The following is a 71331-nucleotide window of genomic DNA, read 5'->3' as shown; positions in this document are numbered from 1 at the left end:
GTGCACTGGCACCACTGGGGATGCAGTACCGTGAGTCCAGAGAGTGCACTGGCACCACTGGGGATGCACTGCAGTGAGTCCAGAGAGTGCTCTGGCACCACTGGCGATGCAGTGCAGTGAGTGCAGAGACTGCACTAGCACCACTGGGGATGCAGTGCAGTGAGTCCAGTGAGTGTACTGGCACCACTGGGGATGCAGTGCAGTGAGTCCAGAGAGTGCACTGGCACCACTGAGAATGCACTTCAGTGAGTCCAGAGAGTGCACTGGCACCACTGGGGATGCACTGCAGTGAGTCCAGAGAGTGCACTGGCACCACTGAGAATGCACTTCAGTGAGGCCAGAGAGCGCACTGGCACCACTGGGGATGCAGTGCAGTGAGTCCAGAGAGTGGACTGGCACCACTGAGAATGCACTTCAGTGAGTCCAAAGAGTGCACTGGCACCACTGGGGATGCACTGCAGTGAGTCCAGAGAGTGAACTAGCACCACTGGGAATGTAGTGCAGTGAATCCAGTGAGTGCACTGGCACCAGTGGGGATGCACTGCAGTGAGTCCAGAGAGTGCACTGGCACCACTGGGGATGCAGTGCAGTGAGTCCAGAGAGTGCACTGGCACCACTGGAGATGCAGTACAGTGAGTCCAGTGAATGCACTGGCAACACTGGGGATGCAGTGCAGTGAGTCCAGAGAGTGCACTGGCACCACTGGTGATGCAGTATAGTGAGTCCAGTGAGTGCACTGGCACCACTGGGGATGCAGTGCAGTGAGTCCAGAGAGTGCACTGGCACCACTGGGGATGCACTGCAGTGAGTCCAGAGAGTGCACTGGCACCACTGATGATGCAGTACAGTGAGTCCAGTGAGTGCACTGGCACCACTGGGGATGTAGTGCAGTGACTCGAGAGAGTGCACTGGCACCACTGGGGATGCAGTGCAGTGACTCCAGAGAGTGCACTGGCACCACTGGGGATGCACTGCAGTAAGTCCAGAGAGTGCACTGGCACCACTGGGGATGCAGTGCAGTGAGTCCAGAGAGTGCACTGGCACCACTGGGGATGCAGTGCAGTGAGTCCAGAGAGTGCACTGGAACCACTGGGGATGCAGTGCAGTGAGTCCAGAGAGTGCACTGGCACCACTGGGGATGCAGTGCAGTGAGTCCAGAGAGTGCACTGGCAGCACTGGGGATGCACTGCAGTGAGTCCAGAGAGTGCACTGGCACCACTGGGGATGCACTGCAGTGAGTCCAGAGAGCGCACTGGCACCACTGGGGATGCACTGCAGTGAGTCCACAGAGTGCACTGGCACCACTGAGAATGCACTTCAGTGAGTCCAGAGAGTGCACTGGTACCACTGGGGATGCACTGCAGTGAGTCCAGAGAGTGCACTAGCACCACTGGGGATGCAGTGCAGTGAATCCAGTGAGTGCACTGGCACCACTGGGGATGCAGTGCAGTGAGTCAAGAGAGTGCACTGGCACCACTGGGGATGCAGTACAGTGAGTCCAGAGAGTGCATTGGCACCATTGGAGATGCAGTGCAGTGAGTCCAGAGAGTGCACTGGCACCACTGGGGATGCACAGCAGTGAGTCCAGAGAGTTCATTGGCACCACTGGGGATGCAGTGCAGTGAGTCCAGAGAGTGCACTGGCACCATTGGAGATGCACTGCAGTGAGTCCAGAGAGTGCACTGGCACCACTGGGGATGCAGTGCAGTGAGTCCAGAGAGTGCACTGGCACCACTGGGGATGCAGTGCAGTGAGTCCAGAGAGTGCACTGGCACCACTGGGGATGCACTGCAGTGAGTCCAGAGAGTTCACTGGCACCACTGGAGATGCACTTCAGTGAGTGCAGAGACTGCACTGGCACCACTGGGGATGCAGTGCAGTGAGTCCAGTGAGTGTACTGGCACCACTGATGATGCAGTACAGTGAGTCCAGAGAGTGCATTGGCACCACTTGGGATGCACTGCAGTGAGTCCAGAGAGTGCACTTGCACCACTGGGGATGCACTGCAGTGAGTCCAGAGAGTGCACTGGCACCACTGGGGATGCAGTGCAGTGAGTCCAGAGAGTGCACTGGCACCAATGGTGATGCACTTCAGTGAGTCCAGAGAGTGCACTGGCTCCACTGGGGATGCAGTGCAGTGAGTCCAGAGAGTGCACTGGCACCATTGGAGATGCAGTGCAGTGAGTCCAGAGAGTGCACTGGCACCACTGGGGATGCAGTGCAGTGAGTCCAGAGAGTGCACTGGCACCACTGGGGATGCACTGCAGTGAGTCCAGAGAGTTCACTGGCACCATTGGGGATGCACTTCAGTGAGTGCAGAGACTGCACTGGCACCACTGGGGATGCAGTGCAGTGAGTCCAGTGAGTGTACTGGCACCACTGGGGATGCACTGCAGTGAGTCCAGAGAGTGCATTGGCACCACTTGGGATGCACTGCAGTGAGTCCAGAGAGTGCACTTGCACCACTGGGGATGCAGTGCATTGAGTCCAGAGAGTGCACTGGCACCACTGGGGATGCAGTGCAGTGAGTCCAGAGAGTGCACTGGCACCACTGGGGATGCACTGCAGTGAGTCCAGAGAGTGCACTGGCACCACTGATGATGCAGTACAGTGAGTCCAGTGAGTGCACTGGCACCACTGGGGATGTAGTGCAGTGACTCGAGAGAGTGCACTGGCACCACTGGGGATGCAGTGCAGTGACTCCAGAGAGTGCACTGGCACCACTTGGGATGCAGTGCAGTGAGTCCAGAGAGTGCACTGGCACCACTGGGGATGCAGTGCAGTGAGTCCAGAGAGTGCACTGGCACCACTGGGGATGCAGTGCAGTGAGTCCAGAGAGTGCACTGGCACCACTGGGGATGCACTGCAGTGAGTCCAGAGAGTGCACTGGCACCACTGATGATGCAGTACAGTGAGTCCAGTGAGTGCACTGGCACCACTGGGGATGTAGTGCAGTGACTCGAGAGAGTGCACTGGCACCACTGGGGATGCAGTGCAGTGAGTCCAGAGAGTGCACTGGCACCACTTGGGATGCAGTGCAGTGAGTCCAGAGAGTGCACTGGCACCACTGGGGATGCAGTGCAGTGAGTCCAGAGAGTGCATTGGCACCACTGGGGATGCAGTGCAGTGAGTCCAGAGAGTGCACTGGCAGCACTGGGGATGCACTGCAGTGAGTCCACAGTGTGCACTGGTACCACTGGGGATGCAGTGCAGTGAGTCCAGAGAGTGCACTGGCACCACTGGGGATGCACTGCAGTGAGTCCAGAGAGTGCACTGGCACCACTGGGGATGCAGTGCAGTGAGTCCAGAGAGTGCACTGGCACCACTGGGGATGCAGTGCAGTGAGTCCAGAGAGTGCACTGGCAGCACTGGGGATGCAGTGCAGTGAGTCCAGAGAGTGCACTGGCACCACTGGGGATGCACTGCAGTGAGTCCAGAGAGCGCATTGGCACCACTGGGGATGCACTGCAGTGAGTCCACAGAGTGCACTGGCACCACTGAGAATGCACTTCAGTGAGTCCAGAGAGTGCACTGGTACCACTGGGGATGCACTGCAGTGAGTCCAGAGAGTGCACTAGCACCACTGGGGATGCAGTGCAGTGAATCCAGTGAGTGCACTGGCACCACTGGGGATGCAGTGCAGTGAGTCAAGAGAGTGCACTGGCACCACTGGGGATGCAGTACAGTGAGTCCAGAGAGTGCACTGGCACCACTGGGGATGCAGTGCAGTGAGTCCAGAGAGTGCACTGGCACCACTGGGGATGCAGTGCAGTGAGTCCAGAGAGTGCACTGGCACCACTGGGGATGCACTGCAGTGAGTCCAGAGAGTTCACTGGCACCACTGGGGATGCACTTCAGTGAGTGCAGAGACTGCACTGGCAGCACTGGGGATGCAGTGCAGTGAGTCCAGTGAGTGTACTGGCACCACTGGGGATGCACTGCAGTGAGTCCAGAGAGTGCATTGGCACCACTTGGGATGCACTGCAGTGAGTCCAGAGAGTGCACTTGCACCACTGGGGATGCAGTGCAGTGAGTCCAGAGAGTGCACTGGCACCACTGGGGATGCAGTGCAGTGAGTCCAGAGAGTGCACTGGCACCATTGGAGATGCAGTGCAGTGAGTCCAGAAAGTGCACTGGCACCACTGGGGATGCAGTGCAGTGAGTCCAGAGAGTGCACTGGCACCACTGGGGATGCAGTGCAGTGAGTCCAGAGAGTGCACTGGCACCACTGGGGACGCACTGCAGTGAGTCCAGAGAGTTCACTGGCACCACTGGGGATGCACTTCAGTGAGTGCAGAGACTGCACTGGCACCACTGGGGATGCAGTGCAGTAAGTCCAGTGAGTGTACTGGCACCACTGGGGATGCACTGCAGTGAGTCCAGTGAGTGTACTGGCACCACTGGGGATGCACTGCAGTGAGTCCAGAGAGTGCATTGGCACCACTTGGGATGCACTGCAGTGAGTCCAGAGAGTGCACTTGCACCACTGGGGATGCAGTGCAGTGAGTCCAGAGAGTGCACTGGCACCACTGGGGATGCACTGCAGTGAGTCCAGAGAGTGCACTGGCACCACTGATGATGCAGTACAGTGAGTCCAGTGAGTGCACTGGCACCACTGGGGATGTAGTGCAGTGACTCCAGAGAGTGCACTGGCACCACTGGGGATGCAGTGCAGTGACTCCAGAGAGTGCACTGGCACCACTTGGGATGCAGTGCAGTGAGTCCAGAGAGTGCACTGGCACCACTGGGGATGCAGTGCAGTGCGTCCAGAGAGTGCACTGGCACCACTGGGGATGCAGTGCAGTGAGTCCAGAGAGTGCACTGGCACCACTTGGGATGCAGTGCAGTGAGTCCAGAGAGTGCACTGGCACCACTGGGGATGCAGTGCAGTGAGTCCAGAGAGTGCATTGGCACCACTGGGGATGCAGTGCAGTGAGTCCAGAGAGTGCACTGGCAGCACTGGGGATGCACTGCAGTGAGTCCACAGTGTGCACTGGTACCACTGGGGATGCAGTGCAGTGAGTCCAGAGAGTGCACTGTCACCACTGGGGATGCAGTGCAGTGAGTCCAGAGAGTGCACTGGCACCACTGGGGATGCAGTGCAGTGAGTCCAGAGAGTGCACTGGCACCACTGGGGATGCAGTGCAGTGAGTCCACAGAGTGCACTGGCAGCACTGGGGATGCAGTGCAGTGAGTCCAGAGAGTGCACTGGCACCACTGGGGATGCACTGCAGTGAGTCCAGAGAGCGCATTGGCACCACTGGGGATGCACTGCAGTGAGTCCACAGAGTGCACTGGCACCACTGAGAATGCACTTCAGTGAGTCCAGAGAGTGCACTGGTACCACTGGGGATGCACTGCAGTGAGTCCAGAGAGTGCACTAGCACCACTGGGGATGCAGTGCAGTGAATCCAGTGAGTGCACTGGCACCACTGGGGATGCAGTGCAGTGAGTCAAGAGAGTGCACTGGCACCACTGGGGATGCAGTACAGTGAGTCCAGAGAGTGCACTGGCACCACTGGGGATGCAGTGCAGTGAGTCCAGAGAGTGCACTGGCACCACTGGGGATGCAGTGCAGTGAGTCCAGAGAGTGCACTGGCACCACTGGGGATGCACTGCAGTGAGTCCAAAGAGTTCACTGGCACCACTGGAGATGCACTTCAGTGAGTGCAGAGACTGCACTGGCAGCACTGGGGATGCAGTGCAGTGAGTCCAGTGAGTGTACTGGCACCACTGGGGATGCACTGCAGTGAGTCCAGAGAGTGCATTGGCACCACTTGGGATGCACTGCAGTGAGTCCAGAGAGTGCACTTGCACCACTGGGGATGCAGTGCAGTGAGTCCAGAGAGTGCACTGGCACCACTGGGGATGCAGTGCAGTGAGTCCAGAGAGTGCACTGGCACCAATGGGGATGCACTTCAGTGAGTCCAGAGAGTGCACTGGCTCCACTGGGGATGCAGTGCAGTGAGTCCAGAGAGTGCACTGGCACCATTGGAGATGCAGTGCAGTGAGTCCAGAAAGTGCACTGGCACCACTGGGGATGCAGTGCAGTGAGTCCAGAGAGTGCACTGGCACCATTGGAGATGCAGTGCAGTGAGTCCAGAGAGTGCACTGGCACCACTGGGGATGCAGTGCAGTGAGTCCAGAGAGTGCACTGGCACCACTGGGGATGCACTGCAGTGAGTCCAGAGAGTTCACTGGCACCATTGGGGATGCACTTCAGTGAGTGCAGAGACTGCACTGGCACCACTGGGGATGCAGTGCAGTGAGTCCAGTGAGTGTACTGGCACCACTGGGGATGCACTGCAGTGAGTCCAGAGAGTGCATTGGCACCACTTGGGATGCACTGCAGTGAGTCCAGAGAGTGCACTTGCACCACTGGGGATGCAGTGCAGTGAGTCCAGAGAGTGCACTGGCATCACTGGGGATGCAGTGCAGTGAGTCCAGAGAGTGCACTGGCACCACTGGGGATGCACTGCAGTGAGTCCAGAGAGTGCACTGGCACCACTGATGATGCAGTACAGTGAGTCCAGTGAGTGCACTGGCACCACTGGGGATGTAGTGCAGTGACTCGAGAGAGTGCACTGGCACCACTGGGGATGCAGTGCAGTGACTCCAGAGAGTGCACTGGCACCACTTGGGATGCAGTGCAGTGAGTCCAGAGAGTGCACTGGCACCACTGGGGATGCAGTGCAGTGAGTCCAGAGAGTGCACTGGCACCACTGGGGATGCAGTGCAGTGAGTCCAGAGAGTGCACTGGCACCACTGGGGATGCACTGCAGTGAGTCCAGAGAGTGCACTGGCACCACTGATGATGCAGTACAGTGAGTCCAGTGAGTGCACTGGCACCACTGGGGATGTAGTGCAGTGACTCGAGAGAGTGCACTGGCACCACTGGGGATGCAGTGCAGTGAGTCCAGAGAGTGCACTGGCACCACTTGGGATGCAGTGCAGTGAGTCCAGAGAGTGCACTGGCACCACTGGGGATGCAGTGCAGTGAGTCCAGAGAGTGCATTGGCACCACTGGGGATGCAGTGCAGTGAGTCCAGAGAGTGCACTGGCAGCACTGGGGATGCACTGCAGTGAGTCCACAGTGTGCACTGGTACCACTGGGGATGCAGTGCAGTGAGTCCAGAGAGTGCACTGGCACCACTGGGGATGCACTGCAGTGAGTCCAGAGAGTGCACTGGCACCACTGGGGATGCAGTGCAGTGAGTCCAGAGAGTGCACTGGCACCACTGGGGATGCAGTGCAGTGAGTCCAGAGAGTGCACTGGCAGCACTGGGGATGCAGTGCAGTGAGTCCAGAGAGTGCACTGGCACCACTGGGGATGCACTGCAGTGAGTCCAGAGAGCGCATTGGCACCACTGGGGATGCACTGCAGTGAGTCCACAGAGTGCACTGGCACCACTGAGAATGCACTTCAGTGAGTCCAGAGAGTGCACTGGTACCACTGGGGATGCACTGCAGTGAGTCCAGAGAGTGCACTAGCACCACTGGGGATGCAGTGCAGTGAATCCAGTGAGTGCACTGGCACCACTGGGGATGCAGTGCAGTGAGTCAAGAGAGTGCACTGGCACCACTGGGGATGCAGTACAGTGAGTCCAGAGAGTGCACTGGCACCACTGGGGATGCAGTGCAGTGAGTCCAGAGAGTGCACTGGCACCACTGGGGATGCAGTGCAGTGAGTCCAGAGAGTGCACTGGCACCACTGGGGATGCACTGCAGTGAGTCCAGAGAGTTCACTGGCACCACTGGGGATGCACTTCAGTGAGTGCAGAGACTGCACTGGCAGCACTGGGGATGCAGTGCAGTGAGTCCAGTGAGTGTACTGGCACCACTGGGGATGCACTGCAGTGAGTCCAGAGAGTGCATTGGCACCACTTGGGATGCACTGCAGTGAGTCCAGAGAGTGCACTTGCACCACTGGGGATGCAGTGCAGTGAGTCCAGAGAGTGCACTGGCACCACTGGGGATGCAGTGCAGTGAGTCCAGAGAGTGCACTGGCACCATTGGAGATGCAGTGCAGTGAGTCCAGAAAGTGCACTGGCACCACTGGGGATGCAGTGCAGTGAGTCCAGAGAGTGCACTGGCACCACTGGGGATGCAGTGCAGTGAGTCCAGAGAGTGCACTGGCACCACTGGGGACGCACTGCAGTGAGTCCAGAGAGTTCACTGGCACCACTGGGGATGCACTTCAGTGAGTGCAGAGACTGCACTGGCACCACTGGGGATGCAGTGCAGTAAGTCCAGTGAGTGTACTGGCACCACTGGGGATGCACTGCAGTGAGTCCAGTGAGTGTACTGGCACCACTGGGGATGCACTGCAGTGAGTCCAGAGAGTGCATTGGCACCACTTGGGATGCACTGCAGTGAGTCCAGAGAGTGCACTTGCACCACTGGGGATGCAGTGCAGTGAGTCCAGAGAGTGCACTGGCACCACTGGGGATGCAGTGCAGTGAGTCCAGAGAGTGCACTGGCACCACTGGGGATGCACTGCAGTGAGTCCAGAGAGTGCACTGGCACCACTGATGATGCAGTACAGTGAGTCCAGTGAGTGCACTGGCACCACTGGGGATGTAGTGCAGTGACTCCAGAGAGTGCACTGGCACCACTGGGGATGCAGTGCAGTGACTCCAGAGAGTGCACTGGCACCACTTGGGATGCAGTGCAGTGAGTCCAGAGAGTGCACTGGCACCACTGGGGATGCAGTGCAGTGCGTCCAGAGAGTGCACTGGCACCACTGGGGATGCAGTGCAGTGAGTCCAGAGAGTGCACTGGCACCACTTGGGATGCAGTGCAGTGAGTCCAGAGAGTGCACTGGCACCACTGGGGATGCAGTGCAGTGAGTCCAGAGAGTGCATTGGCACCACTGGGGATGCAGTGCAGTGAGTCCAGAGAGTGCACTGGCAGCACTGGGGATGCACTGCAGTGAGTCCACAGTGTGCACTGGTACCACTGGGGATGCAGTGCAGTGAGTCCAGAGAGTGCACTGTCACCACTGGGGATGCAGTGCAGTGAGTCCAGAGAGTGCACTGGCACCACTGGGGATGCAGTGCAGTGAGTCCAGAGAGTGCACTGGCACCACTGGGGATGCAGTGCAGTGAGTCCACAGAGTGCACTGGCAGCACTGGGGATGCAGTGCAGTGAGTCCAGAGAGTGCACTGGCACCACTGGGGATGCACTGCAGTGAGTCCACAGAGTGCACTGGCACCACTGAGAATGCACTTCAGTGAGTCCAGAGAGTGCACTGGTACCACTGGGGATGCACTGCAGTGAGTCCAGAGAGTGCACTAGCACCACTGGGGATGCAGTGCAGTGAATCCAGTGAGTGCACTGGCACCACTGGGGATGCAGTGCAGTGAGTCAAGAGAGTGCACTGGCACCACTGGGGATGCAGTACAGTGAGTCCAGAGAGTGCACTGGCACCACTGGGGATGCAGTGCAGTGAGTCCAGAGAGTGCACTGGCACCACTGGGGATGCAGTGCAGTGAGTCCAGAGAGTGCACTGGCACCACTGGGGATGCACTGCAGTGAGTCCAAAGAGTTCACTGGCACCACTGGAGATGGACTTCAGTGAGTGCAGAGACTGCACTGGCAGCACTGGGGATGCAGTGCAGTGAGTCCAGTGAGTGTACTGGCACCACTGAGAATGCACTGCAGTGAGTCCAGAGAGTGCATTGGCACCACTTGGGATGCACTGCAGTGAGTCCAGAGAGTGCACTTGCACCACTGGGGATGCAGTGCAGTGAGTCCAGAGAGTGCACTGGCACCACTGGGGATGCAGTGCAGTGAGTCCAGAGAGTGCACTGGCACCAATGGGGATGCACTTCAGTGAGTCCAGAGAGTGCACTGGCTCCACTGGGGATGCAGTGCAGTGAGTCCAGAGAGTGCACTGGCACCATTGGAGATGCAGTGCAGTGAGTCCAGAAAGTGCACTGGCACCACTGGGGATGCAGTGCAGTGAGTCCAGAGAGTGCACTGGCACCACTGGGGATGCAGTGCAGTGAGTCCAGAGAGTGCACTGGCACCACTGGGGACGCACTGCAGTGAGTCCAGAGAGTTCACTGGCACCACTGGGGATGCACTTCAGTGAGTGCAGAGACTGCACTGGCACCACTGGGGATGCAGTGCAGTAAGTCCAGTGAGTGTACTGGCACCACTGGGGATGCACTGCAGTGAGTCCAGAGAGTGCATTGGCACCACTTGGGATGCACTGCAGTGAGTCCAGAGAGTGCACTTGCACCACTGGGGATGCAGTGCAGTGAGTCCAGAGAGTGCACTGGCACCACTGGGGATGCAGTGCAGTGAGTCCAGAGAGTGCACTGGCACCAATGGGGATGCACAGCAGTGAGTCCACAGAGTGCACTGGCACCACTGGGGATGCAGTACAGTGAGTCCAGAGAGTGCACTGGCACCACTGGGGATGCAGTGCAGTGAGTCCAGAGAGTGCACTGGCACCACTGGGGATGCACTGCAGTGAGTCCAGAGAGTGCACTGGCACCACTGATGATGCAGTACAGTGAGTCCAGTGAGTGCACTGGCACCACTGGGGATGTAGCGCAGTGACTCGAGAGAGTGCACTGGCACCACTGGGGATGCAGTGCAGTGACTCCAGAGAGTGCACTGGCACCACTTGGGATGCAGTGCAGTGAGTGCAGAGAGTGCACTGGCACCACTGGGGATGCAGTGCAATGAGTGCAGAGAGTGCACTGGCACCACTGGGGATGCAGTGCAGTGAGTCCAGAGAGTGCACTGGCACCACTGGGGATGCACTGCAGTGAGTCCAGAGAGTGCACTGGCACCACTGATGATGCAGTACAGTGAGTCCAGTGAGTGCACTGGCACCACTGGGGATGTAGTGCAGTGACTCGAGAGAGTGCACTGGCACCACTGGGGATGCAGTGCAGTGACTCCAGAGAGTGCACTGGCACCACTTGGGATGCAGTGCAGTGAGTCCAGAGAGTGCACTGGCACCACTGGGGATGCAGTGCAGTGAGTCCAGAGCGTGCATTGGCACCACTGGGGATGCAGTGCAGTGAGTCCAGAGAGTGCTCTGGCACCACTGGGGATACAGTGCATTGAGTCCACAGAGTGCACTGGTACCACTGGGGATGCAGTGCAGTGAGTCCAGAGAGTGCACTGGCACCACTGGGGATGCAGTGCAGTGAGTCCAGAGAGTGCACTGGCACCACTGGGGATGCAGTGCAGTGAGTCCAGAGAGTGCACTGGCACCACTGGGGATGCAGTGCAGTGAGTCCAGAGAGTGCACTGGCACCACTGGGGATGCAGTGCAGTGAGTCCAGAGAGTGCACTGGCACCACTGGGGATGCAGTGCAGTGAGTCCAGAGAGTGCACTGGCAGCACTGGGGATGCACTGCAGTGAGTCCAGAGAGCGCACTGGCACCACTGGGGATGCAGTGCAGTGAGTCCACAGAGTGCACTGGCACCACTGAGAATGCACTTCAGTGAGTCCAGAGAGTGCACTGGTACCACTGGGGATGCACTGCAGTGAGTCCAGAGAGTGCACTAGCACCACTGGGGATGCAGTGCAGTGAATCCAGTGAGTGCACTGGCACCACTGGGGATGCAGTGCAGTGAGTCAAGAGAGTGCACTGGCACCACTGGGGATGCAGTACAGTGAGTCCAGAGAGTGCATTGGCACCATTGGAGATGCAGTGCAGTGAGTCCAGAGAGTGCACTGGCACCACTGGGGATGCACAGCAGTGAGTCCAGAGAGTGCATTGGCACCACTGGGGATGCAGTGCAGTGAGTGAAGAGAGTGCACTGGCACCATTGGAGATGCACTGCAGTGAGTCCAGAGAGTGCACTGGCACCACTGGGGATGCAGTGCAGTGAGTCCAGAGAGTGCACTGGCACCACTGGGGATGCAGTGCAGTGAGTCCAGAGAGTGCACTGGCACCACTGGGGATGCACTGCAGTGAGTCCAGAGAGTTCACTGGCACCACTGGAGATGCACTTCAGTGAGTGCAGAGACTGCACTGGCAGCACTGGGGATGCAGTGCAGTGAGTCCAGTGAGTGTACTGGCACCAATGGGGATGCAGTGCAGTGAGTCCAGAGAGTGCATTGGCACCACTTGGGATGCACTGCAGTGAGTCCAGAGAGTGCACTTGCACCACTGGGGATGCAGTGCAGTGAGTCCAGAGAGTGCACTGGCACCACTGGGGATGCAGTGCAGTGAGTCCAGAGAGTGCACTGGCACCAATGGGGATGCACTTCAGTGAGTCCAGAGAGTGCACTGGCTCCACTGGGGATGCAGTGCAGTGAGTCCAGAGAGTGCACTGGCACCATTGGAGATGCAGTGCAGTGAGTCCAGAGAGTGCACTGGCACCACTGGGGATGCAGTGCAGTGAGTCCAGAGAGTGCACTGGCACCACTGGGGACGCACAGCAGTGAGTCCAGAGAGTTCACTGGCACCACTGGGGATGCACTTCAGTGAGTGCAGAGACTGCACTGGCACCACTGGGGATGCAGTGCAGTAAGTCCAGTGAGTGTACTGGCACCACTGGGGATGCACTGCAGTGAGTCCAGAGAGTGCATTGGCACCACTTGGGATGCACTGCAGTGAGTCCAGAGAGTGCACTTGCACCACTGGGGATGCAGTGCAGTGAGTCCAGAGAGTGCACTGGCACCACTGGGGATGCAGTGCAGTGAGTCCAGAGAGTGCACTGGCACCAATGGGGATGCACAGCAGTGAGTCCACAGAGTGCACTGGCACCACTGTGGATGCAGTACCGTGAGTCCAGAGAGTGCACTGGCACCACTGGGGATGCACTGTAGTGAGTCCAGAGAGTGCTCTGGCACCACTGGCGATGCAGTGCAGTGAGTGCAGAGACTGCACTAGCACCACTGGGGATGCAGTGCAGTCAGTCCAGTGAGTGTACTGGCACCACTGGGGATGCAGTGCAGTGAGTCCAGAGAGTGCACTGGCACCACTGAGAATGCACTTCAGTGAGTCCAGAGAGTGCACTGGCACCACTGGGGATGCACTGCAGTGAGTCCAGAGAGTGCACTGGCACCACTGAGAATGCACTTCAGTGAGGCCAGAGAGCGCACTGGCACCACTGGGGATGCAGTGCAGTGAGTCCAGAGAGTGGACTGGCACCACTGAGAATGCACTTCAGTGAGTCCAAAGAGTGCACTGGCACCACTGGGGATGCACTGCAGTGAGTCCAGAGAGTGAACTAGCACCACTGGGAATGTAGTGCAGTGAATCCAGTGAGTGCACTGGCACCAGTGGGGATGCACTGCAGTGAGTCCAGAGAGTGCACTGGCACCACTGGGGATGCACTGCAGTGAGTCCAGAGAGTGCACTGGCACCACTGGAGATGCAGTACAGTGAGTCCAGTGAATGCACTGGCAACACTGGGGATGCAGTGCAGTGAGTCCAGAGAGTGCACTGGCACCACTGGTGATGCAGTATAGTGAGTCCAGTGAGTGCACTGGCACCACTGGGGATGCAGTGCAGTGAGTCCAGAGAGTGCACTGGCACCACTGGGGATGCAGTGCAGTGAGTCCAGAGAGTTCACTGGCACCACTGGGGATGCACTTCAGTGAGTGCAGAGACTGCACTGGCACCACTGGGGATGCAGTGCAGTAAGTCCAGTGAGTGTACTGGCACCACTGGGGATGCACTGCAGTGAGTCCAGTGAGTGTACTGGCACCACTGGGGATGCACTGCAGTGAGTCCAGAGAGTGCATTGGCACCACTTGGGATGCACTGCAGTGAGTCCAGAGAGTGCACTTGCACCACTGGGGATGCAGTGCAGTGAGTCCAGAGAGTGCACTGGCACCACTGGGGATGCAGTGCAGTGAGTCCAGAGAGTGCACTGGCACCACTGGGGATGCACTGCAGTGAGTCCAGAGAGTGCACTGGCACCACTGATGATGCAGTACAGTGAGTCCAGTGAGTGCACTGGCACCACTGGGGATGTAGTGCAGTGACTCCAGAGAGTGCACTGGCACCACTGGGGATGCAGTGCAGTGACTCCAGAGAGTGCACTGGCACCACTTGGGATGCAGTGCAGTGAGTCCAGAGAGTGCACTGGCACCACTGGGGATGCAGTGCAGTGCGTCCAGAGAGTGCACTGGCACCACTGGGGATGCAGTGCAGTGAGTCCAGAGAGTGCACTGGCACCACTTGGGATGCAGTGCAGTGAGTCCAGAGAGTGCACTGGCACCACTGGGGATGCAGTGCAGTGAGTCCAGAGAGTGCATTGGCACCACTGGGGATGCAGTGCAGTGAGTCCAGAGAGTGCACTGGCAGCACTGGGGATGCACTGCAGTGAGTCCACAGTGTGCACTGGTACCACTGGGGATGCAGTGCAGTGAGTCCAGAGAGTGCACTGTCACCACTGGGGATGCAGTGCAGTGAGTCCAGAGAGTGCACTGGCACCACTGGGGATGCAGTGCAGTGAGTCCAGAGAGTGCACTGGCACCACTGGGGATGCAGTGCAGTGAGTCCACAGAGTGCACTGGCAGCACTGGGGATGCAGTGCAGTGAGTCCAGAGAGTGCACTGGCACCACTGGGGATGCACTGCAGTGAGTCCAGAGAGCGCATTGGCACCACTGGGGATGCACTGCAGTGAGTCCACAGAGTGCACTGGCACCACTGAGAATGCACTTCAGTGAGTCCAGAGAGTGCACTGGCACCACTGGGGATGCACTGCAGTGAGTCCAGAGAGTGCACTGGCACCACTGGAGATGCAGTACAGTGAGTCCAGTGAATGCACTGGCAACACTGGGGATGCAGTGCAGTGAGTCCAGAGAGTGCACTGGCACCACTGGTGATGCAGTATAGTGAGTCCAGTGAGTGCACTGGCACCACTGGGGATGCAGTGCAGTGAGTCCAGAGAGTGCACTGGCACCACTGGGGACGCACTGCAGTGAGTCCAGAGAGTTCACTGGCACCACTGGGGATGCACTTCAGTGAGTGCAGAGACTGCACTGGCACCACTGGGGATGCAGTGCAGTAAGTCCAGTGAGTGTACTGGCACCACTGGGGATGCACTGCAGTGAGTCCAGAGAGTGCATTGGCACCACTTGGGATGCACTGCAGTGAGTCCAGAGAGTGCACTTGCACCACTGGGGATGCACTGCAGTGAGTCCAGAGAGTGCTCTGGCACCACTGGGGATGCAGTGCAGTGAGTGCAGAGACTGCACTAGCACCACTGGGGATGCAGTGCAGTGAGTCCAGAGAGTGCACTGGCACCAATGGGGATGCACTTCAGTGAGTCCAGAGAGTGCACTGGCTCCACTGGGGATGCAGTGCAGTGAGTCCAGAGAGTGCACTGGCACCATTGGAGATGCAGTGCAGTGAGTCCAGAAAGTGCACTGGCACCACTGGGGATGCAGTGCAGTGAGTCCAGAGAGTGCACTGGCACCACTGGGGATGCAGTGCAGTGAGTCCAGAGAGTGCACTGGCACCACTGGGGACGCACTGCAGTGAGTCCAGAGAGTTCACTGGCACCACTGGGGATGCACTTCAGTGAGTGCAGAGACTGCACTGGCACCACTGGGGATGCAGTGCAGTAAGTCCAGTGAGTGTACTGGCACCACTGGGGATGCACTGCAGTGAGTCCAGAGAGTGCATTGGCACCACTTGGGATGCACTGCAGTGAGTCCAGAGAGTGCACTTGCACCACTGGGGATGCAGTGCAGTGAGTCCAGAGAGTGCACTGGCACCACTGGGGATGCAGTGCAGTGAGTCCAGAGAGTGCACTGGCACCAATGGGGATGCACAGCAGTGAGTCCACAGAGTGCACTGGCACCACTGGGGATGCAGTACAGTGAGTCCAGAGAGTGCACTGGCACCACTGGGGATGCACTGCAGTGAGTCCAGAGAGTGCTCTGGCACCACTGGCGATGCAGTGCAGTGAGTGCAGAGACTGCACTAGCACCACTGGGGATGCAGTGCAGTCAGTCCAGTGAGTGTACTGGCACCACTGGGGATGCACTGCAGTGAGTCCAGAGAGTGCACTGGCACCACTGAGAATGCACTTCAGTGAGTCCAGAGAGTGCACTGGCACCACTGGGGATGCACTGCAGTGAGTCCAGAGAGTGCACTGGCACCACTGGGGATGCAGTGCAGTGAGTCCAGAGAGTGCACTGGCACCACTGGGGATGCACTTCAGTGAGTCCAGAGAGTGCACGGGCTCCACTGGGGATGCACTGCAGTGAGTCCACAGAGTGCACTGGCACCACTGGGGATGCAGTGCAGTGAGTCCAGAGAGTGCACTGGCTCCACTGGGGATGCAGTGCAGTGAGTCCAGAGAGTGCTCTGGCACCACTGGGTATGCAGTGCAGTGAGTCCAGAGTGTGCACTGGCACCACTGGGAATGCAGTGCAGTGAGTCCAGAGATCGCACTGGCACCACGGGGGATGCACTTCAGTGAGTCCAGAGAGTGCACTGGCACCACTGGGGATGCAGTGCAGTGAGTCCAGAGAGTGCACTGGCACCACTGGCGATGCACTGCAGTGAGTCAAGAGAGTGCACTGGCACCACTGGGGATGCACTGCAGTGAGTCCAGAGAGTGCACTGGCACCAGAGGGAATGCACTGCAGTGAGTCCAGTGAGTGCACTGGCACCACTGGGGATGCAGTGCAGTGAGTGCAGGGAGTGCACTGGCACCACTGGGGATGCAGTGCAGTGAGTCCAGAGAGTGCAGTGGCACCACTGGGGATGCAGTGCAGTGAGTCCAGAGAGTGCACAGGCAGCACTGGGGATGCAGTGCAGTGAGTCCAGAGAGTACTCTGGCACCACTGGGGATGCAGTGCAGTGAGTCCAGAGAGTGCACTGGCACCAATGGGGATGCACTTCAGTGAGTCCAGAGAGTGCACTGGCTCCACTGGGGATGCAGTGCAGTGAGTCCAGAGAGTGCACTGGCACCATTGGAGATGCAGTGCAGTGAGTCCAGAAAGTGCACTGGCACCACTGGGGATGCAGTGCAGTTACTCCAGAGAGTGCACTGGCACCACTGGGGATGCAGTGCAGTGAGTCCAGAGAGTGCACTGGCACCACTGGGGACGCACTGCAGTGAGTCCAGAGAGTTCACTGGCACCACTGGGGATGCACTTCAGTGAGTGCAGAGACTGCACTGGCACCACTGGGGATGCAGTGCAGTAAGTCCAGTGAGTGTACTGGCACCACTGGGGATGCACTGCAGTGAGTCCAGAGAGTGCATTGGCACCACTTGGGATGCACTGCAGTGAGTCCAGAGAGTGCACTTGCACCACTGGGGATGCAGTGCAGTGAGTCCAGAGAGTGCACTGGCACCACTGGGGATGCAGTGCAGTGAGTCCAGAGAGTGCACTGGCACCAATGGGGATGCACAGCAGTGAGTCCACAGAGTGCACTGGCACCACTGGGGATGCAGTACAGTGAGTCCAGAGAGTGCACTGGCACCACTGGGGATGCACTGCAGTGAGTCCAGAGAGTGCTCTGGCACCACTGGCGATGCAGTGCAGTGAGTGCAGAGACTGCACTAGCACCACTGGGGATGCAGTGCAGTCAGTCCAGTGAGTGTACTGGCACCACTGGGGATGCACTGCAGTGAGTCCAGAGAGTGCACTGGCACCACTGAGAATGAACTTCAGTGAGTCCAGAGAGTGCACTGGCACCACTGGGGATGCACTGCAGTGAGTCCAGAGAGTGCACTGGCACCACTGGGGATGCAGTGCAGTGAGTCCAGAGAGTGCACTGGCACCACTGGGGATGCACTTCAGTGAGTCCAGAGAGTGCACGGGCTCCACTGGGGATGCACTGCAGTGAGTCCACAGAGTGCACTGGCACCACTGGGGATGCAGTGCAGTGAGTCCAGAGAGTGCACTGGCTCCACTGGGGATGCAGTGCAGTGAGTCCAGAGAGTGCTCTGGCACCACTGGGTATGCAGTGCAGTGAGTCCAGAGTGTGCACTGGCACCACTGGGAATGCAGTGCAGTGAGTCCAGAGATCGCACTGGCACCACGGGGGATGCACTTCAGTGAGTCCAGAGAGTGCACTGGCACCACTGGGGATGCAGTGCAGTGAGTCCAGAGAGTGCACTGGCACCACTGGGGATGCACTGCAGTGAGTCAAGAGAGTGCACTGGCACCACTGGGGATGCACTGCAGTGAGTCCAGAGAGTGCACTGGCACCAGAGGGAATGCACTGCAGTGAGTCCAGTGAGTGCACTGGCACCACTGGGGATGCAGTGCAGTGAGTGCAGGGAGTGCACTGGCACCACTGGGGATGCAGTGCAGTGAGTCCAGAGAGTGCAGTGGCACCACTGGGGATGCAGTGCAGTGAGTCCAGAGAGTGCACAGGCAGCACTGGGGATGCAGTGCAGTGAGTCCAGAGAGTACTCTGGCACCACTGGGGATGCAGTGCAGTGAGTCCAGAGAGTGCACTGGCACCACTGGGGATGCACTGCAGTGAGTCCAGAGAGTGCACTGGCACCACTGGTGATGCACTGCAGTTACTCCAGAGAGTGCACTGGCACCACTGGGGATGCGGTGCAGTGAGTCCAGAGAGTGCACTGGCACCACTGGTGATGCACTGCAGTGAGTCCAGAGAGTGCACTGGCACCACTGAGAATGCCCTTCAGTGAGTCCAGAGAGTGCACTGGCACCACTGGGGATGCACTGCATTGAGTCCACAGAGTGCACTAGCACCACTGGGGATGCAGTGCAGTGAGTCCAGAGAGTGTACTGGCACCACTGGGGATGCACTGCAGTGAGTCCAGAGAGTGCACTGTCACCACTGAGAATGCACTTCAGTGAGTCCAAAGAGTGCACTAGCACCACTGGGGATGCACTGCAGTGAGTCCAGAGAGTGAACTAGCACCACTGGGAATGTAGTGCAGTGAATCCAGTGAGTGCACTGGCACCAGTGGGGATGCACTGCAGTGAGTCCAGAGAGTGCACTGGCACCACTGGGGATGCACTGCAGTGAGTCCAGAGAGCGCACTGGCACCACTGGGGATGCACTGCAGTGAGTCCACAGAGTGCACTGGCACCACTGAGAATGCACTTCAGTGAGTCCAGAGAGTGCACTGGCACCACTGGGGATGCACTGCAGTGAGTCCAGAGAGTGAACTAGCACCACTGGGAATGCAGTGCAGTGAATCCAGTGAGTGCACTGGCACCACTGGGGATGCAGTGCAGTGAGTCAAGAGAGTGCACTGGCACCACTGGGGATGCACTGCAGTGAGCCCAGAGAGTGCACTGGCACCACTGGGGATGCGTTGCCGGGAGTCCAGAGAGTGCACTGGCACCACTGGGGATGCAGTGCAGTGAGTCCAGAGAGTGCACTGGCACCACTGGGGATGCAGTGCAGTGAGTCCAGAGAGTTCTCTGGCACCACTGGGGATGCAGTGCAGTGAGTCCAGAGAGTGCACTGGCACCACTGGGATGCAGTGCAGTGAGTCCAGAGAGTGCACTGGCACCACTGGTGATGCACTGCAGTTACTCCAGAGAGTGCACTGGCACCACTGGGGATGCGGTGCGGTGAGTCCAGAGAGTGCACTGGCACCACTGGGGATGCAGTGCAGTCAGTCCAGTGAGTGTACTGGCACCACTGGGGATGCACTGCAGTGAGTCCAGAGAGTGCACTGGCACCACTGAGAATGCCCTTCAGTGAGTCCAGAGAGTGCACTGGCACCACTGGGGATGCACTGCAGTGAGTCCACAGAAGGCACTAGCACCACTGGGGATGCAGTGCAGTGACTCTAGAGAGTGCACTGGCACCACTGGGGATGCACTTCAGTGAGTCCAGAGAGTGCACTGGCACCACTGGGGATGCAGTGCAGTGAGTCCAGAGAGTGCATTGGCACCACTGGGGATGCAGTGCAGTGAGTCCAGAGAGTGCACTGGCACCACTGGGGATGCACTGCAGTGAGTCCACAGAGTGCACTGGTACCACTGGGGATGCAGTGCAGTGAGTCCAGAGAGTGCACTGGCACCACTGGGGATGCACTGCAGTGAGTCCAGAGAGTGCACTGGCACCACTGGGGATGCAGTGCAGTGAGTCCAGAGAGTGCGCTGGCACCACTGGGGATGCAGTGCAGTGAGTCCAGAGAGTGCACTGGCACCACTGGGGATGCAGTGCAGTGAGTCCAGAGAGTGCACTGGTGTTGTCGACGGAGGGAAGACACAAACGCTCAATATGAGTGTTAAGTATGCTTCAGCTTTAATGGATAGCTCAATTGTCTTTTATCGTGTACAGGATAATTAGCTCATACATATTGCAAAAGCCAAGCTCCTTATTGGTTAGCGTAATCTCCTGCCCTACCGGTTAGTTCCGCATTCTTTTAGCCGCTAGTTCCCTTTTCTAGTCTAACTATAACTCCAAGGGCAGTATGCCCTCTACTGTCATTGGTTCTAACTGCCTGGGATTTCTCGCAAGAGTTCCCGGACAAGCCTTGCGTACGTGCCTTTGCTCTTGCTCCTCTAGACCAGCTGGGTGCGGCAATCCGCCACCTCCCCACCCTGCAGCTGCACGAGATCAATGTGACCACGCGCAGCGAGCCAGTCCTCAACAATTCCCCCGTTTTTATTTTGTGCTAGAAAAACCTTATTAGTTAGTTGCTCGAGCCTTTTTGTTAGACAACTAAATATTACTCGCGCCGCTACTATGATTAGTGCGATTATTAGCAGTAAGCGTAGCCCTTCTTTTATGAGACCCAATATCCAGCCTCCCATGTTCCCAAACCAACTCGCAAATAGTTCATCAAGCCAATTATTCTGGACCACTATCTTCTTGGTGTGGTCTCTCAGCCATTTCAGCTGCTCGTGGATTGACTCGCCATGGTCCGAGAGATTAAAACAGCACATTCCTTCGAGCTCTTCACACCCGTGGCCCTGTGCCAGCAGTAGAAAATCAATCGCCGCTCTGTTCTGTAATACAGCGTGTCGCAGGCTATCCAGGTCCTGGGCCATTTCTGTGAGTATCTGCGTAGTCACATTTGCTTGTTTTACAGTCCAACAAGCTAGTTTCCCAAGGCTAGCCATAGCATGGGCTACCGCCACTCCAGGCACAAGTGCCGCCGAAAAGAATCTTTCGGCAGGACCCCAGAGTTCGACCTGGTCATCACAGTCACTCCCCAAAGTTTTTAGACTGCGTCTCGTCCGGCGTCTCCATTGTTGAGTAATGTTTCACAACTCTTGAAACCCCGGTAACTCTTTATAACAATCTATATCTGGTGTCTTACGCTTTTCTAAAAAGCACTTAAGTAAATCAACTGCCGCTTGTTTCTCCATTCTTACTTACGGTGCCGTTGCCCCCGTGTAAAGCTTCTGTTCGCGGCGTTCCGGCGGGACCCACTATGGGTTCGTCCCGGGCGCTCTTCCCGAGTCGCCTTCTGCTCGCCCCAATCTTGTGTTCCGCGGAATCCGGGTTACGTAGTCAGAACCGGCTTTCCCTTTTTCTCCGTCACCTAAGACCGGCTTACTCGTTTCGGGTCCTCGTCCAGCAAGGGTCCCTGTTCGGGCGCCATTTGTTGTCGACGGAGGGAAGACACAAACGCTCAATATGAGTGTTAAGTATGCTTCAGCTTTAATGGATAGCTCAATTTTCTTTTATCGTGTACAGGATAATTAGCTCATACATATTGCAAAAGCCAAGCTCCTTATTGGTTAGCGTAATCTCCTGCCCTACCGGTTAGTTCCGCATTCTTTTAGCCGCTAGTTCCCTTTTCTAGTCTAACTATAACTCCAAGGGCAGTATGCCCTCTACTGTCATTGGTTCTAACTGCCTGGGATTTCTCGCAAGAGTTCCCGGACAAGCCTTGCGTACGTGCCTTTGCTCTTGCTCCTCTAGACCAGCTGGGTGCGGCAATCCGCCACCTCCCCACCCTGCAGCTGCACGAGATCAATGTGACCACGCGCAGCGAGCCAGTCCTCAACACACTGGCACCAAGGGGATGCACTGCAGTGAGTCCAGAGAGTGCACTGGCACCACTGGGGATGCGGTACCGGGAGTCCAGAGAGTGCACTGGCACCACTGGGGATGCACTGCAGTGAGTCCAGAGAGTGCAGTGGCACCACTGGGGATGCACTGCAGTGAGTCCAGAGAGTGCACTGGCACCACTGGGGATGCACTGCAGTGAGTCCAGAGAGTGCACTGTCACCACTGGGGATGCAGTGCAGTGAGTCCAGAGAGTGCACTGGCACCACTGGGGATGCACTGCAGTGAGTCCAGAGAGTGCTCTGGCACCACTGGGGATGCAGTGCAGTGAGTCCAGAGAGTGCACTGGCACCACTGGGGATGCAGTGCAGTGAGTCCAGAGAGTGCACTGGCACCACTGGGGATGCAGTGCAGTGAGTCCAGAGAGTGTACTGGCACCATTGGGGATGCACTGCAGTGAGTCCAGAGAGTGCACTGCCACCACTGAGGATGCCCTTCAGTGAGTCCAGAGAGTGCACTGGCACCACTGGGGATGCACTGCAGTGAGTCCACAGAGTGCACTAGCACCACTGGGGATGCAGTGCAGTGAGTCCAGAGAGTGCACTGGCACCACTGGGGATGCACTTCAGTGAGTCCAGAGAGTGCACGCGCTCCACTGGGGATGCAGTACAGTGAGTCCAGAGAGTGCATTGGCACCACTGGGGATGCAGTGCAGTGAGTCCAGAGAGTGCACTGGCAGCACAGAGGATGCAGTGCAGTGAGTCCAGAGAGTGCTCTGGCACCACTGGGGATGCAGTGCAGTGAGTCCAGAGAGTGCACTGGCACCACTGGGGATGCAGTGCAGTGAGTCCAGAGAGTGCACTGGCACCACTGGGGATGCACTGCAGTGAGTCCAGAGAGTGCACTGGTACCACTGGTGATGCACTGCAGTGAGTCCAGAGAGTGCACTGGCACCACTGGGGATGCACTGCAGTGAGTCCAGAGAGTGCACTGGCACCACTGGGGATGCAGTGCAGTGAGTCCAGAGAGTGCACTGGCACCAGAGGGAATGCACTGCAGTGAGTCCAGTGAGTGCATTGGCACCACTGGGGATGCAGTGCAGTGAGTCCAGAGAGTGCACTGGCAGCACTGGACATGCAGTTCAGTGAGTCCAGAGAGTGCAGTGGCACCACTGGGGATGCAGTGCAGTGAGTCCAGAGAGTGCACTGGCAGCACTGGGGATGCAGTGCAGTGAGTCCAGAGAGTGCACTGGCAATACTGGGGATGCAGTGCAGTGAGTCCAGAGAGTGCACTGGCAGCACTGGGGATGCAGTGCAGTGAGTCCAGAGAGTGCACTGGCACCACTGGGGATGCAGTGCAGTGAGTCCAGAGAGTGCTCTGGCACCACTGGGGATGCACTGAAGTGAGTCCAGAGAGTGCACTGGCAGCACTGGGGATGCAGTGCAGTGAGTCCAGAGAGTGCACTGGCAATACTGGGGATGCAGTGCAGTGAGTCCAGAGAGTGCACTGGCAACACTGGGGTTGCAGTGCAGTGAGTCCAGAGAGTGAACTGGCACCACTGGGGATGCAGTGCAGTGAGTCCAGAGTGTGCACTGGCACCACTGGGGATGCAGTGCAGTGAGTCCAGAGATTGCACTGGCACCACTGGGGATGCAGTGCAGTGAGTCCAGAGATTGCACTGGCACCACTGGGGATGCACTGCAGTGAGTCCAGAGAGTGCACTGGCACCACTGGGGATGCAGTGCAGTGAGTCCAGAGAGTGCACTGGCACCACTGGGGATGCAGTGCAGTGAGTCCAGTGAGTGTACTGGCACCACTGGGGATGCAGTGCAGTGAGTCCAGAGAGTGCACTGGCACCACTGAGAATGCACTTCAGTGAGTCCAGAGAGTGCACTGCCACCACTGGGGATGCAGTGCAGTGAGTCCAGAGAGTGCACTGGCACCACTGAGAATGCACTTCAGTGAGTCCAAAGAGTGCACTGGCACCACTGGGGATGCACTGCAGTGAGTCCAGAGAGTGCACTAGCACCACTGGGAATGCAGTACAGTGAGTCCAGAGAGTGCACTGGCACCACTGGGGATGCACTGCAGTCACTCCAGAGAGTGCACTGGCACCACTGATGATGCAGTACAGTGAGTCCAGTGAGCGCACTGGCACCACTGGGGATGTAGTGCAGTGATTCGAGAGAGTGCACTGGCACCACTGGGGATGCACTGCAGTGAGTCCAGAGAGTGCACTGGCACCACTTGGGATGCAGTGCAGTGAGTCCAGAGAGTGCACTGGCACCACTGGGGATGCAGTGCAGTGAGTCCAGAGAGTGCATTGGCACCACTGGGGATGCAGTGCAGTGAGTCCAGAGAGTGCACTGGCACCACTGGGGATGCACTGCTGTGAGTCCAGAGAGTGCACTGGCAGCAGTGGAGATGCACTGCAGTGAGTCCAGAGAGTGCACTGGCACCACTGGGGATGCACTGCAGTGAGTCCAGAGAGTGCAGTGGCACCACTGGGGATGCAGTGCAGTGAGTCCAGAGAGTGCACTGGCACCACTGGGGATGCACTGCTGTGAGTCCAGAGAGTGCACTGGCACCACTGGGGATGCAGTGCAGTGAGTCCAGAGAGTGCACTGGCAGCACTGGGGATGCAGTGCAGTGACTCGAGAGAGTGCACTGGCACCACTGGGGATGCAGTGCAGTGAGTCCAGAGAGCGCACTGGCACCACTGGGGATGCACTGCAGTGAGTCCACAGAGTGCACTGGAACCACTGAGAATGCACTTCAGTGAGTCCAGAGAGTGCACTGGCACCACTGGGGATGCACTGCAGTGAGTCCATGTTGAGGACTGGCTCGCTGCGCGTAATCACATTGATATCATGCAGCTGCAAGATAAGGAAATGGCGGATTACCGCACCCAGCTGGTCTAGAAAAACAAGAGCAAAGGCACGTACGCAAGGCTTGTCTGGGAACTCTTGTGAGAAATCCCAGGCAGCTTGTCTGGGAACTCTTGTGAGAAATCCCAGGCAATTAGAAACAATGATAGTAGAGGGCATACTGCCCTGGGAGTTATAGTTAGATTAGAAAGGGGAACTAGCGGATAGAAGAATGCGGAACTAACAGATAGGGCAGTAGATGACGCTTACCAATAAGGAGCTTGGCTTTTGCAATATGTATGAGCTAATTATCCTGTACACGATAAAAGACAATTGAGCTATCCATTAAAGCTGAAGCATACTTAACACTCATATTGAGCGTTTGTGTCTTCCCTCCGTCGACAACAAATGGCGCCCGAACAGGGACCCTTGCTGGACGAGGACCCGAAACGAGTAAGCCGGTATTAGGCGACGGAGTACAAGGGGAAAGCCGGTTCTGACTACGTAACCCGGAATCCGCGGAACATAAGATTGGGGCGAGCAGAAGACGACTCGGGAAGAGCGCCCGGGACGAACCCATAGCGGGTCCCGCCGGAACGCCGCGAACGGAAGCTTTGTACGGGGGCAACGGCACCGTGAGTAAGCATGGAGAAACAAGCGGCAATAGATTTACTTAAGTGCTTTTTAGAAAAGCGTAAGACACGCTTTGCACGGGGGCAACGGCACCGTGAGTAAGCATGGAGAAACAAGCGGCAATTAATTTACTTAAGTGCTTTTTAGAAAAGCGTAAGACGCCAGATATAGATTGTCATAAAGAATTACAGGGGTTAGTGGCCTATGGGGTGGCGAAGGGCTGCTTTATTAACCCTGACACATTGTTTGAGGAGGATGAGTGGCGTAAGTTTGGTGATATATTGTTTGAGGAAATGATTAGTGAGAATAAGACGGCTAAGAAGCTGGCAAAACCGTGGCGGGCTGTTACGAATGCTTTAACAATACATCGGGTAGAACAGAAAGTAGCAGCCGCTGCAACAGAGCGGCTGGGCAAAACGTTGAGGGCGGATGAAGAGGCCAATCCGTACCCCCTCCCTCCGTCGGTCCAACAATTCACCATGAAGGCACCCGGGGGATGGGGAGAGGGGGCACGACCCAGTGCACCTCCTCTACCCCTGGAAACTCCCGAGGGAGAGGCGGCAGGCGAGGGGAGAAATAAGAATCCATTTTTGAAAGATATGCGACTCGAATCAGGGGGGTCGGAGAGAGCAGGACTCTGGGCGAAAATAGCAGGGGAGGCGTTACGTGAAGGTGATGTGGGGGCAGCGACAGAGCTTGTAGGCGCCTTCCCCGTGGTGTACTCTCCACCAGACGCCCAGGGCCAGATAACTGTTACTATGACAAATCTGGACTGGAAAATACTGACCCAATTGCGTGCCACGGTAAATGAGTCAGGAATACGTGGGGAGCCAACGAAACAGATGTTAGACTATCTGTGGTCCACTAACGTGTTGCTCCCCGGCGATATTCGTAATATCATGAAACTAATACTGACGCAGCATCAGATCCTGCTGTTTAATGCCCATTGGCATTCAGCTTGTCAGGAGGCAGTCGCGGTGCAGCGTCAGCCCGGAGATCCATTATACGGGGTCACGCTGGAGGAGCTTTTGGGGGTCGGTGCATACAATCGCTTGGAGGCCCAGGCCCTAATGGGGCCGGATAAGGCAAAAGCGACCATGACGCTAGCTAGGAGAGCACTGGACCAAATTAGGGAGCCTGGAGGAATGCCCTCCTATATGTCCATCAAGCAAGGGCGAGACGAAGCGTTTGGAACATTTATTGATAGGGTTGCCGCAGCTATACAGGTAGCTGGGTTACCCGAATATCTCAAAGGCCCTATTCTTAAACAATGCGCCCTTCAAAATTGTAATCAAACCTCTCGAAATGTTCTAAATACGCTGCCCAGTACCTGGACTATAGAAGAGGCTCTTGATCGATTGTCGCGGATACCGATAGGCTCGCAAGCGCTATTGGTTGACGCTATTCGAAAGGTAGGGGAAAGTATTACTCAGGGACTGCAGGCTAGTCAGTCGCAGGTATTCGCCGCCCTTGCCCCCCTGCAAAGTGGAAAAGGACCTCACTCGTCGAGAAGACCTGCACTACGCTGCTATCGGTGTGGCATCGCGGGTCATATAAAGAGGCAATGTGGGACGGCTAATGTGTGGTGTCCCTCTTGCCGATCTGATACGCATAATGAAACCGCTTGCCGGCGGAAGACCCAGGGAAACGGGAAGACCAGCGGGAACCGCCGCCCCGCGATGACACAAAAAGCGGCTTTCCCCTCAACAGCGGCGGCAGCTGCGGAGACTCCAACCGAGACGAATCCTTTCACCTCCAACCAGCCACCAGAGGGAGCCTGGGGATTGGACTTGGCAACCGCAGTAAATGTGACTTTGATGGACAATAAGCCTGTTGGGGTGAAAACAGGCGTTATGGGACCTGTAAAAATTAATAATGAGCCTGTTGGAGCACTTCTGATTGGAAGGTCATCGGCGACATTAAATGGGGCTTTAGTGTTAACAGGACTTATTGATAAGGACTTTACTGGGGAGATACAAATTATGGTATCAGCCATGTTCCCTCCGCTACATATACCGAAGGGAACTCGATTGGCTCAATTCTGCCTGTCTCTTGCCAAAGCGACTGATCCCTTCCGCACCTGTTTGTTCGGGGTCCCAATAGGGAACAAGGAGGAGCTGAAACAACTGTTAGCACCATATTCCGCAAGTACTGATTTGTTCGATCTTTCGTCCAACCTCTCCGACGCCGTTGTGGCGGCGCTAGTGGCTCTGAACACGAGCTTGCCATGGGATCCCCAGGAACTGGATTTGTTGGGATCAGTGGCGGTAGGGAACACCAGTAATAACTGGACACAGACGTGCTTTATGTGGAATAAAGGAAAACAAAATATGACTCAATGGACTAATGTGACCTCTCACACAAGGGGGTTCGAAGCTAATAGCAGCTATTGCGGGTACAACGACACCACCAACACCACCATGGGGGCATACGGGAACAAGTCAAGCACATGGCCAAGGCAAACTGCTAAGGCCTTACCACCTGGTATATTCCTGATCTGTGGAGATCGAGCCTGGCAGGGAATCCCAGCAAATGCGCACGGGGGGCCATGCTATTTGGGACGCTTGACTTTGTTTGCCCCTGACCTACACAGTCAAGAATTGCGAAACATTACTCAACAATGGAAACGACGGACGAGACGCAGTCTCAAAAACTTTGGGGAGTGACTGCGATAACCAGGTCGAACTCTGGGGTCCTGCTGAAAGGTTCTTTTCAGCGGCACTTGTGCCTGGAGTGGCTGTGGCTCATGCTATGGCTAGTCTAGGGAAACTAGCTTGTTGGGCTGTAAAACAAGCAAATGTGACATTTGAAAAAAAAAAAAAAAAAAAAAAAAAAAAAAAAAAAAAAGGGAGAGAGAGAAACTAGCTTGCACATTTTAGGTCTGTGAAATTTTGTGAGAATTTTTTCCTGCACTGGACAGTTGAGAGAAAAAAAAAAAAAAGGAAAGAAAAAAAAAAAAAAAAAAAAAAAAAAAAAAAAAGCACATAGGGAATTATGTTAATTGTGTTTGTGTCTTTAGGCAAAGCTGTGGAAGTCTTGAAATGTCACAGTAGTAAATAACTTTTATTACTTTTTGGCTAATTCTTTTTCTGTTGGAACACTGAATTCTGTGCATATGTATATATGAACACAAATTGAAGGCCTCTACCTCCTGGAGTATACAACTTGGTTTGTTTACCTCCACATGATTTTTTTTTTTTTTTAAGTTCAGTGTGGAGACTTGAAACTTGAATGTCCCTTCCAACTTTTATATTTAAAACAAGACTAGAAAATTGAAGACTGTTTTTCACCTGTACATAGAAATATTAAAGGGTGGTCTTAAAATTTGAACATTGGTCTGGAGAAAAACCATGGTGTTTGTTATGGACAATTAACTGTTAAAGTTATTGTAAGTTATCTGTATTTAGCAGAGTATTTTCAACGAGTGATCTGAGCTGAAATTGGAGACTATTAGTAAGTTATGTTTGGAAGTTTTAACTTCAATGAAGTAATTATTTGCTGTGAAAGAGACGAACATTGAATGACTGAACAAAGAGGGTGCAATATCTTTGTTTTTTATGAGGCTCCTGAGAATAAAACCAACTGAAGCATTTCAATTCACTTGAATGAGAAACGTGTTTAATTAAAAGAGCCCAAGAAGACACTGGTATGAAAGGTAAAATCTCAGAGGTTGGTCAGTTAATGTGGCACACTTGCTGGTCACTTTGTAAAATGTAGATTTGAAGTACAGTGGTGAAAACATTAAATGTGACTACGCAGATGCTCACAGAAATGGCCCAGGACCTGGACAGCTTGCGACACGCTGTGTTACAGAACAGAGCGGCGATTGATTTTCTACTGCTGGCACAGGGCCACGGGTGTGAAGAGCTCGAAGGAATGTGCTGTTTTAATCTCTCGGACCATGGCGAGTCAATCCACGAGCAACTGAAATGGCTGAGAGACCACACCAAGAAGATAGTGGTCCAAGATAATTGGCTTGATAGACTGTTTGCAAATTGGTTTGGGAACATGGGGGGTTGGATATTGGGTCTGATAAAAGAAGGGCTACGCTTACTGCTAATAATTGTCCTAATTATAGTAGCGGCGCGAGTAGTATTTAGTTGCCTAATAAAAAGGCTCGAGCAGTTAACTAGTAGGGTTTTTCTAGCAACAGTAATAGCATGTGTAAGGTGTAATTGCTCGAAAAAGAAAAAAAAAAAAAAAAAAAAAAAAAAAAAAAAAAAAAAAAAAGGGGTCAATGCCACACGTGCTCCTTATTGCAATGCATCTCTTTGCTGTCATTATACAAACTATAATAGCATCCTTCCTTGCGCCAGGAGCCGCTCTGCTCGGCTGTGGGATCGACTGTGGAACGGACGCCCCTAGGTGCACCCCGAGCATTTTTTCCTCGGAGGGGTCTCCACTCTCAGCCGCTCACCACGGGAGCAGACAAGGACCTCCTGAAGCTGCACACAAATTATTTTCAGTGATATTGTCTTGTGGTATGAATGAGAAGTGCAAGAGGCCTCTCTGCGTGATTGTGTGATTGTGTGATTGTGCTGTGCGAGTAAGAAGCAGTATCGCTGCGAAGCAACATTCCTAGCGCTTAGTGGCTTGTTGACTGATGTAGATTCTAGTAGGCACACTACTTTACAATCGTAGTTCTGCATGAGATTTTTGACCCTGTTGCTTATTGTACCTTGCTTATTGCAGTGTGTGCGGTGATTGATAGAAAAATCTATAGAAAGCTTTTGGTTCAAAATAAAAACGGGGGAATTGTTGAGGACTGGCTCGCTGCGCGTAATCACATTGATATCATGCAGCTGCAAGATAAGGAAATGGCGGATTACCGCACCCAGCTGGTCTAGAAAAACAAGAGCAAAGGCACGTACGCAAGGCTTGTCTGGGAACTCTTGTGAGAAATCCCAGGCAGCTTGTCTGGGAACTCTTGTGAGAAATCCCAGGCAATTAGAAACAATGATAGTAGAGGGCATACTGCCCTGGGAGTTATAGTTAGATTAGAAAGGGGAACTAGCGGATAGAAGAATGCGGAACTAACAGATAGGGCAGTAGATGACGCTTACCAATAAGGAGCTTGGCTTTTGCAATATGTATGAGCTAATTATCCTGTACACGATAAAAGACAATTGAGCTATCCATTAAAGCTGAAGCATACTTAACACTCATATTGAGCGTTTGTGTCTTCCCTCCGTCGACAACAAGTCCAGAGAGTGCACTAGCACCACTGGGGAATGCAGTGCAGTGAGTCCAGTGAGTACACTGGCACCAATGGGGATGCAGTGCAGTGAGTCAAGAGAGTGCACTGGCACCACTGGGGATGCACTGCAGTGAGCCCAGAGAGTGCACTGGCACCACTGGGGATGCGGTGCCGGGAGTCCAGAGAGTGCACTGGCACCACTGGGGATGCAGTGCAGTGAGTCCAGAGAGTGCACTGGCACCACTGGGGATGCAGTGCAGTGAGTCCAGAGAGTGCACTAGCACCACTGGGGATGCACTGCAGTGAGTCCAGAGAGTGCTCTGGCACCACTGGGGATGCAGTGCAGTGAGTCCAGAGAGTGCACTGGCACCACCGGGGATGTGTTGCCGGGAGTCCAGAGAGTGCACTGGCACCACTGGGGATGCAGTGCAGTGAGTCCACAGACTGCACTGGAACCACTGAGAATGCACTTCAGTGAGTCCAGAGAGTGCACTGGCACCACTGGGGATGCACTGCAGTGAGTCCACAGAGTGCACTAGCACCACTGGGGAATGCAGTGCAGTGAGTCCAGTGAGTACACTGGCACCAATGGGGATGCAGTGCAGTGAGTCAAGAGAGTGCACTGGCACCACTGGGGATGCACTGCAGTGAGCCCAGAGAGTGCACTGGCACCACTGGGGATGCGGTGCCGGGAGTCCAGAGAGTGCACTGGCACCACTGGGGATGCAGTGCAGTGAGTCCACAGACTGCACTGGAACCACTGAGAATGCACTTCAGTGAGTCCAGAGAGTGCACTGGCACCACTGGGGATGCACTGCAGTGAGTCCACAGAGTGCACTAGCACCACTGGGGAATGCAGTGCAGTGAGTCCAGTGAGTACACTGGCACCAATGGGGATGCAGTGCAGTGAGTCAAGAGAGTGCACTGGCACCACTGGGGATGCACTGCAGTGAGCCCAGAGAGTGCACTGGCACCACTGGGGATGCGGTGCCGGGAGTCCAGAGAGTGCACTGGCACCACTGGGGATGCAGTGCAGTGAGTCCAGAGAGTGCACTGGCACCACTGGGGATGCAGTGCAGTGAGTCCAGAGAGTGCACTAGCACCACTGGGGATGCACTGCAGTGAGTCCAGAGAGTGCTCTGGCACCACTGGGGATGCAGTGCAGTGAGTCCAGAGAGTGCACTGGCACCACCGGGGATGTGTTGCCAGGAGTCCAGAGAGTGCACTGGCACCACTGGGGATGCAGTGCAGTGAGTCCAGAGAGTGCACTGGCACCACTGGGGATGCAGTGCAGTGAGTCAAGAGAGTGCACTGGCACCACTGGGGATGCACAGCAGTGAGCCCAGAGAGTGCACTGGCACCACTGGGGATGCGGTGCCGGGAGTCCAGAGAGTGCACTGGCACCACTGGGGATGCGGTGCAGTGAGTCCAGAGAGTGCACTGGCACCACTGAGAATGCACTTCAGTGAGTCCAGAGAGTGCACTGGTACCACTGGGGATGCAGTGCAGTGAGTCCAGAGAGTGCACTAGCACCACTGGGGATGCAGTGCAGTGAATCCAGTGAGTGCACTGGCACCACTGGGGATGCAGTGCAGTGAGTCAAGAGAGTGCACTGGCACCACTGGGGATGCACAGCAGTGAGCCCAGAGAGTGCACTGGCACCACTGGGGATGCGGTGCCGGGAGTCCAGAGAGTGCACTGGCACCACTGGGGATGCAGTGCAGTGAGTCCAGAGAGTGCACTGGCACCACTGGGGATGCACTGCAGTGAGTCCAGAGAGTGCACTGGCACCACTGGGGATGCACTGCAGTGAGTCCAGAGAGTGCTCTGGCACCACTGGGGATGCAGTGCAGTGAGTCAAGAGAGTGCACTGGCACCACTGGGGATGCAGTGCAGTGAGTCCAGAGAGTGCACTGGCACCACTGGTGATGCACTGCAGTTACTCCAGAGAGTGCACTGGCACCACTGGGGATGCGGTGCGGTGAGACCAGAGAGTGCACTGGCACCACTGGGGATGCAGTGCAGTCAGTCCAGTGAGTGTACTGGCACCACTGGGGATGCACTGCAGTGAGTCCAGAGAGTGCACTGGCACCACTGGGGATGCAGTGCAGTGAGTCCAGAGAGTGCACTGGCACCACTGGGGATGCACTGCAGTGAGTCCAGAGAGTGCACTAGCACCACTGGGGATGCACTGCAGTGAGTCCACAGAGTGCACTAGCACCACTGGGGATGCAGTGCAGTGAGTCCAGAGAGTGCACTGGCACCACTGGGGATGCACTTCAGTGAGTCCAGAGAGTGCACTGGCACCACTGGGGATGCAGTTCAGTGAGTCCAGAGAGTGCACTGGCACCACTGGGGATGCAGTGCAGTGAGTCCAGAGAGTGCACTGGCAACACTGGGGTTGCAGTGCAGTGAGTCCAGAGAGTGCACTGGCACCACTGGGGATGCAGTGCAGTGAGTCCAGAGTGTGCACTGGCACCACTGGGGATGCAGTGCAGTGAGTCCAGAGATTGCACTGGCACCACTGGGGATGCAGTGCAGTGAGTCCAGAGAGTGCACAGGCAGCACTGGGGATGCAGTGCAGTGAGTCCAGAGAGTGCACTGGCACTACTGGGGATGCAGTGCAGTGAGTCCAGAGAGTGCACTGGCACCACTGGGGATGCAGTGCAGTGAGTCCAGTGAGTGTACTGGCACCACTGGGGATGCACTGCAGTGAGTCCAGAGAGTGCACTGGCACCACTGAGAATGCACTTCAGTGAGTCCAGAGAGTGCACTGGCACCACTGGGGATGCAGTGCAGTGAGTCCAGAGAGTGCACTGGCACCACTGAGAATGCACTTCAGTGAGTCCAAAGAGTGCACTGGCACCACTGGGGATGCACTGCAGTGAGTCCAGAGAGTGCACTAGCACCACTGGGAATGCAGTACAGTGAGTCCAGTGAGTGCACTGGCACCACTGGGGATGCAGTGCAGTGAGTCCAGAGAGTGCACTGGCACCACTGGGGATGCAGTGCAGTGAGTCCAGAGAGTGCACTGGTACAACTTGGGATGCAGTGCAGTGAGTCCAGTGAGTGCACTGGCACCACTGGGGATGCACTGCAGTGAGTCCAGAGAGTGCACTGGCACCACTGGGGATGCACTGCTGTGAGTCCAGAGAGTGCACTGGCAGCAGTGGAGATGCACTGCAGTGAGTCCAGAGAGTGCACTGGCACCACTGGGGATGCACTGCAGTGAGTCCAGAGAGTGCAGTGGCACCACTGGGGATGCAGTGCAGTGAGTCCAGAGAGTGCACTGGCACCACTGGGGATGCACTGCAGTGAGTCCAGAGAGTGCACTGGCACCACTGGGGATGCAGTGCAGTGAGTCCAGAGAGTGCACTGGCAGCACTGGGGATGCAGTGCAGTGAGTCCAGAGAGTGCACAGGCACCACTGGGGATGCACTGCAGTGAGTCCAGAGAGCGCACTGGCACCACTGGGGATGCAGTGCAGTGAGTCCACAGAGTGCACTGGAACCACTGAGAATGCACTTCAGTGAGTCCAGAGAGTGCACTGGCACCACTGGGGATGCACTGCAGTGAGTCCAGAGAGTGCACTAGCACCACTGGGGAATGCAGTGCAGTGAGTCCAGTGAGTACACTGGCACCACTGGGGATGCAGTGCAGTGAGTCAAGAGAGTGCACTGGCACCACTGGGGATGCACTGCAGTGAGCCCAGAGAGTGCACTGGCACCACTTGGGATGCGGTGCCGGGAGTCCAGAGAGTGCTTTGGCACCACTGGGGATGCACTGCAGTGAGTCCAGAGAGTGCACTGGCACCACTCAGGGTGCAGTGCGGTGAGTCCAGAGAATGCACTGGCACCAATGGGGATGCAGTGCAGTGAGTCCAGAGAGCGCACTGGCTCCACTGGGATGCAGTGCAGTCATTCCTGTGAGTGTACTGGCACCACTGGGGATGCAGTGCAGTGAGTCCAGAGAGTGCACTGGCACCACTGAGAATGCACTTCAGTGAGTCCAGAGAGTGCACTGGCACCACTGGGGATGCAGTGCAGTGAGTCCAGAGAGTGCACTGGCACCTACGGGGATGCACTGCAGTGAGTCCAGAGAGTGCACTGGCACCACTGTGGATGCACTGCAGTGAGTCCAGAGAGTGCACTGGCACCACTGGGGATGCACTGCAGTGAGTCCAGAGAGTGCACTGGCACCACTGGGGATGCACTGCAGTGAGTCCAGAGAGTGCACTGGCACCACTGGGGATGCACTTCAGTGACTCCAGAGAGTGCACTGGTACCACTGGGCATGCAGTGCAGTGACTCCAGAGAGTGCACTGGCACCACTGGGGATGCACTTCAGTGACTCCAGAGAGTGCACTGGCACCACTGGGGATGCAGTGCAGTGAGTCCACAGATTGCACTGGCACCACTGGGGCTGCAGTGCAGTGAGTCCAGAGAGTGCACTGGCACCAGTGGGGATGCAGTGCAGTGAGTCCAGAGAGTGCACTGGCACCACTGGGGATGCAGTACAGTGAGTCCAGAGAGTGCACTGGCACCACTTGGGATGCACTGCAGTGAGTCCAGAGAGTGCACTGGCACCACTGGGGATGCACTACAGTGAGTCCAGAGATTGCACTGGCACCACTGGGGATGCAGTGCAGTGAGTCCAGAGAGTGCACTGGCACCACTGGGCATGCAGTGCAGTGAGTCCAGAGAGTGCACTGGCACCACTGGGGATGCACTTCAGTGACTCCAGAGAGTGCACTGGCACCACTGGGGATGCAGTGCAGTGAGTCCAGAGAGTGCACTGGCACCACTGGGGATGCTGTGCAGTGAGTCCAGAGATTGCACTGGCACCACCGGGGCTGCAGTGCAGTGAGTCCAGAGAGTGCACTGGCACCACTGGGGATGCAGTTTAGTGAGTCCAGAGAGTGCACTGGCACCACTGGTGATGCAGTACAGTGAGTCCAGAGAGTGCACTGGCACCACTGGGGATGCACTGCAGTGAGTCCAGAGAGTGCACTGGCACCACTGGGGATGCACTACAGTGAGTCCAGAGATTGCACTGGCACCACTGGGGATGCAGTGCACTGAGTCCAGAGAGTGCACTGGCACCACTGGGGATGCAGTGCAGTGAGTCCAGAGAGTGCACTGGCAGCACAGAGGATGCAGTGCAGTGAGTCCAGAGAGTGCACTGACACCACTGGGGATGCAGTGCAGTGAGTCCAGAGAGTGCACTGGCACCACTGGGGATGCAGTGCAGTGAGTCCAGAGAGTGCTCTGGCACCACCGGGGCTGCAGTGTAGTGAGTCCAGAGAGTGCACTGGCACCACTGGGGATGCAGTGCAGTGAGTCCAGAGAGTGCACTGGCACCACTGGTGATGCAGTACAGTGAGTCCAGAGAGTGCACTGGCACCACTGGGGATTCACTGCAGTGAGTCCAGAGAGTGCACTGGCACCACTGGGGATGCACTACAGTGAGTCCAGAGATTGCACTGGCACCACTGGGGATGCAGTGCACTGAGTCCAGAGAGTGCACTGGCACCACTGGGGATGCACTGCAGTGAGTCCACAGAGTGCACTGGCAGCACAGAGGATGCAGTGCAGTGAGTCCAGAGAGTGCACTGACACCACTGGGGATGCACTGCAGTGAGTCCAGAGAGTACACTGGCACCACTGGGGATGCAGTGCAGTGAGTCCAGAGAGTTCACTGGCACCACTGGGGATGCAGTCCAGTGAGTCCAGTGAGTGCACTGGCACCACTGGGGATGCAGTGCAGTGACTGCAGAGAGTACACTGGCACCACCGGGGATTCACTGCAGTGAGTCCAGAGAGTGCACTGGCACCACCTGTGATGCAGTGCAGTGAGTCCAGTGAGTGCACTGGCACCACTGGGGATGCAGTGCTGTGACTCCAGAGAGCACACTGGCACCACTGGGGATGCAGTGCAGTCAGTCCAGTGAGTGCACTGGTACCACTGGGGATGCAGTACAGTGAGTCCAGAGAGTGCACTGACACCACTGGGGATGCACTGCAGTGAGTCCAGACAGTGCGCTGGCACCACTGGAGATGCAGTGCTGTGACTCCAGAGAGCGCACTGGCACCACTGGGAATGCAGTGCAGTGAGTGCAGAGAGTGCACTGGCACCACTGGGGATGCACTTCAGTGAGTTCAGAGAGTGCACTGGCACCACTGGGGATGGGTTTCAAGCCAACTGCATTAACCGCTCATGCTTCTTTCTTATGAGACGTTAGTAAACCAATTACATAGCCTTGTCAAGACTAAATCACAGGTAAAAATCCTGTACATCTCATGTGGCCAACCACTCCCAACTAGGATTCCAAGAACCAGGAGTTTCGGTGAAAATAGGGCTAGTGCTATTAGAGGGGTGATTATTAGGGTAAGCCCTAAGCTGTCTTTAATGGAGAAGTATGGGTGGAATGGGATTTTGTCGCAGTCTGATACGATTCCTAGTGGGTTATTTGAGCCTGATTCGTGTAGGAAGGTTAGGTGGACTAGGGTGATTCCTGCAATTAGGAAGGGCAGTAGGAAGTGGATGGCGAAGAATCGGGTTAAGGTTGGATTGTCTACTGAGAATCCTCCTCAGGCTCATTCTACTAGAGTTTGCCCAATGTACGGGATGGCTGAGAATAGGTTGGTGATTACGGTGGCCCCTCAGAATGACATTTGTCCTCATGGTAGGACATACCCTACGAAGGCAGTTGCTATTAGGGTGAGTAGGAGGATTACTCCTGTGTTTCAGGTTTCTTTGTATAGGTAGGAGCCGTAGTAGAGGCCTCGTCCGATGTGTAAGTAGATGCAGATAAAGAAGAGCGAAGCACCGTTGGCGTGGAGGTTGCGGATGAGCCATCCGTACTGGACGTCTCGGCATGTGTGAGCTACTGAGGAGAAGGCGAGTGAAGTGTCTGCGGTGTAGTGTATGGCTAGTAGCAGGCCTGTTAGGATTTGTGTGGCTAAGCAGATGGCTAGAAGGGAGCCGAAGTTTCATCAGGCAGAGATGTTGGAGGGGGCGGGTAGGTCGATTAGGGAGTTGTTGATTATTTTTAGTAGGGGATGGGATTTGCGGATGTTAGGGGCCATTAGTGAGTCTGTGTGTTATTAGGATTATTACCAGGATGGAGAGGGCGAAGGATCCTAGGTAGGCCTTAATTAGCCCTGTGTGTATTGAGGTTGCGGCTTTGCTTGCGGCTACTTGTAGTTCAGCAAGGCCCTCTGGCCCTATTTTTTTGAGTCAGGAGAGGTCGATCAAGTGTAGGGCAATGTTTTGTCCCTTTTCTAGTAGGTTTTTGGAGAAGAATCGGTGTACTAGGGGGTTGAAGTACCCTAATGCAGAGGAGAAGTTTATGAGGGGGTTTGGTTTGGGGTGAGTGAGGGTGTGTGTTATGTTCGATAGTTCTAGGGCTAGGATGATTCCTAGGATTGTTATGAGGATGGCAGCAGTTTTGGTGATAAGGGGTATGGTTATTGGGGGGGTTTTGGTTGGTGTGATGAAAGAGGTAATGATTATTCCTGCTGTAACGCTGCCTAGGGCGAGTCGGGTTAGGGGGGCGGTGATTAGTGGGTTGTTTTCGTTTATTGATACTATTGGGGGGATTCGGGTTTGTCCAGCTTGGACTAGGATGGTTATGCGGATGCTGTAGGTTGCGGTGAATGCTGTGGCTATAAGGGTTAGGAGTAGGGCTCAAGTATTTAGGTATGATGTGTTTAAGCTTTCGATGATGAGGTCTTTTGAGTAGAATCCGGCTAGGAATGGGGTTCCTATCAGCGCCAGGTTTCCGATGGTTAGGCAGGAAGTAGTGACTGGGAGTATTTTCTGTAGGCCTCCTATCTTTCGGATATCTTGTTCTCCGTTTAGGTTGTGGATGATAGACCCTGAGCATAGGAATAGTATGGCTTTAAAGAAGGCATGGGTTGAGATGTGTAGGAAGGCTAGTTGTGGGAGGTTTAGTCCGATAGTGACTATTATTAGTCCTAGTTGGCTGGATGTTGAGAAAGCAATGATTTTTTTGATGTCATTTTGGGTTAGGGCGCATGTGGCAGCGAATAGGGTTGATAGAGCACCTAGGCATAGGCAGGCAGTTAGGGCTGTCTGGTTGGTGGCTAGCAGGGGGTGCATGCGGATGAGCAGGAAGATTCCGGCTACTACTATGGTACTGGAGTGCAGTAGGGCTGATACTGGGGTGGGGCCTTCTATTGCTGCGGGCAGTCATGGGTGGAGTCCAAATTGGGCGGATTTTCCTGCGGCTGCGAGGATTAATCCTATGAGGGGGAGGATTGGGGTTTGGTGGGGGTGTACGGCTTGTTGGATCTCTCAGGTGTTGAATGTTGAAGCTAGTCATGCTATGCTCAGGATCAGTCCGACGTCTCCGATTCGGTTGTAGATTACGGCTCGTAGGGCGGCGGTGTTGGCATCTGCTCGGCCTTGTCATCAGCCGATGAGAAGGAAGGACATGATTCGTACTCCTTCCCAGCCTACGAATAGGAGGAATATGTTGTTTGCGGTTGTTAGGAGGAGTATGGCGACTAGGAATGTCAGTAGGTAGGTGAAAAATTTTGTTACGTATGGCTCTGAGGCCATGTATCATATGGCGAATTGTAGGATTGATCATGTTACAAATAGGGCGATTGGAAGAAATGTTATTGAGTATTGGTCTATTTTTAGGCTCAGGGGGATTTTAAAGTTTATAATGAATTTTCACTCCCAGTGGCAGGTGACAGATTCTACTCCCGAGTAGATGAATGCGGTTGTAGGGGCTAGGCTAATTAGGAATGCGGTTTTAACAGCGCGGGTGGTGGCTTGTGGGGTGTTTTTAAAGTTTTTAAATAGAAATGGCAGGATGATTGGGGTTAGGAGGATTGTCAGCGTGAGTAGTGTGAGGGAGTTGATTAGTAGTGTGGGGTTCACTATTTTTACTTGGATTTGCACCAAGATGGGTGGTTCCTAAGACCAGTGGATTGCTGTTATCCTTTAAAAGTAAGGGGGCTGAGGTTTTAGGCTCAGATGTAAGAGTTAGCAGCTCTTGTTGGTTAAACCCTCCCCTCGGCAGGTAAGAAGGTTTGAACTTCTATTCTTAGAATCACAGTCTAATGTTTGGTTTAAACTATACTTGCATGAGGGGATTCCGGAGATCAGTTCGGGTTTGAGGATTAGGAGGAATATTGGGATAATGTGGAGTGTTATGAGCAGGTGTTCTCGCGTGGTTGAGTTTTGCATAGATGTGATGTGGGAGGGGATTGAGCCTCGTTGGGTCATTAGTAGTATGAATAAGGTGTAGGAGGCGGTTAGTAGGGTTGCGATTCCTGTTAGGATGATCGTGAAGGCAGATCAGTTGAATAAGGTGATTATAATGGTTAGCTCTGCTATGAGGTTTGTTGTTGGGGGTAAGGCTATGTTTGTTAGATTGGCCAGCAATCATCAGGTAGCTATGAGTGGTAGGAGAGGTTGTAGGCCTCGTGTGAGTAGTAGAATTCGGCTGTGCGTACGTTCATAGTTTGTGTTGGCTAGGCAGAATAGTATGGAGGAAGTTAGTCCATGGGAAATTATTAGGATCATTGCCCCTGAGAATGATCAGTGGGTTTGGATTATTCCTGCGGCGATAACTAGGCCTATGTGGCTAACGGATGAATAAGCGATTAGTGATTTTAGGTCTGTCTGTCGTAGGCAGATTGAGCTAGTCATTAGGGCGCCTCATAGGGCCAGGGTTAGGAAGGGGTAGTGCAGGAGGTTGGACAGTGGGCCCATAAATAGAGTGACTCGTATAATTCCGTATCCTCCTAGCTTTAGTAGTAGGGCGGCGAGGAGTATTGAGCCTGCGATGGGTGCTTCTACGTGGGCTTTTGGCAGTCAGAGGTGTAGGCCGTATAGTGGGGCTTTTACTATGAATGCTATGAGCAGTGCTAGACCTGATAGTATTCCTGTCCATGAGGTGGATAGGGTTGGGTGGGTTAGTTGTAGGGTTGGCAGGTGCAGGGTGCCAATTTTCACGTATAGGTGTATGATTGTGATTAGCAGGGGTAGAGAGCTTACTGGCGTGTAGAATAGCAGGTAGATGCCAGCGCTTAGGCGTTCTGGTTGGTTCCCCCATCGGGTGATTAAGATTAGGGTGGGAATGAGGGTTGCTTCAAATGAGATGTAAAATAGTGCTAGTTCTGTGGTGGAAAAGGCTAGTAGGATGAATGGCTGGACTGCGACTAAGGTTGAGATAAAGATTCGTTTGCGTTGTAGGGGTTCTTGTTGCAGGTGGTTTTGGCTTGCTATGATTATGAGTGGGAGTAGTCAGCAGGATAGTACTAGGAGGGGGGATGAGATTTGGTCAATTCCTGTTCAGTTGGATAAAAATTTGTAGGGGTAGTAGGTTGGGATTAATCACTGTAGGCTTAGGGCAGCGATTAGGAGGCTGTATAAGGTGGTGTTAGTCCATAGAAATTTTGGTGGAGACAGCAGGGCTGTTGGAAGAAGTATGATTGTGGGTAGGATGATTTTTAGCATTGCAGGAGGTTTAGGTTGTGTAGATGGTCGGAGCCATGTGTGCGGGTGGAGGCTACTAGGATGGCCAGGCCTGTGCCCGCCTCACACGCTGAGAAGGTTAGCATGAGAATTGGTACCATGGTGAATGAGGAGACTTGGTTTTCGATGGATCATATTGATAGGCCTACGAATATCGATAATATTATGCTTTCAAGGCATAGTAGGGCGGATACTAGGTGGGTTCGGTGGAAGGCTAGCCCTAGTCCGCTGAAAATGAAGGCTGAGTAGAAGCTTAAATGTAGGGGCGACATAAGAAAGTTACAGGGTTGGCTGTAATCTGCTGGGTCGAAACCAGCTATCTTTTTGGTTAGACTAACTTTCTGTTATTCTGCTCATTCTAGGCCCCCTTGAATTCACTCGTAGGCCAGTCCGAGTGTTAGGAGAAGGAGGATCACTACAGTTCAGGTGAGGGTCATTAGGGGGGATTGGAGTTGGACGGCTCATGGCAGGGGGAGTAGGAGGGCGATTTCTAGGTCGAATAGGACGAACAGGATGGCTACTGAGGAAGAATCGGACTGAGAATGGTAATCGAGCAGATCCAAGTGGGTCGAATCCACATTCGTACGGTGAGAGTTTCTCTGAGTCGGGGTTTATTTGGGCGAGTCAGAAGTTTAATGCGGTTAGGGCGGCGCTTAGGATTGATGATAGGGCGAATATGAACATGAGTGCGTTCATTGCTCTCCTCTGGGTTTATACCAGATTCTAGAGATTGGAAGTCAATTGTAATTAATATACTAGAAGAGCAAGATCCTCATCAGTAGATGGTTATGTAGAGGAATAGTCAGATGATGTCTACGAAGTGTCAGTATCAGGCTGCTGCCTCGAATCCGAAGTGGTGGTCTGATGTAAAGTGGAACTTGATCAGTCGGAAGAGGCAGACGGTCAGGAAGGAGGATCCGATGATTACGTGGAGTCCGTGGAATCCAGTGGCAACGAAGAAGGTAGATCCGTAGACGCTATCGGCGATTGAGAATGGGGCTTCGTGGTATTCTATTGCTTGTAGGGCTGTGAAGTAGAATCCCATGAGGATCGTTAGGGTTAGGGCGTGGATGGCGTGTTTTCGGTTTCCTTCTGTGATGCTGTGATGGGCTCACGTTACGGTAACGCCTGAGGCTAGTAGGATGGCTGTGTTTAGTAGGGGGACTTCTATCGGGTTGAGTGGTTTAATTCCTGTTGGGGGTCATTGGCCTCCTAGTTCTGGGGTTGGGGCCAGGCTCGAGTGGAAGAACGCTCAGAAGAACCCTAAGAAGAAGAATGCTTCGGATGTGATGAAAAGGATTATGCCGTATCGTAGGCCTTTTTGGACTGTGGGAGTGTGATGGCCTTGGAAGGTGCTTTCTCGTACAATGTCTCGTCATCATTGGAGTATTACTAGGAGTATTGAGATGAGGCCTAGGGTTAGTAGTATGGATGAGTTGTAGTGGAATCACATGATTAATCCTGAGGTTGTGAGTAGGGCGGCAGCTGCCCCGAAGATTGGTCAAGGGCTTGGGTCAACTATGTGGTATGAGTGTGCTTGGTGTGCCATTAGATGTTTTCTTGTAAGTATAGGCTTAGAAGGAGCACGAAGACGTAGGCCTGGATTATGGCTACTGCTACTTCTAGGATGGTTAGGAGTAGTAGGATGATTATTGTTAGGATGGATACTGCAGGAAGGGTGGGTATTAATGCAATGGAGGCTGTAGAGATGAGTTGGATGAGTAAGTGTCCTGCTGTAAGGTTGGCTGTAAGGCGGACTCCGAGGGCTAGGGGGCGGATTAGTAGGCTGGTTGTTTCGATCAGGATTAGTGCGGGGATTAGGGGTGTAGGGGTACCTTCGGGTAATAGGTGGGCTAAAGAGGCTGATGGTTGGTTTCGTAGGCCTGTTAGTAGTGTGGCGAGCCATAGTGGGAAGGCTAGGGCTATGTTCATAGATAGTTGGGTGGTTGGGGTGAATGTATATGGAAGGAGGCCTAGAAGGTTGATTGTAAGAAGTATGATTATTAGGGATGTAAATATTATGGCTCATTTGTGGCCATTTTTGTTGAGTGGGACTATTAGTTGTTTTGTGATTAGGTGAAGGAGTCATGTTTGGATAGTAGAAAGGCGGTTGTTGATTCATCGGTTGTTTGGGGACGGGAATAGTAGGGCTGGGAAGAGTAGGGATAGTAGGATTAAGGGGATGCCGAATAGATTGGGGCTGGAAAATTGGTCAAAGAAGCTTAGGTTCATGGTCAGGATCATGGTGTGGGTTTGGTAGTGAGGGAGGTCTTATTTGATGGGGGGTTGGTTGTGGTGAAGGCTAGTAGTTTTGGTTGGATGAGGAGTGCTAGGGTTAATCAGGTTATAATTATGATTGAAAATCATGGTGCGGGGTTAAGCTGTGGCATATCATTAAGGAGGGGGAAGTCCCTCTTTGGCTAGCTTAAAAGGCTAGTGCTGTTGCATAGCTTCTTAATGATTAGGATGATGATAGAAGGGACGATCAGGCCTCGAAATGTGGGAGTGGGGTTGATTCTACTACAATGGGTATGTAGCTGTGATTAGCCCCGCAAATTTCTGAGCATTGTCCGTAAAAAATCCCAGGCCGGGTGGTAATGAATGAAGTTTGGTTTAGTCGGCCTGGGATTGCGTCTGTTTTAACTCCGAGCGTTGGGACTGCTCAGGAGTGGAGTACGTCTCCTGCAGTAATGATCACGCGGATGGGGGATTCTATTGGGATAACTACGCGGTGGTCAACTTCTAGCAGTCGGAAGTGGCCGTTGGGTAAGTCTGGGGTGGGCACTATGTAGGAGTCGAATGATAGGTCTTTGAAGTCTGTGTATTCGTAGCTTCAGTATCATTGGTGGCCGATGGCTTTTAGGGTGAGGTCTGGTTCATCGATTTTGTCCATTATGTAGAGGATTTGTAGGGATGGGAGGGCGAGGAGTACCAGGACGATAGCAGGTAGGATTGTCCAGATCAGCTCTACTTCTTGGGCGTCTACAGCATTGGACGAGAGTTTTTCTGTTAGTATGTGGGCTAAAAGGTAGAGAACTAGGCTGCAGATAGCTAGGGCAACGATTAGGGCGTGGTCGTGGAATTCAACGAGTTCTTCTATGATGGGTGATGAGGCGTCTTGGAATCTGTTGTGGTTTAACCCGGCTGGCAGCTAAACACCACACAGCCGTTCGCTCACCCTCCCCCCTCCCTCTCTGGGATGGGGGAGAGAAACGGGAAAGTGAAGCCTGTGAGTTGAGATAAAGACAGTTTATTAAGACAGGAAAATAATAATAACAATAATAATAATAATAGTGATAATGGTAATAGTATTAACAATAATAATGTGTAAGAAAACAAGTGATGCACAATGCAATTGCTCACCACCCGCTGACCGATGCCCAGCCTATTCCCGAGCAGCCGGCCCCCCCACCCCGGCCAGCCACCCCTATATATTGTTTAGCATGACGTCAGATGGTATGGAATACCCCTTTGGCCAGTTTGGGTCAGCTGTCCTGGGTCTGTCCCCTCCCAGCTCCTGCTGCACCCCCAGCCTGCTCGCTGGCAGGACAGAGCAAGAAGCCGAAAAGTCCTTGGCCTGGTGTAAACACTGCTCTGCAACAATTAAAACATCAGCATGTTATCAGCGCTCTTCTCATCCTAATCCAAAACATAGCACCCTACCAGCTACTATGAGCTACTTAACTCTGTCCTAACTGGAACCAGGACAGATATCCACCCCTTATTCCATACCATTTATGTCATGCTCAGGTTACACTCTGTCCAATACATTCTAATTAATCACCATTTTCATCTATGATATATAGCAATCATGGTAGTGATGACATACATTATTATATAATAATTAACATACTACAATTCAACTCATGGGCTATTCTCACCCAGTATCAAATCCCCTTGAGGTACACACCGGACCTCCCCATTCTTTTGCATTACCCACCAAGTGCATCCAGGTCCCTGAGCAAAAGCAATTCCACGAATGGGTTTGCCTTTTCCTGAGGCAGGAGTAGCCCAGACTGTTTTACCCAGCATGTTTCTTACGTGCACTACAGGAACTTTATCCCCTTCTACAGTGCGTAACAGGTTTGATTGGGCAGGTCCAGCTCGGTTGGCAGATCCCCTGGTATTGACTAACCAGGTGGCCTTTGCCAAATGTGTATCCCAATTTTTGAATGTCCCAGCACCCATTGCTTTCAGTGTAGTCTTCAACAGTCCATTGTATCGTTCAACTTTTCCAGAGGCTGGTGCATGATAGGGGATGTGATACACCCACTCAATACCATGTTCTTTGGCCCAAGTGTCTATAAGGTTGTTTCGGAAATGAGTCCCGTTGTCTGACTCAATTCTCTCTGGGGTGCCATGTCGCCATAAGACTTGCTTTTCAAGGCCCAGGATAGTGTTCCGGGCGGTGGCATGGGGCACAGGATATGTTTCCAGCCATCCGGTGGTTGCTTCCACCATTGTAAGTACGTGGCGCTTGCCGTTGCGGGTTTGAGGGAGTGTGATGTAATCAATCTGCCAGGCCTCTCCATATTTATATTTCAGCCATCGTCCTCCATACCAAAGAGGTTTTGACCGTTTGGCTTGCTTGATTGCAGCACATGTTTCACAGTCATGAATAACCTGTGCTGTAGTGTCCATGGTCAGGTCCACCCCTCGATCACGAGCCCATCTGTAGGTTGCATCTCTACCTTGATGGCCTGAGGTGTCATGGGCCCATCGGGCTATAAATAATTCACCTTTATGTTGCCAGTCCAGGTCCACCTGAGCCACTTCAATCTTAGCAGCCTGATCCACCTGCTGGTTGTTTTGGTGTTCTTCAGTAGCCCGATTCTTGGGCACATGAGCATCTACATGGCGTACCTTTACAACCAGGTTCTCTACCCGGGCAGCAATATCTTGCCACAATGCCGCAGCCCAGATGGGCTTGCCCCTGCGCTGCCAGTTGTTCTGCTTCCATTGCTGTAACCACCCCCACAGGGCATTTGCTACCATCCATGAATCAGTATAGAGATAGAGAACTGGCCACTTTTCTCGTTCAGCAATATCTAAAGCCAGCTGAATGGCTTTTACTTCTGCAAACTGACTCGATTCACCTTCTCCCTCAGCAGCTTCTGCAACTCGTCGTGTAGGACTCCATACAGCAGCTTTCCATCTCCGATGCTTTCCCACAATACGACAGGACCCGTCAGTGAACAAGGCATATTTCTTCTCATTTTCTGGTAGCTTGTTGTACAGGGGGGCTTCTTCAGCACGAACCACCTCCTCCTCTGGTGATATCCCAAAGTATTTGCCTTCTGGCCAGTCCATAATCACCTCCAAGATTCCTGGGCGACTGGGGTTTCCTATTCGAGCCCGCTGAGTAATCAGTGCAACCCACTTGCTCCATGTAGCATCAGTTGCATGATGCGTAGAGGGGACCCTTCCTTTGAACATCCAGCCTAGTACCGGCAGTCGGGGTGCCAGGAGGAGCTGCGCTTCAGTACCGACCACTTCCGAAGCAGATCGAACTCCTTCATATGCTGCCAATATCTCCTTTTCAGTTGGAGTATAGCGGGCTTCAGATCCTCTGTATCCCCGACTCCAAAACCCCAGGGGTCGACCTCGAGTTTCCCCAGGTTCTTTCTGCCAGAGGCTCCAGGTGGGACCATTCTCTCCGGCTGCGGTGTAGAGCACATTCTTTACATCTGGTCCTGTTCGGACTGGCCCGAGGGCTACTGCATGAACTATTTCCTGCTTAATTTGTTCAAAGGCTTGTCGTTGCTCAGGGCCCCATTCAAAAGCATTCTTCTTACGGGTTACTTGGTAGAGCGGGTTTACAATCAGACTGTAATTTGGAATATGCATTCTCCAAAACCCCACGACACCTAGGAAAGTTTGTGTTTCTTTTTTGCTAGTTGGTGGAGACATAGCTGTTATTTTGTTGATCACATCCATTGGGATTTGACGGCGTCCATCTTGCCATTTTATTCCTAAAAACTGGATCTCTCGTGCAGGTCCTTTAACTTTATTCTGTTTTATGGCAAAACCAGCCTTCAGAAGGATTTGGACTATTTTCTTCCCTTTCTCGAAAACTTCTTCTGCAGTGTCACCCCACACAATGATGTCATCGATGTACTGCAGGTGTTCAGGAGCTTCCCCCTGCTCCAGCGCAGACTGGATCAGTCCATGGCAAATGGTAGGGCTGTGTTTCCACCCCTGGGGCAGCCGATTCCAAGTATATTGGACTCCCCTCCAAGTGAAAGCAAACTGTGGCCTGCACTGTGCTGCTAGAGGGATGGAGAAAAATGCATTAGCGATATCAATTGTGGCATACCACTTGGCTGCCTTTGATTCCAGTTCATACTGGAGTTCTAGCATGTCCGGCACTGCAGCACTCAGTGGTGGCGTGACTTCGTTCAGGCCACGATAGTCCACTGTTAGTCTCCACTCACCATTAGACTTTCGCACTGGCCATATGGGACTATTAAAAGGTGAATGAGTCTTGCTGATCACTCCTTGGCTCTCCAGTTGACGAATTAGCTTATGGATGGGACTCAGGGAGTCTCGGTTGGTGCGATATTGCCGCCGGTGCACAGTTGTGGTAGCGATCGGCACTTGCTGTTCTTCAACCCTCAGCAACCCCACAACAGAAGGGTCCTCTGAGAGACCAGGCAAGGTAGACAACTGTTTAATGTCCTCTGTCTCCAAAGCAGCTATGCCAAAAGCCCAGCGGAACCCTTTTGGGTCCTTGAAATATCCTCTTCTAAGATAGTCTATGCCAAGGATGCACGGAGCATCTGGGCCAGTCACAATACGGTGCTTTTGCCACTCATTACCGGTTAGACTCACTTCAGCCTCCAATACAGTTAACTGCTGGGATCCCCCCGTCACACCATAAATACAGATGGGCTCTGGCCCTTTATAGCTTGATGGCATTAGAGTACATTGTGCACCGGTGTCTACCAAAGCCTTATACTTCTGTGCGTCTGACGTGCCAGGCCATCGAATCCACACAGTCCAATAAACTCGATTGTCCCTTTCCTCCCCCTGGCTGGAGGCAGGGCCCCTCTAGTCCTGGTCAGAATCTTCATTTCTGTGTTTAAAGGACTGCCTGCTGGAAGTTGGAGCAGCAAACCTTTCAGAGAACTCCTTTTTCCCAATTGTTTTCCTTTGCAATTCACGTACCCGTGCCTCTAGGGTCACAGTAGATTTTCCATCCCATTTTCTCATGTCCTCTCCATGGTCACGTAGGTAAAACAACAGGGTGGCGCGGTGTGTGTGCCCACCATATTGTCTTCCTTGCATAGATGAACGTTTACCCCTAATAGCTGAGACACTGGTTTGTACAGGTGGGGAGGAAAATAAACTCTCTTTAAGTTGGTGGATCTCTTCAGAAAGTTTCTCCAAGGTATTCTCTTTTAGCTGGTGGACACTGGTTCGTTCAGGTGAAGGGGAAGATAATCTTTCTTCAAGTTGGTGGATCTTTTCAGAAAGTTTCTCCAAAGCATTCTCTTTTAGCTGGTGGACACTGGTTCGTTCAGGTGAAGGGGAAGATAATCTTTCTTCAAGTTGGTGGATCTTTTCAGAAAGTTTCTCCAAAGCATTCTCTTTTAGCTGGTGGACACTGGTTCGTTCAGGTGAAGGGGAAGATAATCTTTCTTCAAGTTGGTGGATCTTTTCAGAAAGTTTCTCTAAAGCATTCTCTTTTAGCTGGTGGACACTGGTTCGTTCAGGTGGAGGGGAAGATAAATTCTCTTTAAGTTGGTGGACCTCTTCAGAGAGTTTCTCCACAGCTGAGACACAGGCCTTTAGGGAAGAGGAGAGATTTCCTTCGTACTGCCGGAGTATTTTAGTCACTTCATTCACTGTGGGATTCTCCTCCGTTTTCCAGGCTAGCATTGCCAATGAGCTGGCATATGATGATGGGGCACTCTGTACAAACTTCCGCCACATGGGTAGTGTACACCGGACTGCATCTGGATCTGCGGATGTTTGTGCGTCGTCTAGGTCCTTATAAATTACTTCCCGTACGGACAATTCCCTCAGGTACTGAATTCCCTTCTCCATGGTGGTCCATTTGCTTGGTAAACATACAAGTTCTTCCTTGAAGGGATACCTTTCCTTCACAGCTGACAGGAGACGCCTCCAGAGGCTGCGAGATTGTGCTCCATCTCCAATTGCTTTGTCAATGCATGCGTCCCTAGCAAGGGATCCCAGCCGCCTGGCTTCCTTGCCCTCTAATTCCACATAATTGGCTCCGGTGTCCCAGCACCGGAGCAGCCAGGTGACAAGCTGCTCACCTATACAGCGACCAAAATCTTTTCGCACATCTCGTAGCTCACGCTGGTATAGAGTCCGGGTAGTTACTGTTGATTTTTCGACATCCCCATCCTCATCTTCAGTCTCCTGCACCTTTGATGGCCCAGCCTCGTCTTCAGTATGCCCAGACTTAGCAGAAGACTGTTTGCGTTGTAAACGACCTGAGCCTCTATACCATTTTTTCACCTTGTCTACAGGGGCAACTTGCACTGCTACAGCTCGTTTCTCTGACCCAGACACAGGGTCTGCCACAGGGGTTGGAATACCCTCTGCGGGGTCAACTTGCACTGCTACAGCTCGTTTCTCTGACCCAGCCACAGGAGTGGGAGCAGCTGCAGGAGCTGGAGCTGCTGCAGGAGCTGGAGCTGGAGCGGCTGCAGGGGCTGGAGTGGCTGTGGGAGCTGGAGCTGGAGCGGCTGCAGGAGCCGGAACGGCTGCAGGAGCTGGAGCTGGAGCGGCTGCAGGAGCTGGAGCTGGAGCGGCTGCAGGAGCTGGAACTGGAGCAGCTGCAGGAGCTGGAGCTGGAGCGGCTGCAGGAGCTGGAGCTAGGTTGCTAGTAGCATCAATTGCAGCTCGATAGGCACAAGCCAGACCCCAGCACGCTACAGTGATTTGTGTCACTTTGGAACTGCCAGAGTCATGACACCTTTTTTTCAAGCATTCTGCCAGCTTTTTAGGATTTTGCAGTTGTTCAGGGGTGAATGTCCAAAACACTGGAGGTGACCACTGCTCTAGAAACCTGCCCATATCCTCCCACACTCCCTGCCACTCGCAACTATCCCGCCTCAAGAGAGATCTCCGGATGAGATTCCTGAGTAGTTGTTTAACCCTCCACAAAATCTGAAGCGCATTCAGGAGACATAACAACAAGAGCAGGCTGGTCTGAGTATCCCAAGGATATTCAACATCTCGGAGAACCACCGTAACTAGCTCGGGGGATAAGAGGGTGGTGGTGAAGTAGAAAGGGAGAGTGAACAGGTAGGGAAACATGTCTTCCCCTGTCCCCTTCACAGATTGGCTCCCTAACGAAAACAGGCAATAGGTGTAATTGCTAATAGTTTCCGAGATATGGGTTCCAAAGTATAGAGTCGACGTCAGTGCTGAGTACAAATACCAGGTTAGAGTCGTGACCAGATATTTCATCATTTCATAAGCCATTGCTACACCGCACAGTACCATAACAATCTTAAACCAGGGCCCGGAAAGGATAAACAGTGCAACAGGGAGCACATACAGAAAGTAACGCACCATAAAACTCAATTTGGAATACAGGTACAGCAGACTGGAGATTAAGGCAATCAACATCGTGACTAGCAACTATTAAGCAGGTCCAGTACTTATACCAATTTTAGTTTAACACACTCTGGTCAAATCTGTCGATATCTCAACCCTTCGAGCCCCACCTTGGGCGCCAAAAGGGCTGTTGTGGTTTAACCCGGCTGGCAGCTAAACACCACACAGCCGTTCGCTCACCCTCCCCCCTCCCTCTCTGGGATGGGGGAGAGAAACGGGAAAGTGAAGCCGGTGAGTTGAGATAAAGACAGTTTATTAAGACAGGAAAATAATAATAACAATAATAATAATAGTGATAATGATAATAGTATTAATAATAATAATGTGTAAGAAACAAGTGATGCACAATGCAATTGCTCACCACCCGCTGACCGATGCCCAGCCTATCCCCGAGCAGCCCGGCCCCCCACCCCGGCCAGCCACCCCTATATATTGTTTAGCATGACGCCAGATGGTATGGAATACCCCTTTGGCCGGTTTGGGTCAGCTGTCCTGGGTCTGTCCCCTCCCAGCTCCTGCTGCACCCCCAGCCTGCTCGCTGGCAGGACAGAGCGAGAAGCCGAAAAGTCCTTGGCCTGGTGTAAACACTGCTCTGCAACAATTAAAACATCAGCATGTTATCAGCGCTCTTCTCATCCTAATCCAAAACATAGCACCCTACCAGCTACTATGAGGAAAAATTAACTCTGTCCTAACTGGAACCAGGACAGTTGCAGTCGTGCCTGTTGCCACTGTCGAGGATCCAGGAGTGGCTTTACGAGCAAGTGAACATGCGGATAGAAGGCTGCATCATCGTGAGTATCAGCACGACCCCGCGTTACGTCGTTAGTTTGTTTTCCCTCATTCACAATCCTATTTTCTCTTGTCAAGAAAAACTAGCACAAGGGAAAAAAAATTCGTACTTCTCTAACAATTAGTCTTCATTGTCCAGCCTGGGTCAGCAAAGCTGATGATGGTTTGTGTTGTTGCTGAACTAATTGCCACTGTTGCTGCTTTCTAGGGCTTTGACGAGTACATGAATTCGGTGCTGGACGACGCAGAGGAGATTCACTCCAAGACAAAATCAAGGAAACAGCTGGGTATGTCGTGTGTCTGTGCAACCCGAGTGACGCGCGGTCTGAAACCTGCCCGGGTGAGCCTTCTAGGTAGCAGCACTGAGAGGTACCAACCATGTGACGAGCCTTGATGTTGAAGTTCCGTGAGCAATTACTGGCTACATCTCTGTCCCTGATGAGTTTTGAGCTGCTGATTTTGCTGGATGAAGGAGAATCTGTCCCTGCCTGAGGCCAGTTCTGGTCTTTGAAACGTGTAATACCAGGCGGCCTGCACTGGCTGGAGGAGTCTGGTCACAGCTCCTTTCAGCTGCATCTAAAGCCGGTGGCCCTGGGCGATTCTCACACTTGCTGTGATCTCTGAGTCAAAGCCGGGAGCCACGGTAGCGGCAGTGTTTATTTACCACCTGCTGGTGGACAGAAGCAACGATGTGCGCCCAGTGCTGGGGTTTTCAGCAGGGAGAGCGTGCTGCTGGAACGGGGACGGTGGCTGGCGTGGGACTTGTGAGTGTGGGGCAGCTGGCAGGAACAGGACTCTGCGTGATGGGCAAAACCCTGCTCAACCACACAAAATACTTTCTGAAAACATGAGATTATTCTCGGATTCTGGGCTCTCTCTAATCCCCTCTTTCCCTTCTCTTTGCTGCAGGCCGGATCATGTTAAAAGGGGACAACATCACTCTTCCACAGAGCGTTTCTAAGTAGAATTTGCCATCCTTAGAACAAAGGTGGCTGCCGTGCTGCGGAGTGACTGAGTGCCAGGGGAACGCGGCCCGCTGGTAGATAGGAAGTTGGGGTAGATAGTAACTGGGGTTGCATGCTGAGGACAAAAGTCCTTCCTTTGTGGGAGAGAGTTTTTTGTAGCTTGAAACAATACGTGATGTATTTCACAAATAAACATTTTTCACATTAACTGTAAATGTAAACCACTAATCTGCTTGTTTTCAGTCTCTTCCTTCCGTGAATGGAGAAGGAGGAGAAATATAGAAGCGTGGGCTTTTCGTTTAGCTGTGGATCTGATAAGTTTCGATAACGCTATGTGCTTTCTTGACCATTACATCTGCATTATGTGGCCAGGGTGGACTCGTTCAGGGCACGGAAGCCCCACACAGTCCTTGAGCTAGCAGGGTGCTAAGGAGGGTGTTGGAGATTTTGCATACAATTGCAGCCCTTTGTTGCCGCAGTGACAGGTTCCTCAGATTCTTTCTAAACAGGGTTTAGCTTGTTGAGAATCTTTTTGGGAGTGTTTATTGTGGATCAATCGGTAAGAGTATCTTAGTGGGCCTGTGAGGGATTTGGGGCTGTGGTGCAGTAACCCAGCGTTTACAAGTGTTACTGCTATGCATGCTTGTCAAATAACATCTCCAGATCAGAGAGTGAGAGCGGGCAACTGGTTTGGATTAAATCTGTCACTTCTTGCTGCTTTGGACAGAGCCTGTAGATTAAACCCATGTGCTGTTCAATAAGCTGGGGTATCAGATGTGTCGGTTGGGTGTTTATCATTTGATTTATTTTTTTTTATCCGTTTGGAGATCTGTCTGTTCTATTTAAGTTTCCCCAAGAGAGCTGAGTTGCTTGGTGCATCGACCAAAGATAAGTTCCCTGGCTGACTTGGGACAACCAGTCCCCTCATTTTCTGATCACAAAAGAAAAAAAAAAAAAACAAAGAAGAAAAATTTTGACTGTAACTGTAACTCAGAAACTAAGATTACCTGAATGGAGAGAAATGAATTTTGATGCACAGGCTGTGCTACAAATCTGTTAATCAGCATTCAGTTTTTCAAAACTTCCATTTGTGTATCATCATCGTGAAAATTAATAAATTCAAAGTGGGAGATCCTTTCCTGAAAGGGAAGGACAGAAATACGAGTCTTGCTGTGGGGCCTACCCAGCGCAGTTCTGCCGCTCCGAGAAGTAATACGTCAGGAGTGTCAAAGCAGACGTTCACTTGCCCTGCCCTACCCTGCTGCTCCTCAGCCCTTGCTCAGGCCTTTTGGGCCATCTGGCCGTCCGTCTGGCCGTCTATCCATCCATCTGGCTGTCTGTCCGTCCGTCTGGCCCTCTGTCCCTCCGTCCCACCGCCCTGCCCCGTCCCTGCCGTCTCCCTAGGGAAGCAAAGAGTCCCTGGGCTGCCTTCAGGGGGGAGGTTCTGCTGAGGAAATTAAAGCTTCCCCCGTAACGGGCGCCTTGCGAGTTATTTTGAGTTCCAACCTTCTGCCTTCCTTTCGTAGCAGTGCCTCTGAGGGGTGCGCTGTAAGGTAGCCGTCATCTGGCGCGCTGCTCCTGCGTTTCCCAAAGGAACTGCCTTCGGGATCTGACTAACTCTGGATGCACGCGGTTGTCACCTTAATTTCTCTGTTAGTTTGCTGAAAACAACCCGCTTGGGTGACCTTGGTGTTTGTTTCTTAAACCTTGGATCGAGGAGGTCTCTATTTCCTTATGCTGATGTTCACGATGAAAGTGCAGAAGGGATGCTTACTGTTGCCCGGGTCAGTCCTGTTGCCAGGATGGGAATGTTTAGCCTACCGGCCCTCTGGTGCTGTTAGGCTGCACTCGGAGTGTGAGCTCTGGGCCTTATTTCGAAAAGACTGCGTTATTTGAGTGTACAAACCCGAGATATTCTGCGGATAGGTGATTCTCAAAGCACGTCAGAACCACCACTGTGGCGTGTCCTGGAGTCGGACGCACGTTTGACTGATCAGGCGGAGCAGGTGAATTGAATTTGTTGCTGGATGGCGAGGTGTTCTGGGGGAAGAGCTAGTCTAAGGAAAACTTCCTCTTACTGCCCCTTCCCATCTCAAATGGCCACTGCCTGGGGAAATTGCTTCTTTATGACATTAACTACAACGTTACAGTGAGGATGAGGAATCATCATTACTCCCATAGTTATTTGCTGCCAAGCCGCAGCGTTGATTTCAGAGACTTAAAAAAAAAAAAAGGAAAAGAAAGGAAGTATGTATTCTTTCACATACTCTCTTTTCCCTGAGAGTAAAGGTTGTAGCTTCTGCAGTACCCTTCCTCTGGAAACGATTCCCAGTGCCTGCTCAGACACTGGGGAGGAAAATGACAGAGAGAACAATGGAGGAGAGCCACCCGATACAAAGAAAGGAAAAAAGGGGTTATGGATGAACGGAAAGCCACTACATAAAAAATTGGTGCTATCTAAAAATTGGTTAACGGTTTGGGACCTGCAGGTGCTGCCTACACGTGCGTGTGTTGCAGTCGTGCCTGTTGCCACTGCGCAAAATGGAGAGAGCTTCTTTGTCGAATGCAGCATGTTAAAGCATGCGCCATTGCCTGGAAGAAATGCACGGCCTTCCCTCGTGTGGGACTTCTTCCCCATTGATCTGTGGTTTACCTGAAGGTTTACCATAACCTACATAAGTTTCAAAAGCAAGCAAGCAACCAACCAAAAAACAACACCAACATTAAAGAGTGGCAAGGCAGATGCTCATCTGGGGACTCTGACTCATCGGTGACATCACCAAGCAAAGCATTGTGAGCGCTTCGGGTCGGGGCTGCTGTGGCGAGCCTCGCAGCCGGGAGGGAGAGCGGGTACGGTTCGCCTCTGGTGGGTCTGTGTCAGCCCTCTGCCCTGGTGGCTTCGTTAGCAGTGAGAGTTTGACTGCTGTGTTCCCAGCTTTCGCTTCTGCACCGACCGTGTGGCAGAGCCCGCAAGCTGCTTCCTCAGCTGGAAGAGGAAGAGGAGTGACCTCAACTGTGCCGAGGTAAAGCAGAACCGTTGAAAAGATTTGTCAAAGATGCGGGTTGTACCAGCGCAGCCGCTGCAGCTGCAGCAGGTCCTGGAGCATTGCAGAAGCTAGAGAGGGGTTTCTTTGTGAAAAGAATGCTGTAAAAGTGTTTTCACGCCAGAAATTAGGACAAGCGCCTCTGTTGTTTGGATATCCTCTATTGACCTGGCACACTGGCATTACAGCATACCTGGCACACTCTTTGTATTGTTGGTTAAAAAAAAAAAAAAGTGTTTTAGGGCAGGCCAAAAACCTGCCTTGGCACTTCCACATCGCAGCAGTGCTTGCAGGCCGTGCATCCTGGATGCCAGGTGTCCTGGTTCCAGTTAGGACAGAGTTAAGTAGCTCATAGTAGCTGGTAGGGTGCTATGTTTTGGATTAGGATGAGAAGAGCGCTGATAACATGCTGATGTTTTAATTGCTGCAGAGCAGTGTTTACACCAGGCCAAGGACTTTTCGGCTTCTCGCTCTGTCCTGCCAGCGAGCAGGCTGGGGGTGCAGCAGGAGCTGGGAGGGGACAGACCCAGGACAGCTGACCCAAACCGGCCAAAGGGGTATTCCATACCATCTGGCGTCATGCTAAACAATATATAGGGGTGGCTGGCCGGGGTGGGGGGGCCGGCTGCTCGGGAATAGGCTGGGCATCGGTCAGCGGGTGGTGAGCAATTGCATTGTGCATCACTTGTTTCTTACACATTATTATTGTTAATACTATTATCATTATCACTATTATTATTATTATTGTTATTATTATATTCCTTATATTCCTTATATTATTATATTCCTGTCTTAATAAACTGTCTTTATCTCAACTCACCGGCTTCACTTTCCCGTTTCTCTCCCCCATCCCAGAGAGGGAGGGGGGAGGGTGAGCGAACGGCTGTGTGGTGTTTAGCTGCCAGCCGGGTTAAACCACAACACCAGGCCAGGATCTAAATCCGATGGTGCTGTTGGTAACGTGAAGTTCAGGAAGCTCTTCTGGGTTTTTCTGCTCTTCCATGTGGATTTTTGCCCTGTGAAGGTGGTGTACTGAGCTCTTTTCTTACCAACAAATAGGTTTAAAAGCAGTTACAGTTTAACATCTACATGCTTGGGTGTTATTAACACAGCATTGCATACTGAGCTGGTGCTTGGTAGGAGAAAACATAAATCTTACCTGGGAAACTCGGACACTCTCAACTACATACTGCTATGAAGAAACTCAGCTGTAAGAGTGCCCTTAATTAACACATCACCAGAGCTATTGTGCTACTGACGGTTGAAGGCACCTTTTTCCAACGCTGTCTTATTGGAAGTCGATACAGACTGGCAGTATGCAGTTGGTTCCCATCTTCTGCTCCAGCAGAAGTCCTATTTTAATTAACCAGCAGGTCCCTCTGAGTGGCTTTGCTAAAACTCCTGCAGTAGGAAGTATCCTACGAGAGCCAAGTTACTAAACTGATGTGTGGTTTTCCCTTAATCCCCTCACCCCTGACTTTCTAGCTCCTGACGACACTGCCAACGTGTGCAGTGCTAGGTGCCAGCTGCCATGGTTTATATGTACTGTAAAATTAGTGATTTGGGACTTGTGAGCACTGAGAACAGGTTAGCAATTGCTTAAGAGCTTTACTTTCTCGTTCTGCTAATGCACATGAAATTCTTCAGGAACTGCAGCACAAGAACCGTCTTGCACAGGATCTCTGGAAGCAGGAAATAGCCGCTCTGTGGACCTCTCTCTTCCTTTGATATGTTAAGGGCTCTTTAGAAGAGCAGAAGATGGAGCAGCTCTTCCTGGGAGGGAGAACGGGGCTATTCGCAGCTCGTTCCAGTGGTCCCAGGTGTCTCATGGTTGTGACATTTGTGGCTGGGGGAGACCGCTCAGTCGAGTCATTGGTCACCTCCTGGCTTTGCAGAACACAGACTTTCAGAGTAAAGGTGTCGCTGTCGCTCTGGGCCTGGGAGATGGGCGAAACATCTTAGGCTTGAAACTGATTCTCTGCAGAGTGGCGTGCTCAGATCTGAGCACATCGTCTTGGCCTGTTCTGTGCTTCGACCATGGGAAGATGAATGGTTTACCTATGCACCGTTAAATATAATTTGACACCTAGCACACAACACTTTCAGCCCGTGGGGTGCTTTAACAAGCACGTAAATCAGCGGGGACTGTTTTGCAGCCAGGGCGATGCTGGGTGATTAAAAAGCAGGGTCAGAGCAAGGAGTTTATGGTGTTCTTTCTTGCTTGTCATCCGACTGTCCGCTTACACTGTTCTAAAAAAAAACAAAACAAAAAATCCGAAACGGGGTAAGCATCTTTAATATCTTTATTATAAATGGAAGGCACAAAACAGGCCAGCAACAGAGACTGTCCAAGAGAAATACTTTATGCTTTATAAACAAACAAGAAAGTACCCTTAGGTAGGTGTGATAATCCTTCTCTAATGCATTCTTTGGAGTGCAAAAATATTTTGTTCCCTTCTTGCTCTTCTCTCCAGGACAAAGGCAGAATAGCCAACTGGAAAGTTAGACCAGGGAGGTCAGTTTGTTCCATACTGAGAAAGACAAGCCTGTAAAACAAACCAGACAGATTTTCTTTGGACTATTTATCTTCCTTCAGCAAAGGCATGGTTTATGATACTTGTTGGCATGTATTTCCAGACCCCCAGCTACCGTGACTGTAGTGCATCTGTAATTCTTTTGTACAAAAAGAGTTCAAAATCTCGTAACGCAAAAACTTTACTAGCACCCTGGAGAAAAAAGAAATCTAAAAATCTTGCCAACTTCAATTACAGACCTGCTGAGTGCACCAGAGTTACTCATTTTTATTCAGGCTTTCAGGGGCTAGTTCAGTTGGTTTCTGTTCAGCACTTGGATCGCCATATTGGCAGATGTCAGTTAAAAAAAAAAAAAAAAAAGCTTTTGAGATCTTTTTTAAAATGAGACTGCTTTTATGGCATTTAGGGCTGTGAGGTATCCTTGGTTTTTGCTTTCTTCCCATTCCTTAGACCAGATCCGTTCATATCCTGAACAGCGTTCTGGGTCTCTTCAGGAAAATGGAAGGCAACAAGCAAAATGATGAGCTCCTTGGGCATTCAAAAGAGCTCAGTCTGGAAAAGATTTCAAGTCCAACTTCCATGCTAAGGAGCACCAGTAATTTTTAGAAGTAGATGCAGAGGAACCTGCATGGCACTAAGTGTGTTTCTGAAGGTGCTAAAGGTCAGAAGTGACGATTCCTGTCGATACTAAAGAAGAGAAGGAAACCTTGCACTTAACTTCTGTTTTTATTCCCTTTGTCAAGCAGTCAAAACCAATACCTAATATGAGAACCCAACTTTTCCTCTCTTTACTTTAGATTTGGGAAAATTCCCTGCCAAAAAAATATTTCCTGGAAAATTCACTAGTGTTTGTGTGAGTAAAAGGTTCCAACCTTTTATTATTAATTTGTAAGAACTATTTCATCCGCTTTTGTCCAGAAGAGTCCGAAATAATTTGCACAGAAATGTGCAGCATTTTAATGAAAGGATTCAGAATCACTCTAATTTGAACTTTATCTGGTCTGGTTGCAGGTTTTATGACATTTAGTGTCTTAAAAAAAAAAAAATCAAAATATCTGACTTCACATCAGAAAAAAAAAACCTGCTTGCGGCTAAATAAAATCTGTTGCAGCTCTGGTCATTGAAAAATCATTGGCTGTTAAATTGGACCTAAGTCATCTTTTCTAACCTTTCATGATCTTGCAGCAATGGATGATGACGGATATATGGATTAGGGAACAGCACGTGATGGCAAACCTGCGGTATTTGCTACAGCGCAGAAAGAAAACAAATTGCTTCCAAAAAATCAAACTAATTCAAAATTCTTGGTATCATGCAGCCATGCCACTGGCAAAGTGAGCATTGCCCTGCCTCTCAAAGCTTGCTGTATCCTTGGTCTGCTGTCTTCCTGCTGTTAATTGATTGCAACTCTACGTGTCTGATCAGGGCTACGAGTTGTTCTCGATATGGATACCATACGACATATACTGTGCACGCTTGTGTGTATAGATATGTTTATCCTGTATGCATGTACATATGTATGCATATTTGTGTGTTGGCCCCCAGATCATTCATGTTATAAAGCATTGGCCTCGAAGGCATACTCATCAAAATATTTTGTAGATCCTCCATTTTTTTCTAGCTCCCTCAAAATGAGAGAGTTTTTACGCGCTCTCTGCATCAAAAAGGCAAAAATTCTGATTTCCACTGTCGCTCTCGCTAACTTTCTATCACTCACTCCTCGTGTGTGTCTAAACACATATGTGTGTATGCGTATGCACATTTGTGTATTTATATGCACTGGTGCATTTTTTGCTGTACAGGTAATAAAGACGGGGAAAGGTTTTTGTCTTTTCTTAATAGGTGAAGAAATCTTGAAGACCAGAGATTGGAACATACTGAATTTTAAATTAAAAAAAAAAAAAAAAAGTTAAATTGTCCGGCTGTGGAAGATGGATCCTCATTTTTGCAGCCACTTTGAATCACGAGTTCATCTCTAAATGCGCTGTTTTTTTTTGTTTTTGTTTTGTTTTGTTGGGTTTTTTTTTTTTGGTTTTTATTTTTTGAAGAGCTAACTAACCCTGGCTGTCTCCAGTCTGAGAGAGTATTCAAATGGACTTGCTTCCTCCATTAGTTATAAGCTGTTTAAAAGCACATCCTATGTTTGAATTGTGGATGAGAGGCTCCCTTGGCAAAGTGAGGAGGCAAATTCTTCCTACCCCTTTATCATTAATTCACGGATTCAGTGTTGGTTCGGCCTCCAGGAGAAGTTCACTGGAAGTCTTTGAAGATCGATAACTTTGCTGAGGTTGTCCAGGTAGGTGAACTCGAAGACCCACAGTGACTGGAACATGCTATTTAACGCGTCATACTGCATTCTGTAGCAGTTACTGGTAGCCATAGTTGATCATTGCCTTGCACGTATGATCAGGTGTTTTTTTAAGAAGTGACTCCATTTTCAGGCTTTTTTTTTCCATTTTTTTCACGAAGGGGTAGAGTAGGAGGAGGAAGCAGAATGGTCTTTGGTTAACGTGATAACCAGATAGATTCTGAAGTCTGATAGATTCTGGGCCCCATAGGACCCACCCCTGTGACCCCCGGAGGGCCCCCGGGCGCAGCATAGAACCCACCCCGGTGACCTGTGGTGCTTGTACACAGTGCACTGAGCTGCTTGTACACAGTAGGGGCTTGCATTTGGGGGGGTGTTGGGAGCTGCTTGTACAATATAGGGATCTGCATCTGGAGGGGGTTGGGAGCTGCTTGTACACCTTTGGGACTTGCATCTGGGGGGTGCTTCGGAGCTGCTTGTACACTGTAGGGTCCTGCCTTGTGCAGGGTTTGTAGCTGCTTCTACACCTTTGGGGTCTGCAGCTGGGGGGGGGGGGGGGTGACAGGTGCTTGTCTGCTGTAGGTGGCCACGTTGGGGGAGTTGGGAGCTGCTTGTACACTGTAAGGGTCTGGGTCTTGGGGGGGGTTGCGGCTGTTTGTACACCTTTGGGGCCTGCCTCTGGGGAGGGTGGGGAGTTGCTTGTATGCCTTTGGGGCCTGTGTTTGGGGGGGGGGTTGGAGTCTGTGCCGGGGGGGTTGGGAGCTGCTTGTACACTCTAGGGTCCTCTGGCGGGCTTTGGGGCCTCCCTTTGAGGGGGGTGGTGGGAGCTGGTTGTACACCTTTGGGGCCTGCGTCTGGGGGGTTGGGGCTGGGGCCGGGACCTGGGGCCTGCATCTGGGTGGGGTGGGGTCCAGTTCATGGGGGGGGGGGGGTTGGGAGCTGCTTGTGGACAGTTGGGGTCTGCATCCAGGTGTGGATAGGGTAAGGGGATAGGTAAGAGGATAGGTAAGGGGATCGAGGTTGTGGGAATAAAAATATTTTTGCACAGTTACATCGTTTAGAGGGAAGGAAGGTGGTATTGATATATGCTCACAGTGATAAGAAAGCTTAACAGACAACCTTGTAAAATGCAGACAACCAGAATCCTTAGAGCAATTGGGTAGAAATCACGGTGTAAGAAACATTACCACCTCAAAGAGGAAAACAGTCAAGAAAAAAAGAAAATTGACTTGTAACAGGCCAGCAGCTGTGTATTTTCTGTGAAGCACCGGATAGATTGTGAACCTGGATTACCCAGTCAATGGGGAAACAGGGGAGGGTCCCGGTCATCAAGAGGAAAAAAAAAAATGTATATAAACTGTGTTAGGGAACTAGTAGGTGGCTTGTGGGACGCCTGCCATTGCAATCGTGAATAAAAATGCTACTTCACTGAGATCCTTGCCTGAGCCTATGGTATTGGTTACAGAGTGTTTCTAACAAGGTGTTAGGGTTTTAAGGTTTCTTTTTTTTAAGGTTAACGTGATAAGCAGCTAGATTGTGAATTCAATTGTAGCAACCTGAGGCAGTAGCACGGACGTTTTTGAGGCTGTACTATATTTTCCTTGTTGGTTTCCTTTTGGTTACAGGGAGACAACTGTTCCTTCCGCCACTGCGAAGCTGCTCTGGGGAACGAGACGGTCTGCACGCTGTGGCAGGAGGGTCGTTGTTTCAGGAATGTCTGCCTGAATGATTCAGACACATGGAAATTGATGTGAGTGCCTAAAGATGTGTTCTCAAAATAAATCAACAAAAGCATTTTTCAGTGCCGTAGGTGTGCTGATTGTGCTTTTGCAGGACAGATTCATTTGCTTTGAAATGACACTGGTTTCTGTTACCAGGAGAGGGGGTGGGAGGAAGGAGAGGGAAATAAAATCAATGCCTTAGGTACGTCTTAGCAAGATTTTCTTTTATTAGATGCCGACAGTATTTTCTCAACAGATGCAGAATAACTGCTAACTAGACTGCTAAAACCTGCTGGAGCAGGGGGGTAATAAACAGGCTGTACTAGCCTCCTGAGAGCAGGCTTGATAATGATCTATCAGGTCTCTTGTGTCCCGGAGTCCTTCAGATAATGCTGTTCTAGCTGCCTGGGCTAGGAAGCAGTGGGGAAAGTTAAAGGTGCAGAAGAACGACGTCTCCAAGAAGTAGTTCTGGATAGAGTTAACCTAGGCAATTTAAGATGTTCTTTTTCCCTCTGAATAATCCTAGTATAATCCTAGGTGTATTAGTTTAACCCACCCTAAACTGATGTCTGAGAGTGCCTGTCTTCTCAAACTGAATGATGACAAAGCTAAACGTGCATAGTGGTTACAGCTTCTGCAAACTTTGTGAATATGCCCGGAAATACTATACTTGAGTGATAAACTGACCTTTGGAATGATGTTTCAGCACTGTATTGTGACAGCCCTATCGCTGTCGTGACCTGGAACTGTGCATCTCTTTGCAAACCTTAGGTGCATGTTATCACGAGCTTGTCTTTCTTTCTGTCTTCAGAAAAAGCGCAGTGAGATTCCCTGCTACTGGGAGAAGCAGCCAGTAGGCTGTCAGAAAGCCAACTGTGCTTTTCATCACGCAAAGGGACGTTACATCGATGGAGTCTTCGTTAGAGTGAGTTTAGGTCCTTTTTCTTTAAGTATTGAGGAATTAATTTTGAATATTCCTTAGTGGGTGCCAATACTGTAGGAGACATCAGGTACCCGTTCATTTGTGAGTGCAGGAAAAGGTCTGCAGTCCTAGGTGGTCAGCTAAACCGAGTGTCCTGCTGGTGTACTGCTGGTATTTGTTTTCTGCTTTCATGCTCAGCTTCTCTCTGCTTTGTGTGATATTTGCCTTGCAGTTTGCTTTCTGTTGTTTCATCTTCTGCTGGGTGGCAGGGAGATGTGTTGTTGTTTGAAGGCAAGTCATTGTTCACGGTGTAAACAGTGGCGGGATGGGCAAAAGGAGATGCTGCATTCATTGCCTGTGCAGGTTATCTGCCTTACCTACCAATGCTCTTCGTGCATTGTGGCCAAAGTTTTAAACTGCCATGTTACTGATGATCCTCCTCTTCCTCTAGCTACACTGCCAAGTGTATCAAATCACGATGATTTGAAAGTGGCTCAGATGTCACTGCAGCAAAACAAACTTTCTGTCCAGTCCAATGCCTCTCCATAGCTAAGGGGGGTGACGAAAGTGGAAAACTCGGAAAATGTCCCAAGCCCTACACACCCTCCAGTTGTAATCAATGCTGCAGATGATGATGAAGATGACGATGGTGAGCATGCTTTGGTTCTTGGAAGGACTTTGTGCTGTAAATGAATGTATAAATCACAGATGAGCTGAGGTCTGACTAGCGATAGGGCAGGCAGTCTGGTCAGCTCGCTGGTGGCTTTGTCTGGCGGTCAGTGGACAGAACCTGAAATGCTGGAGGAAAGCTTAGAACCACTCTTGGCTTTAGCTGGTCTGTTGTGTAAAGCTCTATGTGAAAGTAGGAGGGAAATTCCTTTTTCTTCTGTCTGAAGAGTAATATGTTGTGTAGTAGTTAAAGCTGCAGAGAGAATCTAGAGTCCGAGATGTTTTGTCCTAGTGTAGTCTCCTTACGAGTTCATCAGGTCAGCGTAGCTGTATTAAAAAAAAAGAAAAAAAAAGCTTTTTTATATGAGCCATGGACTGGAGTGTCATCGCATGAGCTACATAATCATGAACAATCTGGTCTATGCATAGCTGAACAGATTTTTCCCCTTCAGACCAGCTTTCTGAGGCAGGAGAAGAAACTAAAACTCCCATCCAGCAACCAGCTGAGGAAGGCCAAAATGGATTACGGATGATTTCCACTCGGAAAGCCAGTGCTACTACTGCTAAGCAAGGTATTCCGGCACCTGTAGTAGGATAAATCGGAAGGAGAACTTGCCAATGAACTCGAAAGCAATGTGGCGTAAAAACACAACAGAATGTAGGGGTGCTGAATGGACTCGGTTATTTCCATGATCTCATTTCTCCCTGATACCATCATGTGCCCATTGGGTCAGAAAGTTGAACTGCTTTTCTTTCCTTTTGGAGAACAAAACAGGGCCACAGCATGGAGTTTAAATGGCTGCACGTGCAGCCTGGCAACCACTGTTGAAAGCCATATCTAACGATAGAGGGATCTAATATCGTGTCAATGGATTAAAATTAAAACTACAATTTTTACCCTGAAGGGGGAAAGGAGGGGCAAAATGCCATTGATTCTACGGTTCTTTCAGTTGTGAGGAGTGTTGACGGGGTTTATTGTAAATGCTTCTGAAAGTTCCTGAGCACTAAGAAGCCTGAGGATCTGTGGTCCTCAGTGAGTGCCTCTAAGCCTTAGTCTCATTAAGTGTTTTCTGTTTTCAGAGGACGGTCTGAATTTTGGAATAAAAACACTTGAAGAAATCAAATCGCAGAAAATGAAGGAAAAAACTAAGAGACACGGTGGTGAGTTAATATTCCCTACTTTCTTACCCTGTTCACCTTCATCCCGTTTGACGTTCTTTTTTAAAAAAGAAATTCTTCCAGTAATACCGGGTAGCTGGCTATGCTTTGGTGAATCCAACTATTTGCCAAAGAAGTGAAATTTGATTGGCTTCAGAATGGCAGGTGATGGTGGCTGGGAGCTGCTTGAGGGAGAGACTTCCATTTTTAGCTGGGGGCATCGAGCAACCTGATTCTCAGCCAGCTGGTATTCTAGATGGGAATTGCAAGGGCAACCAGAGGCAAATTAGTCACCTCTCTTATTTACATGCTCTGGTCACTGTATGTTTGACAGTAACGGATAATTAAAGTTCTGTGTTCTTTGCGATAGTTTGTTATGTTTGGTAAACTTCCTTATGTTTTGCTTGCTCTGAACAGAAGGTCCTTCAAGATCTTCTCTTCCTCCCGTCGATTCTATGATTTTTCCTGCTCCGGAAAAGGAAAATGTCCGGGCAGGGGTGAGAACTGTGACGCCGTCTACAGAGGAAGGTAATAATTAATGCTTTTGTTTTGATTTCATTCCTCCTAAACTGGAAGGTTAAAACAGGAGCTCCGGAGCTCCCGGGGTCCCGCCAGGGGTCACCGGGGTGGGTCCTCGGGGGCACCTGGGGGCTTGCCGGGGGTCACCGGGGTTTGTACTCGGGGGCGCCTGGGGCTTGCCGGGGGTCACCGGGGTGGGTGCTCGGGGGCGCCTGGGGTCCCGGCGGGGGTCACCGGGGTGGGTCCTCGGGGGCGCCCGGGGGCTTGCCCGTGGTTACTGGGGTGGGTCCTAGGGGGCGCCCGGGGTTTTCCAGGGGTCACCGGTATGGGTCCTTGGGGGTGCCCGGGGGCTTGCCGGGGGTCACCGGGGTGGGTCCTCGGGGACGCACGTGGGCTTGCCGCGGGTCACCAGCGTGGATCCAAGGGGGTGCCCGGGTGCTTGCCGGGGGTCACCGGGGTGGGTCATTGGAGGCGGCCGGGGGCTTGCCGGGGGTCACCGGGGTGGGTCCTCGGGGGCGCCCATGGTCCCGCCGGGGGTCACCGGGGTGGGTCCTCGGAGACGCCCGGGGGCTTGCCATAGGTCACCGGGGAGGGTACTCGGGGGCGCCCAGGGTCCCGCCGGGGTTTACCGGAGTGGGTCCTAGGGGGCACCTGGGGCTTGGCGGGGCTCACCGGGGTGGGTCCTCAGAGGCGCCCGGGGGCTTGGCGGGGGTCACCGGGGAGGGTCCTCGGAGGCGCCCGGGGGCTTGCCGGGGGTCACCGGGATTGGGTCCTCGGGGGCGCCCGGGGGCTTGCCGGGGGTCACCGGGGTGGGTCCTCGGGGCTCCTGGGGTGCCGCCGGGGGTCACCGGGGTGCGTCCTTGGGGGCTCCCGGGGGCCTGCCGGGGGTCACCGGGGTGGGTCCTCGGGGGCTCTCGGGGCCTTGTCGGCGGTCACCGGGGTATGTCCTCGGGGGCGCCCCGGGGCTTGTTGGGGGTCTCCGGGGTGGGTCCTCGGGGGCACCAGGGGTCCCTCTGGGGGTCACCGGGGTGGGTCCTCGGGGGCGCCAGGGGTCCCTCCGGGGGTCACCGGGGTGGGTCCTCGGGGGCGCCCGGGGACTTGCCATGGGTCACCGGGGTGGGTCCTCCGGGGCGCCCAGGGTCCCGCCGGGGGTCACCGGGGTGGGTCCTCGGGGGCGCCCGGGGTCCCTCCGGGGGTCACCTGGATAGGTCCTCAGGGGCGCCTGGGGTTTGCCGGGGGTCACCAGGGTAGGTCCTCTGGGGCGTCCGGGTGCTTGCCGGGGGTCACCGGGGTGGGTCCTCGGGGGCGCCCGGGGGATTGCCGGGGGTAACCGGGGTGGGTCCACAGAGGTGCCCGGGGGCTTGCCGGGGGTCACCGGGGTGGGTCCTCGGGGGTGCCCAGGGTCCCACCAGATGTCAGCAGGAGTGGGTCCTCGGGGGCGCTCGCGGTCCCGCCGGGGGTCACCGGGGTTGGTATTCGGCGGCGCCTGGGGGCTTGCCGGGGGTGACTGGGGTGGGTCCTCGGGGGCCCCCGGGGTCCCACCGGGGGTCACCGGGGTGGGTCCTCGGGGGCACCCGGGGCTTGCCGGGGGTCACCGGGGTGGGTCCTCGGGGGCGCCCGGGGGCTTGCCGGGGGTCACCGGGGTGGGTCCTCGGGGCTCCTGGGGTGCCGCCGGGGGTCACCGGGGTGCGTCCTTGGGGGCTCCCGGGGGCCTGCCGGGGGTCACCGGGGTGGGTCCTCGGGGGCTCTCGGGGCCTTGTCGGCGGTCACCGGGGTATGTCCTCGGGGGCGCCCCGGGGCTTGTTGGGGGTCTCCGGGGTGGGTCCTCGGGGGCACCAGGGGTCCCTCCGGGGGTCACCGGGGTGGGTCCTCGGGGGCGCCAGGGGTCCCTCCGGGGGTCACCGGGGTGGGTCCTCGGGGGCGCCCGGGGACTTGCCATGGGTCACCGGGGTGGGTCCTCCGGGGCGCCCAGGGTCCCGCCGGGGGTCACCGGGGTGGGTCCTCGGGGGCGCCCGGGGTCCCTCCGGGGGTCACCTGGATAGGTCCTCAGGGGCGCCTGGGGTTTGCCGGGGGTCACCAGGGTAGGTCCTCTGGGGCGTCCGGGTGCTTGCCGGGGGTCACCGGGGTGGGTCCTCGGGGGCGCCCGGGGGATTGCCGGGGGTAACCGGGGTGGGTCCACAGAGGTGCCCGGGGGCTTGCCGGGGGTCACCGGGGTGGGTCCTCGGGGGTGCCCAGGGTCCCACCAGATGTCAGCAGGAGTGGGTCCTCGGGGGCGCTCGCGGTCCCGCCGGGGGTCACCGGGGTTGGTATTCGGCGGCGCCTGGGGGCTTGCTGGGGGTGACTGGGGTGGGTCCTCGGGGGCCCCCGGGGTCCCACCGGGGGTCACCGGGGTGGGTCCTCGGGGGCACCCGGGGCTTGCCGGGGGTCACCGGGGTGGGTCCTCGGGGGCGCCCGGGGGCTTCCCGGGGGTCACGGGGGTGGATCATCCGGGGCGCCCGGGGGCTTCCCGGGTGTCACCGGGGTGGGTCCTCAGGGGCTCCCGGGGTCCCACCAGGGTTCACTGGGGTGGGTCCTTGGGGGCGCCCGGGGCTTGCCGGGGGTCACCGGGGTGGGTCCTCGGGGGCACCTGGGGGCTTGCCGTGGGTCACTGGGGTGGGTTCTCGGGGGCTCCCAGGGGCTTGCTGGGGGTCAGCGGGGTGGGTCCTCGGGGGCGCCCAGGGTCCCACCAGATGTCAGCGGGGGAGGGTCCTCCGGGGCGCTCGGGGTCCCACCGGGGGTCACTGGGGTTGGTACTCGGGTTCGCCTGGGGGCTTGGGGGGTGACTGTGGTGGGTCCTCGGGGGCGCCCGGGGTCCCACCGGGGGTCACCAGGGTGGGTCCTTGGGGTCACCGGGGTCCCGCCGGGGGTCACTGGGGTGAGTCCTCGGAGGCGCCCAGGGGCTTCAAGGGGGTCACTGGGGTGGGCCCTCGGGGGCGCCCGGAGGCTTGCCAGGGGTCAACGGGGTGGGTCCTCGGGGGCGCCCGGGGTCCCGCCGGGGGTCTCCAGGGTGGGTACTCGGGGGCGCCCGGGGGCTTGCCATAGGTCACCGGGGAGGGTCCTCGGGGGCGCCCGGGGGCTTGCCAGGGGTCACCGGGGAGGGTACTCGGGGTCGCCCGGGGGCTTGCCGGTGGTCACTGGTGTGGGTCGACGGGGGCGCCTGGGGTCCCGCCGGGGGTCACCGGGGTGGGTCCTCGGAGGCAGCTGGGGGTTTGCAGGGGGTCACCGGGGTGGGTCCTCTAAGGCGCCCGGGGGCTTGGCGGGGGTCACCGGAGTGGGTCCTCGGGGGCGCCCGGGGTGCCCCCGGGGGTCACCGGGGTGGGTCCTTGGGGGCTCCCGGGGGCCTGCCGGGGGTCACCGGGGTGGGTCCTCGGGGGCGCCCGGGGGCTTGCCCGTGGTTACCGGGGTGGGTTCTAGGGGGCGCCCGCGGGCATGTCGGGGGTCCCCGGGGTGGGTCCTCGGGGGCACCCAGGGGCTTGTCGGGGGTCTCCGGGGTGGGTCCTCGGAGGCGCCAGGGGTCCCTCCGGGGGTCACCGGGGTGGGTCCTCGGGGGCGCCCGGGGACTTGCCATGGGTCACCGGGGTGGGTCCTCCGGGGCGCCCAGGGTCCCGCCGGGGGTCACCGGTGTGGGTCCTCGGGGGCGCCCGGGGTCCCTCCGGGGGTCACCGGGATAGGTCCTCAGGGGCGCCCGGGGTTTGCCGGGGGTCACCAGGGTAGGTCCTCTGGGGCGTCCAGGGGCTTGCCGGGGGTCACTGGGATGGGTCCTCGGGGACGCCCGGGGGATTGCCGGGGGTAACCGGGGTGGGCCCACGGAGGTGCCCGGGGGCTTGCCTGGGGTCACCGGGGTGGTTCCCGGTGACTCCAGAGAATCCACTGGCACCACTGGGGACCCACCCCGGTGACCCCAGAGAGTCCACTGGCAGCACTGGGGACCCACCCCGGACACTCCAGAGAGTCTACAGGCACCACTGCGGACCCACCCCGGTGACTCCAGAGAGACATCTGGAACCTATGTGGACCCACCCCGGTGACTCCAGAGAGTCCACTTGCACCACTGGGGACCCACCCATGTGACCCCAGAGAGTGCACTGGCACCACAGGGTACCCACCCCGTTTACTCCAGAGAGTCCACTGGCACCTCTGGGGACCCACCCCGGTGACTCCAGAGAGTCCACTGGCACCACGGGGGACCCACCCTGGTGACAAAAGAGAGTGCACTAGCACCAAAGGGGACCCACCCCGGTGACTTCAGAGAGTCCACTTGCACCACTGGGGACCCACCCCGGTGGCTCCAGAGAGTCCACTTGCACCACTGGGGACCCACCCAGGTCACTCCAGAGAGTCCACTTGCGTCACGAGGGACGCACCCCGGTGACTCCAGACAGTCCATTGGCACCACTGGGGACCCACCGTGTTGACTCCAGAGAGTCCACTGGCACCACTGGGGACCCACCACGGTGACTCCAGAGAGTCCACTGCCACCACTTGGGACCCACCCCGGTGACTTCAGAGAATCCACTTGAACCACTGGGGACCGGCCACGGTGACTCCAGAGAGTCGACTGGCACCACTGCGGACCCACCCCGGTGACTCCAGAGAGTCCACTTGCACCACTGGGGACCCACCCAGGTGACTCCAGAGAGTCCACTTGCATCACGATGGACCCACACAGGTGACTCCAGAGAGTCCAGTTGCATCACGAGGGACCCACCCTGTTGACTCCAGAGAGTCTCCTGGCACCACTGGGGACCCACCCCGGTGACAAAAGAGAGTCCAGTTACATCACTGTGGACCCACCCCGCTGACTCCAGAGAGTCCACTGGCAGAACTGGGGACCCACCCTGGTGACTCCACTGGCACTACTAGCACCACTGGAGACCCACCCCGGTGACTCCAGAGAGTCCATTTGCACCACTGGGGACCCACCCCGGTGACTCCAGAGAGTCCATTTGCACCACTGGGGACCCACCCCGGTGACTCCAGAGAGTCCACTGGCACCACCGGGGACCCAGCCTGGTGGCTCCAGAGAGTGCACTGGCGCCACAGGAGACCCACTCCGGTGACTCCAGAGAGTGCACTGGCGCCACCGGGGACCCTCCCTGGCGACTCCAGAGAGTGCACTTGCGCAACTGGGGACGTACAACGGTGACTCCAGAGAGTGCACTGGCACCACTGGGGACGCACCGCCGTGACTCCAGAGCGTGCACTGGCGCCATTGGGTACGCACCGCCGTGACTCCAGAGAGTGCACTGGTACCACAGGGGATGCACCCGGGCGACTCCAGAGAGTGCACTGGCACCACCGGGGATGCACCCCTGGCGACTCCAGAGAGTGCACTGGCACCACCGGAGATGCACTCCGGTGACTCCAGAGAGTGCACTGGCACCACTGGGGATGCACCCCGGAGACTCCAAAGAGTGCAGTGGCATCACCGGGGATGCACCCGGGTGACTCCAGAGAGTGCACTGGCGCCACCGGGGACCCACCCAGGTGACTCCAGAGAGTGCACTGGCACCACCGGGGACCCTCCCTGGCGACTCCAGGGAGTGCACTGGTGCCCCTGGGGACCCACCCCGGCGACTCCAGAGAGTGCACTGGCACCCCTTGGGACGCACCCCGGTGACTCCAGAGGGTGCACTGGCGCCACTGGGGACGCACCGCGGTGACTCCAGAGAGTGCACTGGCTCCACTGGGGACGCACCCCGGTGACTCCAGAGAGTGCCCTGGCGTTACTGGGGACGCACCGCGGTGAGTCCAGAGTGTGCCCTGGCGCCACTGGGGACGCAGCGCCGTGACTCCAGAGAGTGCCCTGGCGCCACTGGGGACGCAGCGCTGTGACTCCAGAGAGTGCCCTGGCGACACTGGGGACGCACCCCGGTGACTCCAGAGAGTGCCCTGGCGCCACCGGGGATGCACCCGGGCGACTCCAGAGAGTGCACTGGCGCCACTGG

The 71331-nt window shown here is 54.0% G+C and overlaps 1 protein-coding gene and 1 long non-coding RNA gene across 2 annotated transcripts; both read left to right on the top strand.

Annotated features, from left to right (window-relative positions):
* Positions 1–51407: 51407 nt before the first annotated feature.
* On the top strand, positions 51408–52469 carry LOC308182950 (small nuclear ribonucleoprotein E-like; the record flags this gene model as incomplete). Its single annotated transcript, XM_080568375.1, has 3 exons — positions 51408–51506; positions 51713–51791; positions 52414–52469. Coding segments are annotated over 3 exons (234 nt in total), but the record flags the coding sequence as incomplete, so codon positions are not given.
* An 11010-nt stretch (positions 52470–63479) lies between these two features.
* On the top strand, positions 63480–65354 carry LOC308183127. The gene is made up of 4 exons (XR_013942299.1): positions 63480–63647; positions 64120–64239; positions 64748–64828; positions 65243–65354. It is a non-coding gene; the product is annotated as an uncharacterized lncRNA (long non-coding RNA).
* The last annotated feature ends 5977 nt before the right edge of the window (positions 65355–71331 follow it).

This window comes from Anser brachyrhynchus (assembly GCF_964034855.1).
Source record: "Anser brachyrhynchus genome assembly, chromosome: 26".
In the NCBI taxonomy this organism is placed as follows: Eukaryota; Metazoa; Chordata; class Aves; order Anseriformes; family Anatidae; genus Anser; species Anser brachyrhynchus.
The sequence above is the reverse complement of the archived record's forward strand: the minus strand, read 5'-3'. Positions and strand labels throughout refer to the sequence as shown.